Source organism: Leptosomus discolor, chromosome 2 (genome assembly GCF_034619465.1).
Source record: "Leptosomus discolor isolate bLepDis1 chromosome 2, bLepDis1.hap2, whole genome shotgun sequence".
Classification (NCBI taxonomy): Eukaryota; Metazoa; Chordata; class Aves; order Leptosomiformes; family Leptosomidae; genus Leptosomus; species Leptosomus discolor.
The window spans coordinates 116,067,682-116,139,770 of NC_141392.1; the positions used below are offsets into that span (position 1 = coordinate 116,067,682).

General features: G+C 41.7%; 1 protein-coding gene across 1 annotated transcript; it reads right to left on the reverse strand.

The window, feature by feature from the left end:
* Nucleotides 1-26,883: 26,883 nt before the first annotated feature.
* OSR1 (odd-skipped related transcription factor 1) lies at nucleotides 26,884-28,227 on the reverse strand. Its single transcript, XM_009958796.2, has 2 exons — nucleotides 27,581-28,227; nucleotides 26,884-27,019 (listed from the first exon to the last, which is right to left on the reverse strand). Exons 1-2 carry the CDS (start codon nucleotides 28,225-28,227, stop codon nucleotides 26,884-26,886), a joined length of 783 nt encoding a protein of 260 aa, XP_009957098.1.
* Between the last annotated feature and the right edge of the window lie 43,862 nt (nucleotides 28,228-72,089).

A 72,089-nucleotide genomic window follows, 5' to 3' on the forward strand; every position in this document is an offset into this window, starting at 1 on the left:
GAATTCAAACCCATCTTATAAGAATGACTCGTGTCTACTAACTGCTGTAACTCCCGTTATGACAATTACACTGGAATAAGATCCCACAGAAAGTTAGGCTTGGGCAAACAGATGACATTTTATTTAGGTCTTTTGTCTTGGACTGCAACTTCCATCTGAAATGGCCGTTGTAAAACGGAACCATACCTCCCACTGGATGAAAATCCAGCTTATGTAGTTACTTATGAAACTTCTCTCATAAAGGTTCTGGTAGCTGAGTACATTTTTGAGGGCAGAATTTGTTTGCAGTGTCCTCTCATTGAGAATTTCCATTTGTTTGATTTTTTTTTTTCTTTCTTCCATGTGTTCTATGTATTCCAAAGTAAAAGTGTGTGTTTTCTCTTGAGTTAATGAAAACTCAACAATCATTAGGCCCACTGAATTTTTAAGCAGTTCTGAGAGAATGAGAAGGAAAAATATATGCACATGGTAAACACAAAAGTGCTTAAGTAGATACCCATATATGGCAAAACATATGAGTTAAATACTAACATATTTGGCAGAAATGCATGACAAGAATCCCTGTCCAGAGCCAAAACCTCATAGACAAAGGGCAGAATTTACCACAAGCTTTCCTATCTCAGCTGCACGCAAAGCACGTTTCTTTTTTGGATGCATCTGGACCATCATCCATTATGCATTCCATATGACGTACATCTCAATGGGGTTTACTTCACCTGCTTTCATGAAATGAACCTTATTATTCTTGCTTTCATATAATAGGAACATTTGCTACTGAATATTAAAATGTGTGCAACATGTGGCAGACATCTGTGGGTGCTGCCATTGCACTTGACTTGAACAACAAAGTGAGCCATCTCACCTTCCAAAATCAACCCTGCCCCCCTTCAAAATACATCTTATTTCAGAAACACAGGTGCAAAGCAACACACCTCAGCAAACACTGAGCACATAAAGAGCTTCAAAGAGGTTTTGTTCCACTGTTTTGCTTAGATGTGTCATGGAACAGCACATATGTAGGAATCAGTTTTCACTTGGTCTATTCCAGGACTTTTCAGTCAGTTGGGTTTTGTTTCTTCTTTTGTTTTACTTTCACTTATTCTTTTTCACCAAAATTTAAAATTATCCTTAAGAATGCAGATCACTGTTGGTGGAAGGCAGTTTCATGGTTCCAATACACAGTGCAGCATAACAAGGCACTCTCTGTCCATTAGCCGACACATGGGAATGACTGGATTCTTTAAACTCCATGGCAAGTGTGATGTAAAATGCACTAGCTTCATCTACAGTAAAACAGATTTAAATTAATACATCTTACTTTATATTTTCAATGCCTTAAGTGATGCACAAGCTGAAACTTCGGTAGCTCATGTGTTTAGGAAGCAAAGAAAGATAAATATAGTTGAGATCCTTTCCTTTTTAATGGGTTCCTGAAGCCTTTTAATTATCCTTAACTAATCCACTTTAACAGCTAATTCACACTGCCTCTCCTGAGCATCCTTGTGTCATCAAGTTCTGGCCTGCAGCTATGGAAAGTGGAAAATCTTCTGCTGCTTTTAGACTGCACCCACAAAAGATATATGTGCAAATGTCAAGCCTCTTACGCCCAAATGTCAGCATGTGCTGCCTCTGCTTATGTAGTTCTGGAGTCATCATTTACACCTGTGCCGTATGAGTTCAAAACTCAGGGGTTTCACTCTTATTTAATGTCTGGCAATGTAAGGACTTGAAATTACATTTTCTTTAAGATCGCTCTAATATACCAGGTAGTACAAGAGCACATTAAAGTAAGGCCTCTCTCTCTCATCTATCACCTACTATAATGGTGGACATTTACACTTGCTTTGTTCTTGCCTAGTCACTGACTTGAGGTGCAAGAACCTGGAAAACTAGACCCATTTTATGCAGAAGCTGAACATTTGTCTTTTGTTATTTTCTTATGTTGTATTACATCAGAAATTCTTCCCCTGGACAGATATTAATACGTAAATGAAAAGGTATCCAAAATTTATTCATCTTGCGTGAGAATGAAAAAGATCATGAAAGAAATTCAAAACAGACTGAGGATTTTTTGAATAAGTCTTTCAAAAGGAAAATAAAAAACCTCCAACACATAAGGAATTTCTAGAAGCAGGTAATGAATTGTTCACATCTGTTATCTGCAGTGGATAACTTGGGCAAGCACGCTGCTCCAGGGTAGCTGCAGCTGCACTGCTACCACCTTACTGTAACCCTGTGTAACCTCTGTTACTGCAAGAGGAAGTGATGCTCTGACAATTCACAGACAGGAATAGGAGCCACCTGTGTGTGTCTTGCATGCCACAAGGTCTGTTTCAACACGACAACTGATGCACGTAGACACATATGCAGAAACGCACATGGACACATATGCAGAAATGCATGTACTTTTTGAAAAACTATTGGAGGAATTTCTGGCGTTCACCACTATACCTGGCTCTGCAAGGATTACAACTATGAGCAGTGTTGTAAGTGTTGCAGGCATGGAACATTTGCAATGCATCAAGACAGCAAGTAGCCATTAATAAAGGAATACATCAATTCAAAGCCATTTTGACTGAAAAAGGCCTCATTTTAACTTACAGTTAGAGCTCTTCCACCACCCCTCTAGTATAAAAGTGCCTTAAGATGGATACAAGTAATCCTAATCAATCCCACTGTAAGGCATGTTTACACTGCTTTAGTGCAAAAATGGAAGTTCAGGCTGTCAAGAATTGTGTGTGTAAAGCACTACAGTATTAGATGTATTACTATCTTTTCTTTGATGGCAACACTTCAGGGCATAGTACAGAATCGCAGCTTCATCATATCAAACTCTATACAGAAATAGGAACAGGCTTCCTAGAGAGGTAGTTGGCACCCCAAGCCTGTCCGTGTTTATCAGGCATTTGGACTATGCCCTTAATAACATGCTTTAACTTTTGGTCAGCCCTGGAGTGGCCAGGCAGTTAGACTAGATGATCATTGTAGGTCCTTTCCAACTGAAATTATTCTATTCTATTCTATTCTATTCTATTCTATTCTATTCTATTCTATTCTATTCTATGTAGAAAAATTATAAATTAATGGAATATATATATGGCCAGATCCCGATTCGTGCTACAGGAAGGAAGTTCTAAGACCACCTTAAAAGCATGGTAGGAATCAGAACAAGTAGGGGGGGGGAAATTTGCGACCTAAGTTTTTGGATCCAGCTCTCTTTGAAAGCTGATGTCAGTAAGTGATTAAGAAAACCAAATTCGTGTCTGCATCCACAGTGAAATCCCCGATACCATCATCTGGTCACAAAAAAGAAACAAAACCCCAAACACTGAATTAAAGAAGGAGGATGGGCCGGTGGTCAGGGTAGTGGTCCCTGCTGTTGGCATGCCTGAGAGTAAATCTTTGTCCTCCTACAGTCTCTGGATGTGACATATTGATTGCTTCATTTCCATTCATAATGATGGAGACAGGAATATTTCAGGTGTGTGAAGGTATATCAGATAAAGATGTTGATATAAATGTGAATAGGGGTATCTAAGAGGAGGCATGGTGTAGACAGGGCACTTCTATAAGTCCTTGTACTGCCACACACAGCAGAGCTGAGCAAGGCATGGTAAGGCTTTGCAGGGAAAATTATGTGGATGTTGGAAGCGGCAGAGCCGTGTTAGCACATTGCTGCACCTGAACTAATAATACTGGCACCTGAACTAACAGTGCCATGCTGAGGTGATCACATACTGAAGCAGGCAGAGTTAGTTCAGTAACTCTGCATTACACTTTGTAATATATTTGTGCCACAGGCTGTCCTTCCTCAGAGAAGTCATCACAACACGGCAGGCTACAAGCTTAAAGAGGGATACTTTGTCTTTTATTTGACTAAGTAAGGAAGACGCCATCTGTCTATGTTGAAGGCACAGCTGTAGATGGTGTTACCCATACCAGAATAAATGAGGAATAGCTTCCCTGAAGACATCAGAGTCAGACAGACAGAGAAATAGGGGAAGTGAGATGTGAATTCAGCTCAAGAGTTGTTTCATTCATTTTTTTTCCTGTCCCAGCTGATGTGTGCAGGGTGAATGGTCCTTGGCAGCAGACCAGGATGAAGGATACTGAGATCAAAGATGTACCAGCACACCACCATACTTCACAGGATAGTGTGTATTTGGCACAGAAACACCTCTGATAAGCATTAAAAATATCTTTTTAATGGATATTTTATTCTTTTGACAGAGGCTATTTAAGATTTGAAAGTGATACAAAAGTAATTTATCCTTGCATGTAAAAATGCACTCTCCAGATAAAGATATCGCATTAATTTTACTCATTCATGTAACACTCTGAGAACTAATCTTGGGTTCCTCCCTCAGCACTGTGGAAAACAAAAATTGATTGACTTGGGTACAAGGAAAGTAATGAATCTGCACTTGCTTTACTTTAAGATTCTGCTGTCAAAGTAGCAAACCTAGGTCATCTGCAAACAATCGTTTGTTTTCTACATCAAATTCTGCTTCATAATGTGTTTAATATGTCATTTGCTTATTAGTACATTTGTTCATTAATTTCCACTTCACAGCACACTCTACAATCCATCATGTTTTTAATTTCTCCAGTCATCCGACATACAGTACATAATGTGATCATAGTTGCATGAGAATGATTTTATATTTATACACTGCCTTTCAAACAGAAGAATCCCAGAGCAGGTTCATAAACTATCTTCTGTGAATAGGCTTATAAACAATGGTTTAAGGTAAATCTAATTATGGATCTGTTATACCTTTGTATACATCTTTCCAACTGTTCTTTTTTAACTTGACATGTATTGCAGATCTGTCATAATATTGGCCATTTAATCCTTATTTTTCTTGCTAATCAGGAAGTTTTTTCTCCTCTTGTCCACTTTGAGCTTTCTCTTGGTTACTCTTGGTGTTCTTATCAGGATTCTGAGGCATGGAAAAATTTAGCAAGAAACTGCAAAATAAGAAAAACTGACAGTGAAGACTACAAGAGAGAACATTCTGTGCTTTCTTTTCAAGACTTCATTGCTCCAAAACCAAATTAGAGGCCTGTCTTTCAAAACAGAAGACTCCTTGAAGTAAATTAGAGTTCAGAGATAACAAAGACAGAACAGTATTAGAAATGCATATCTCCCATAGGCCAAATTTCAAGAGCTATTTACAATAGCACTATGAAGTGCCGAAGTATCATGGAACAGAATGAGGAGACTCTTTATAATGTATTCCCTAAACTTAAAGACAGTCAGACCCAGAGCATAAAACAGTATATTTTTACAAGATCCAGAAAGGACAGTTCAATCATGTGGAGAAAAGACAACTTTACTTAGAAGTAAGATTAGCAACTCTAGTTTACTGTTAGTTTCATCTATATATAAAGCAATCAAGATACGTACATTCCCATATTTTTGTACAGGCATGGTTAAACATAGGACAACTTTGTAGGGGAGGAGATCATATAAAATACGTTCTTTCTGAAGTGAACAGAAAAGTATTTTGGGGAGAGGATTTTGCTTGGAAAATGTCAATGAAAACAAAAATTTTTCATCTAATTTTTCAAGGAAATCAAGTACTTCTTAGAAAAAAATGAAATTTTAGGAAAAAAACCTGCTTTTGGAGGGCTTAAAAGCCCTGTAGCTCTGATGCCACCTGCCTTCCACCTCCTCAGGCTCCATAACCAGGCTATATTTTTTGGTATAGCCCCTAATTTCCTCTTATTAATAAGCTTCTGTGTTGCAGTATGAGAGTCTGTGATCATTGTGTTTTTAGATGATAATGCCTTCACGAGTGATCTGCTCCTAGAGAAGAATAAAGACTTGAGACTCCTAACCTCCCAGAAAGACCTCAGTAACATTTAACAGTATTTTTCTCTGTTTCCTGAGCTACTCTTTAAACACAAAAACCATCGTTTTATAGCGAATGCAAGCACTTTCTCTTACAGGGCTACATTTAGAGATAAAAGGCTTGAAAGTCTGGGACATTTTTGATGAACCATGCAGGCTGGTGAAGTCCATCATAACCAACCAAGCCTTTCCCTACTTTAGACCTTGTTCTCTGAGCCAATTAATTAATCATCCAGCAGCTAGTCAGCTAGAGACAAGTCACACACACACTCTTTCACTAGTATCACTACCAGTACGTAGGCTGGATAGATTAAGTCCTTGTCCATGAATGTAATCTGCATGCCTGATAAACTAGGGCCAGGTACAAGAGCAAGTGCTGTCCTGTGACTGTCCCTGCCATCGAATTGCTAGGGCACTCCAAGGCACAGCTTTGGATGCTATGACACAGTGCATGAACACAGCTTGGAAACAGCACAAACCAAAAAAAGCTCCCAACCATCAGCCTGGCCAGAGCTACCCTCTTTGAGGGTGCAAACCAGGTTGGACATGTGGACAGGAATCATGCTCTATCACTTAGCTTGAGGGCCAGACAAGCAGCCCTGGCTTATTTTATTTAAGGCTATGGATGTAGTCATAGTGGTTAAATGATTGACCCCACAGGAGAATCCTCCCACTTCATGTGCTCTTCTGTTCAGATGCTGGGAACACTCTTCAGCAAACACACAGCTAGAAAGTGTGCTGAATTGACAACCAAATGACTAACTGTATTTTATGGTCCCCCCCTAAGGTTTCACGTCACAGCTCACAATAATTACCCTATGAGGCTGATAGTTTTTTAGGTGGCAGTTTTGCATTCTCCAAGATAGACTACATGTCTCCACGGTACATAATTTATTAGTGGATGTGAGTCTATTATTAACACATAGCTAGAAATTCTAGGGTCTTCACTTCATATTTTTAGCTCTGGAGGTCCTCAATTTAATCCACAATGCATCAGGCAGCATCACAGTTGTCACATTAGTATATTAATCTTCAACTGCTGATCTTACACCATTATTAATCGGTGAGATGGAGTGTCCTAGCTCTCTAATCTTACAAGGACCTGATTTCTCGATAAGCAGGGTATGAGATATTCATATGCATATGCATGTTCTAATAGAATTATCACAAATAGGTATTTAATGACACTGTTACTTACCTGAAGTTATTCAGCTATTTAAAACTGGTGACTTGTAAATTACTCCATTGCATATGAAAGTATCCTTTCTAGGCCAAAATGCCCTGAAATTTAGAAAAGGCTTAACTGCAGACTAAGGTTAGATAAGTTTTATTTGCATGCATTGAACTTCATAACATAGATATAAGGCTCTTCCATGGTATTTCCATGAGACTTGGACCATTGCTTCAAGTCAAACTTGTTCTAAAGTGTTTTTCTGAGCAGAAATGGACTTATGTACACCCCTCATTGGTCTGCTGAACCAGCAATTCTAACACTAATTAATATCAGCATTAAAACCCCCACCAAGACATGACACTGAAATTCAGGGAAGGCTGGATAAAATTGCAGCTTGCATTCTTTAAATATTTATACAGTACATCAAAACAAATGAAACTGGAGATTCCATTTCCAGCATGAGCTGCAATGTTGCTAGAATGGGGTCTACTGTGTCATGCCACTTATTTTCATTTCTTTGATTTTTTTTTAATAACACTTCTGCTGAATTAGTAATCAGAGACAGAGGACAGAGTCATACTGTTTTAAATCTTCAGTATTCCTAACAGTAAACAGATATCCAGCGAAGCAAGTTAGAGAGACTTTTAACTCTATGAATTATTTTGAGAGCCTGAAAGTCACTTTCACAGAGCAAGTTTATCACAGCACTGAAAAGATGTTAAGTATTTGTATTAAAATTTGTATACTTCAAAGAAAAACATCTAAGAAAAATCTTTCTTTTCATAAAAATTCCTCACTTAGTTGATCAGGTCTTGGTGTCTCAGGCCTGAGACGCGCACAATCTCTCGTGGAGGTTAATATTATCTCTACAGGAAAAAGTGGCTGTAGAGTTTGCTAGCAAGGAATATTTTCTTGTTACTTTTTTTTTCTGATTTGGTGCAACATGAATGCAGTAGTAGATCAACTGTAATAACATTGACTTCCAAGTGACCATGACTTTTATTAAATTGTTGATGAGGTATTTAAATAAAACGTAGAATAGTAAAGACTACTCCTGCCATTCTGCTCTTTCACAAGCTCCTGAACATTGTGGTTACACAGAGTCCTGGAATCCAATCCAAGCTTCATCTGCATGGACGAAGGGCTGCACACGCACAAGTCTCTGCTGTTGTTATTACTTTTGACACAGATTTTTTCAACACTTACATGACATATATTTTCTTTTACTACGGATGGAATGGAATAACCAGAGTGAGTTCTGATCCCAAATTTGTACTAGGACTTAGTCCACAGAAAAGACTGAAGGACATAATAACATATAAAAGACTGCAGCCAAGAAAATGGGAATAATACACTTCTTGTTGAGGCTGAACAGACCAAAAAAATAATATGACGAAATTGAAAAATGCAAGAGTTATATTGGGCCTTAGGAAATCGCATTCTAACAGAAGTAGAATATCTGGGGAAGTTGTAAACTCTTCATCACTGAAGGTCTCTAAAACAGATTAGAACTACTTCTGTCAGGAATTACAGAAATAGAGAACTTTAAGGCAGGAGAAATGGAGGTGATTTCTTGAGAGCCCTCCCAGCTCTGTGATTCTGTAAGCAGTTAATGTGTTGGTGCTTGAAGGAGGAAATGGGGTGCTCTGACTTTCCTTCTTACAGTGGTGTCTGTAAAATTTGTCTAGTTGCATATTGGAGAAAACATCATTATCATTTTTCATTAAAGAAAGCAGCAATATTTTGGCCAAGGGTTTTTTTTCTAATTTCCCTAAAAGTGTAGGAGCAGAGCACTGTCATCCAGCATTTTGAATAGTGATGCTTTCTACATGAGAACAGCCATAGTATCAAGCAAACAAAACATCCAGCTGGTCCAGTACATGGGCTCCAGTAGTGCCCAGTAGGGAAATGCCCATAGAAGAACAGGGAGAGCACAGTGAACAGTCATTCCTTACTCATTTTTTCCTTGCTTCACAAGATTTTACAGCACTTTTTCAGTCCGTTTAATTTCTTTCACTGTAAAACACTATACCGCCCCACATTGAAATCCATTTTGTGGAAGTTGGACAGGGAAGAAATGATGGACCAAGTCTCTCATCCTTTTGGTAGGAATTGAGCACTTTCAATGACAGTAAGACAGTTAACTGTAGTGAGCTAACATCCCATATTAGATGTTTGAAACCTTTTACACTGAAACCCTGCGTCCCTGGCTCTCATAATTTCTTTGCATGAGGAGGGTAGCCTTAGTTTGTAGTGGAGGAAGAGTGTTACCTACCTTACAAACCCCATGGTCTCTATTAAAAAAGATTAAATTTCTAAGTAGCTTATGGTAGTGAAAGCAAATAGTTTCTTGCAATTTTGTTGATACAGTTACAGTCCACATGCAAAGTATCCAGATTTACACTGAGGTGGAAATAAAATTTCAAAATCACCTCCCACATCAACTGTAGTTTCCCAACAAGAGTGTTTTGTGTAGATCTGAATGCACTGAAACTAAAAGCTCTGAACTCCCTGTACTGAACTCAACTCCAGTGTAAATCCAGTCAAAATGCATTTGGGCCATTCCAACAACTTATGAACTTGTGCAGAGTTTCTGCAAGCCCTGTATATTTCGGCCATTTATAGGCCTGGCTTTCAAAGATTTTCAACTTCCAGAAGCCTCCTGCAAACTCAGAGCTAAACCAAATCCACCAGCTGAATCTCATTTGTTCATGTATTTATTTATGTGTGTGTTTCATTGATTTATGTATTGGTCCACGAATAGAAGGTGTATGAAATCTCCTGCCTGCTACTGGGTTTTGTTAAACACCTTCTGCTTGAGCCAGGCTTACTGAAAAAATTGCTAAGGTTCATGTTCTATCCGATGAACCTTCCTCAGTTCAATACAGCAATGGCCAAAGGCCATTTCTTTCTTTCCTCCGTTTTCTCTCCCCAGCCTTGTGTCAGTACACTACAGTGAACTTGCAGTGTCTCCCTCTGCCCATGATCTGTGCACGCTTATGAAGTTTTTCAGCTCTCAAGTTCTTAAAAAAAATTCTGATTTGGCATAGCCTCAAGTTCTTTTAAACACAAACACTATCTTCCTTGCTTTGGCACTCTCCTTGTTTTTTCTGTCAGCCTTTTCCCCTCCCTTCTTCCTTGCTATGTCTACTTTCCCTCTATCTCTCACTCAATTCCTCAGTGAAGAAGGCTAACACTCTTAGAAAAATCTGTGTTTATATGGTGATTGCCTTAGCTTAGAGCAATGCTACTGGGCAACATCATAAATAAAACACTTTTCTGGGGCATTGCTAGATAATCTCTAACTTGTACTTTCCAAAACTTTCATGTGCTTCACTCATTGGAAAATTGTTTTACTTCTTGACAACATTCACATCTGTTCTAATTTTGTAGTTCTGTAATAATGATGTTGCTTAAGGTTTTGCCTCACTTTTGCATTAACTTTAGGGAAACTTTAGAACTTGAGCCTGAGAGCTGTGGTCTCCAGCAAGAAGAAAGTACTTTGGTATGACCTAAATCTTTCTGTGGTAACTAGGTGCTCAGAAAAAACATCTGTATCAACATTAGGAACATCAGCACAGACAGGCCAGGATGAATGATACTTCAGGCAGCCCCTCTCCTAACTGGGAGCATCTGCAGTATGTGCCAAATCTCCCTGAGGAACTCTGAGTATAGCTCTTGCATCTTCAAGACTCTGGATATAATGGAGATGAACAAATGATGTAAATGAACTTTGCCAACCTGTTACACAAAGGTCATGACAGAAGGAGGCTGGTTTGCACTTTCCCAGTCTTTCTTATGTGTACATGGCCGTGAATAATGACCTCTCACTTCATGAAAGAGCAATCTTGCAGTCCTTACTCAAAGGAATCTTTGCCTGGTAACAATAATGCTGGGAGAAATTGCTGCTCTGCTGATTTCCACAGTAATTTTGCAATTGATTTCAACTGCATGGGGATTTTCCTCTTTGGTTAAGACAAATGAAGCCTGCAGAAAGTTCTTTGAAGGTAGCAGACATTTTATGGACAAAATAGAACTTGCAGACTATATTTGGTCTTTTCAGTTATTTTTCTGACATGCATATTAATTTTCTAGATTAAACCACATTAAAAATAACTCTGCCCGTATGTATATTAATGTTTCTTTTTAAATAGCATATTTATATATATTAAATTACAAATACATCCTTCTTGTGCTTTTTTTTCCTTAGGGGCTACATCAACTACTTATGCTGGTTTCAGTCTTGAAAACTCAACTCGAGTTTCCAGCCTTTCATCTACGTTTGTATTTAGTGATCTTCATAGGAGCAACTGATTGCTGCATTCATAGTGATTTATGTGGAAAGGGAGACATATTCATATCCAGCATATAACGAGAGCCCTGGAACATTAGTTTACATTTTGCTGGAAATCACAGTGGCTTTGGCAATGGATTTTAGATGACCTTAACATTCATGTCTAAAACATATGCAATAACTAGCCTCAGACTTCACCCTACCGTTGATCTTTTAAAACAGTGAACATAAGATAAAGATCTGTTGTGGTTCCCTTCTGAGCTCTCCATAACATTTCATAAATAGGTCAGTTTTAGCATGTTTATATAAATTGATTCCCCTTCTGGGAATGCTGGGCTGTGATAAACAGTTCTTTCCAATTAGTTTGTTTTTTTAAAAATAGTTAGGGATTACTATTACAGCTAAAAATATTTTAAATGTAAGTATCTTCTAAGTCAAGAAAAAGTAACACAGTGCCCACTACCACAAGTTGTTTTAACCATAAGGAAGGAATGATCAAGGCCAATGAGACTTCTTTGGTTTGTAATCCCTGTGCTTAACAGACATCTACAGGATCAACTCTGTTTTGTCATATTTGCTTTAGAAGTCATTCTGTTGGCTTACAGATTTGTACATTCATTTAGATATCAACTGTCCTTTTAATTCTGATTCATAATCCATTTTATTCAATTTTTGTTGTCAGGTCCATTTCTAGAAACAATTTGCATGGTAACTCAGGTCAACTGGTGAATCAGTTGCCCAGCAGCCTCCCTCAACAATGAGTAGCACTAGATGCAACAGAAGAAGATGTAAGAAATTGTAAGAAATCATTACGTGGGGCAGAGTGGACTTCTAGTCTTTGGCCATTTTTACTCATCTTGATGATCATATCTTCTTCAGAATACTTAGCAGAATGGTGGTGACAAATCTTTTGCCTTGATTCCCTCTTTTTCGTATCATTGCAGCTTTAGGGGAGAGACTGAGGCTCTGAGTGAGCCTAGCTCTGCTGCTCGCTTTGTGGTAGGTTAGATCTGACAGCAGATGGACTCCCTGAGGCATGTCAATTTAATTTTAGGTTGTGCATGTAATCCACATGTTGCCAATTACAGTGTTGTGTGATGTCTTTCTAGGAAGGAGGTCTTTCTCCCACTGGGTGAACATGCTAAGGATAAATTTTGCAAAAGTTACTAAATCTGGGCTCAGTAATGTCTTAACAGCTTCATGAGAAAGGGAGTATCTTTTAAAGATTATTTCTGGCTCTCTAGAAACAAGAGGTTACTCTCCTACTACTACTACTCTCTTAGCTACTCTCTTAGCAGTAGTGCATTCAAATACCCAGGGAACAGAGCAAAAGCTCCAGGTTTCAGATGGACTTCAGTGTTGATGTGGTTATACAGTTTCAGTCAAGTAAGGGACTTCAAACTCTGTCAGAGCACTATGATCACAGTTCTGAGGCAACAGGAAAACCCCAAAACAGGCTCTCAAACAAGTGTTCAGATGGATAGATTAATGGCATTTGTTACCTAGCTCCTCAGTAGAGAAAAATACAGAAGAGCCAGGTAGCTAAGATTAGTGTCCAAGTCGATCTAAACCCACTGTTAGATTCAGGACAGCTTCAGACGGCAAATTTGCCTCAGAAGGAGGAGGAGGTGATGTTTTCCTAATCCAATTCTTCTAACCACTGGAAGCAGTGGAAGGAACCTCTGCCTAGCAGAGCCAGGCAAAGCCTTTTCCAATAAGCTGTGGCGATTATCTAACTCTGGGTGACTTTTTCTTTGAGCAAATGTCACACCTATTGCTTGTTTCATGTTCTCTGTTCTAAAAATACTTTCACTGCTTTCCTCTATCCTTTCACTTCTGGAAGCCTCCTCACCAGTGTACTGCACTGGCCTAGCTCCCCAACCACAACAGACGATCACAGACGAGACTTCAAAATGAAACTTCCACCATGCTTCCTTTTAGCATGAGGCTGTAAAAGTCAGTATGATTATCTTTCTGAGGAATATATTCATGATACAATGCTCATACTTCCCAATTTCAAAAAATGTCCTACAGATATCACAAAAGGTTGAAATAATTGCATCCTTAACACTGACATTTTTTAACAGCATGTGAGATAAGACATTTTTATTACAAACATAAACTTTAATTGTTGGTTTTAACCGTATATTCATATGTCCCAGTTGGTCTCGCAGTCAGAGAGCAGTCCCTGACCTTCTTCACACACTGCCATAGATGTAGCTTCAGAAGCATGTTGTCTTGAAGAGCTAATAGTCTATCAGTCATGAGCAGTTCAGATGTTACCCTTAAGCCATACATGGTGCCTGTGGTCCTGACCAATCCAAGACATTGAAGCTAGGCTCTCTAGAGCTCAAAACTATAGTTTGACCTTTGCAACAGGAAAAACCAATAAATTCTTACGTGCAACATGTAAGCACTACTCCAGCCAGCCTACACAGACGTTGTGGCTACAGAATACCAATAAAAAATAAAGCAAACCAATTAGTATTAGCATATAATACAGATGAACATTTGAAAATATCCACACATAAACCAGTAAAGGCTTATATTGAAAATTCCATCAATATTAAAGTATTTTATCCCTTATTTTCAAACTGGTTTTTGCAACAAAAACGTGGGTGTGGACATTGACTCAGAAACAAATTCTGAAACATTCAGACTTGACTGTAAACCCTTCGGCAGGATCATGATGTTTGCTTCTGAATACATGAATATTTGTTTGACCCTGGCAAGACACGTACTGGTCTGTGTCTGGAAATAAAGAAAAAAAGTAAAAGACATCTGTCTTGTGATTTGCTGACATGAGAGGAGTAACCAAGCATCATCTAGTCAGCATACGAGTACAATAAGCTAAGCTTCACCACTGCTGCAAAGCTTAACTCTAAACACTACCCTTCCTTCTGCCGAAAGACCCCTTTCCACAAGTTCCCAAGTTTCACAAGAAAAAGGGCAAAATGCAAACTATGTTCAAATCCAACTTGAATCTGACCCAGCTGGAATAAGAGAAGAGAATAAACTGCCACCCACACACAGTTTGCAAGCAGGAAATAAAATTCAATTGTTTTATTTATATATATTTATTTCTTTATAAGTATCTGCATTGTCTATCACCAGAGAATGGGTTTCTGTGTGTTAATCTGGGGAAAATCGTGCAATTTATTTTGAATAGAAATACCCTTTAGCTTTATTCGTTAATTAATACCTTCAAGTCACAATTTCCATTAATTTTGCTGGCACGAAAGATTCAGACACCAGATTTGAAGGATGGATATGTGAGTATTTATGGAACCCAGAACTGCAAAAATATTCATTGCAAGTATTACTCACACATCTCATCAGGAAAAAGGAATACTGCCAGGCAGCCAGTCCAACCAGTGATAGTTTGAAAACCAAATATTGGCTGTTCACAAACAATTTACATAGCAAAGATCATCTGGACAACATAAACACTTTAATACTCTCGTATAGCAAATATTTGTTCATTAATTTGTCCAATTTTGTATTATGCTTTAAACAAACATTCTGAATATATTTTTATTTTCTCAACTTTTGCCAAACTTTGCTTACAGATTGATGTATCTAAGTTACAGACGTAAACACTAAGCCAAACAGTGTGTGATTTGATATGCTGTGGGTATAGAAACATCAGTGGTAAGTAAAAACAGTGGCCAGTTTGAATAAAGGGGTTTGATTCATTTTCTAATTTATTGTAGGTCACAAGTGCTGTGGATTTTTGTGCCTCTTCAAAACACTGTATCTAGAACACTGCCTTCAAGAGAGCAGATATGTGACTGTTGTCACTGTGAACTGAGATTAAAAATTAAAGAAAACAAGAAAAGTTTCTCAATTTTAAATATTATGAGGTGGACTATAGTATAAAGTGGACAGACACATCTTCAGTACAACCAACTGCCTATTTTAAAGCCAACCCCCATTTTGAAGCAAATTCCCCTTCAGCAAATCAATCCTCACTTCACATTAGCAGAAGAGGTGGAAGAATTAAATCTCAAATTACTTCCCTCAACTAGTTTTTCAGCATTGTGAGGGATTAATCCTTCCCAAGATTTGAAAAATCATGAAACTATCCCTTAGATAGCTGAGGAAACTGTAAGCTCTACCATTTGGACCAGGAGTTCCCCATAGGTCAAAAAATGGTACATGGATGCAGCCACAAGGAACCATGCGTACACTTCTTCATACATGTATATTGAGGCAGGAATTACTGCCCTCAGCAATGCCGATTTCAAGGATGGCACATATTCTCAACATGACTTGGTATCTCTTGTTCCTGACAGCAGCAATATAAAAAAACCCCAAGATGTGTACATACTATTTTGGAAATCAAGACCCAGACTTAGAATGTCCTAACCACCTTTCAGTGTCCAGTAATTTTTTTTTTTTTTTTTTAAATCAAAAGCACAAAAAGCAGGTTATAAATTCAGATGAGTTAACTCTTATAGGAAGAAAAACTACAGTAGTCTAAATACTGCTCAGTTCTCCATATGAAGTTAATAATTTCACCATAAATATATTTAAGCTATAGTTCTACATACGCTTCTTTCATTTATGTGACGTATTTTTGTTTATATAAATACACAAATTGTTCATGCAAAGACATTTCAATATTTGAACTTTTTGTAAATTGTTCCCTTTCAGTCTGTTATATAAAATTTCTTACCTGTGTTCCAAGAAGTTATTCTGCAATAAGATAGTGGCTCTGAATCACGAAAGTAGCCTTTGTTATGACCAAACTTAAGGCATTTGTGGGTATATTAAATCAACCAGGTTTAATTGTATGTTTTTCTGCTTTCATATCCAGATACAAAAAAAAAAAAAACAACAAAAAAAATAGGGTGGGGAGGGAATCTCCCATGAAGATGTCCACCCACTACATCAGAAATAAAATAATATTTATATTAAGCACTACTATCAGTTTGTGGTCCACTGAGATTTTCAGTAAGCAGTTTAAACTGACAGTGAATAAGCTTTCCTTCCTCAAAGCGAGAGACAGCACATGGAGAAAACAGCATCTGTGATCTTTCTTCGAGTTCTGCAACTAGTTTAATTAGTGACAATGTTATTGAAGAGTACAGGCAAATACATCAGTAGTGTAATGACAGTAAGGTACAAAACTTTCCACATCTCAGTCTGACCTCCCAGCCTTTTATCAGCTTAAAATCCAAATATAGCAACTTAAAACGGAGTTTACATGACTTCTCTTTCCCCCACTTGAAACTGGGACTAATTTATGTTTTGTGATACTGTAGCTTTCTTTCTCTATAGTTAGGTTTTCATTACAGCAGTCAGGTTACATTGACTCATAGGGCTGAATATCTGAATTAGGACTAGAGCCAAATACAGAGATGCTGTGCCACAGCTCCCTCAGCAGAGCAGCAAATGATGCTGAATGCCTGAACATTTTAATATTAGCGAATCTATGGCATTCATTTATTCATAACAAAACTGTGCTGCTGACCTAGTTTGCTCATTAAATTAATGAAAGTTGGAGAAACTAAAAAGAAAATCCTAGAGGGTTTTCTTTCCTGTGCCTACTTGGTTGGATTAGTAATTCCTTTTATTTTCATTTCTTTTCTCCTGGCTGTATAACTGGATGAATTTGTTTTAGATTATTTTCCTATTAACTAAAATTTCCCAGAGGTTCCTGGTATTTGCATTCAGCTAGTTCAGTAGCAGATATAACATTGCAGTGAATACACCATCTACTGAAACAATGAAGTCGTAAGGAAATCAGACACATGTTCCCTACAGATGTTCAACCTAAGGTTTATTGGAGTTGCCAAATCCACCTTTGGGTCACACTCTTCTCCATCTGGAGATCTACAAACATTGGGCCAAATGCAAGGAGTGATTTATAAACTGGGTAGCCCTAGTAAAGTCAACTAGCAATCTTGAATTTAAGTTCCAAAATCAATGTTGTAAGTGCTAAAAACTTGCAGCCAACAAAGACTTCAGCTGGGACTTTCTGGCACTCTGTGTCTCTGAAAATTGGGACACCATGAGTTTGGTGTTTACGTGTTCAGTTTAGAAGTTTGGCTTTGGAGTTCTGACTTTCAAACCCATATTCACACCTCCAGGTTTAGTCAAACTTCCCTTGATCTTTTGTCTTCCGTATTCTCCACAGTGGCAGGAATGGGTCAGAGAAATATGCCAATGCTGGACAGAATTGCATCCAGCATATCTGTTTCATTGCTTGGCCACGGGATTGTATGCAAACCCTTCTGATGTATCTTATTGCTCTCACAGGACTGCCAGCAGTAATGAGAGCTTTGCCCTTACGATCAACTTCATCCATGTTTATTCTACTTTAGCAAGTTCGACATTTAAGGGAGCCTACACACTGCATCCCAGGAGAACAGGATAGTATGTGCCATCCACCTAGGGCTGAAAAGTCTGTCTCATTAAAATCATAGGTAACTGTATAATAGATGTTTCCTCCAAACTCAGAAGACACAAAATGCTCACCTTCTAAGTAACACAAGTTCTCAGTTAAAAAAAAAAAAAGGTCTTAAACTATTATGTGCCAGAGGAAAAGAGTGGATGACTTCATGGATCACAGGGATTCTGAGTAAATGCCCCAAGCACTGAGTCCTCCTTGATGATTATTTTATACAGAGTGAAATCTTTTCAGAAAGTTACTGTTGTTTCCATAATGTGATAATCGGACCGATACCAGTTCAGTGGAAAGGTTGTGTTCAGGGATATTAACAACTCCATCTGCTTTCCCCTTCCACTTTTCCCAACTGATGCAATTGCTTTTATTATGTTTCATATAGTTTATATATTTGATTAGGTACATTGAAAAGTTAAGGAAACTCTAAGCCATTCATTTAAACATTTCCTTTGTGGTGCAGGAAAAAGGGAGTTTGATGAAAACACTTTGTCACTATGAATGTTCTTCCTTCCCCATTTTGAAAATCTAGTTTTCCTTTTTTGCAGCACTTTGAAATAGGCTTAATCCACTGAGGGAAATAAACAGCTGGAAGTAAACATTTCCCAACTGCTGCAGAAACACTAACTGTTTCCTAAGCCATATCCAAGTGGTCACCAAATAAATGCATTAGGGAAAACCCATTCTTGGCCTGGATCTATGCCTGTGCTAATGAAGAATTCAACAGTAGAGGGCTAACTGAGCCATTCTTCTTTAAGGATCATCAAAAATCCAGCTTCTTAACTGTTTATTGGTTGCTAAGACCAGCAGCCAACACTGTGCTCAGAGCTGTACAGGGCAGCCTTCACCACATACTCTAAATTTGTCATACCAACTGTATCCAGCAACTCACTGAATGTTCAGTAGACATCCAGCAATGCACTTGATGGGTGGTGAAAGCCAGAGCGGTTTGTAAAGTGCTAGAGAAGTCATTTTCCAAGAGGATTGCACTTTAAGGAAGAACACAAAAAGAAGTACACAATAGGCACCAAAAGAATTGACTGACAGTTTGAAGGAAAGCAGTGGAAAGAGGCCCATTCTTGAAGGTCTGTGATTCCTCCTTCTGCCACAGATTATGTTATTTTTCATGTCCTATTCAAGAACGTTTACATATACCAAGTTTAATACTTGTAAAGAAATAGTCAGGGAGAAGAAGCTGTAAGCCCATGGCCAACGTGGTTTTACTCATAATAAGAATTTCCCATCTGAAGTGGAAAAAGTCATCTTGGGTGCAATAAGGAATTTTTGAAAAGTTCAGATCAAACAATTCCAAAACAAAAATAAGAGTGTGTAATTAGCTGTCCTGTCACCATGCTCAATTAAAATAAAACTCACCCCACATGAAAAAATCCATCCTTAAGGCCTCATGGCAGTATGGCCAGCCACATCAACCCATGAGTTCATCCCAGTGAGACCAGCTGAGTGTCAGACCAGTGGAAGAGTCACCAACACGAGGCTGCAGGTAGTCTCTGTACACAGCAGAGAAAATCAGCAGAGAGCAAAAATTGCAGGACAGAGGTGGTTGTGCCTGGAGCACTGAAGTCGCCTCAGCAGCCTGTGTAAGTTTGGGAAGAAACTTACACAAGGTTGTTATTTGTAAGGTATGAGAGTTCAACTAATAAGGGATGGAAGAGCCTGAAAGAGGTTTCTGAGCAGAAGAGTCCAACGGCCCTCTGTAGTTGTGTATCGCTGATGTCCTGCTTTGTTCTCAGAAGTGCAGTATGGTCCTTCCTCTGGAGTGTGTCTGGCCAGCCTCACTGGCTACAGCAAGAGATGAAGGACAGCACGATCATGAACACACTCATCAGTATGTAGTTATTCTCTGAGGGTGGCTTTCAGCACACCAACCCCTCCCATCTAACATAACTTTAGATGACATCTGTTTTTACCTTCTTTAATATTTCATTATTTGGAAGTTTTCTCCTCTGTTCTCTGAAAATGTACCTGAGGCCTTTTTGTAGCCTGGTGCTGAACTTCTTGAGAATAAATAGATAAAGAAACAGCCTCAAAAGAATTTACAAGACACCTGTAAACTGAAATACCTTCACATACGTTTGGAAGGAAGCCATGCTGTGTCTGGACAACCTTGAATGGAAAAAAAGTTGTTAAATAGATTAATCATTCACCTATAACATGATTTGAGCAGCCCCAGTTAGCCAAAAGGCCAGAAAGAGAAAACGTGTTATGATGAGAGAAGGGTGGTAATTATGCGGTTGTTTGAAACGAGTGAAGGAAGCAAGAGGATGAAGAGATGAACGAATTCAGAGATTAAGAGAAAGACAGATTTGTCGTGAGGTTCATTCTGGAAGACACTAACTTGAACTTGAAGAATGTCAATGGGTAGCCAAAAAAAGGCCAGATTGAAATAGAGTGAAAACGTCCATTGATGTGACAAATAAAATTACAGTTGCAGCAACACGTAGGCAAACTGGAATGGAGCTCAATTAGGTGGAAATACAAATTGGGAAATGAGATGAGTAGGGCAAGAACTTTAACGACATTGAGGAAGCAAAACAACAGGAAGTATTAACAGGTAAAAAAAAAAAATAGTATTACCTGAGTATTGCCTGAGAAATAAGGATTGAAGAAGGAAAAAAAAGGTCAAAACTGGATATCAGGTCTCTGGTACAAGTTGATATACCTGTTGAAAAGCCACTAGCAACTTTTTTTCTTTTTCCACTTCTCAATTTACTCTAGTATGAAATATAGACAAATAGGGGCAGAAGACAAAGTGGCAAATTGAAACTTAGGAAAGTGGTAAAATAAAACTTAGGAAAAAATAAAAATTAGTATAGACAAAGAGTGGTAGTGAGTCTCAGCAATGTGGATTTTGTGGCTGCAGCAAAACCATCAGTAGACCTAATTTTCTTCTCACAACTTCTGCTGTAAAACTAGAATAGCTCCACTGGATTCAGCCAAGTCAAATTGCTGTAAAAGAGATGAACAAGCCCATAAACTTGGATTTCATTATTCCACACGTGTAACATAAAAAATATTGAAAATCAAATGCAAGTTCCATCACCAAAGATCTAGTAAAGAGAGAAGGCAAATTAGAAACTAGGAAAACAGATATGACATTCATCGCTTGGAAAACAGTTGAGGTGCCTTAAATGACCAGAGCACACTTAATGCTACTCAAACTTGGCAATATAGTTCTCTAACTGTTCAAGTTGACTCATTCCTTAGAAGATACGATAAGGATGCAGAGCCAATAGAATTGCAAATAATTTAACTGGTTAGTGGTGGCAAGGTCTGTAGACAAACTTTTGATAATCACTGCCACTGACCGATTGTTGTTTTCCTACAGCTACTGTGCCAGGAACGATAGTACTAGTATAAAAATTTGTATATGTTTGGTGCAGTATCAGACTCCAGCAAAGCACAAGCATAAGGCGTAGAGGAAGTCAGCACCAGCAGCTAAGGCACAGGTAGAGGAAGGAACACCCGTTTCTAGTGATTTACTATGTTCTCATCAGGTGTAACTGGCAGTGGAATTACAGCCCCAGAGAGCAGTCTAAATGGAGATGTGAGCTGGAAGTGGCAGAGACGTATGAGCATGACAGGGATTCTGCAACAGCAAGGTCTAATAAAGGGCAGAGCCAAACAGCTTCAGCAAAGCCCTGTGCTGAAGCCCTTGCTTTGCTTGCAGGCCTCATGCCTACATCCCTGCAGGGTGCTGCCCTGTGTCATGTAAACATGTCTGCTGGGTATCCATGGCACAGTGCTGCACAAAGCAGTATGGACAAATACAAAGCTTCATTGAAAGCTATGAACATCTTGGGGCATCTGTGTTGGGCTTTTTTTAATTTCTGATGGATGCTGAGTACACTTCAGCTGCTTCTTGAGTTTAGATAAGGTAAACTTAACTGTGTAAAACAGGTCAATAGCTTAGCTTGTGTCTTGCAGTCTCAAGTGATTCCTTCCAAGACAAGGAAAGCTTCCTTCACTGCTGCAGCTCTCCGAGCAGTTAAATATGCATGTGGCCAAACTCAGTCCTTGTAAAACCCAATTGACTTCATTCAAAAAACTCCTATAAAGATGACTGATGTCATTGGAGTCCCACCAGGGATGAATTTGGCCCATGCCATTCCTCCTGTTTAGTCATTGGATAGGAATGTAGAGAAGAAATGCATGCTGGTCTCTAGGACTCCATTTCTCAACAAAACTGCCAGGGCTGAAAAAGAATTACACGTGAATATAAATTTGTCTTGCACACTCCATTAGGTCTCCCAGATCAGCCACTGCTTTCAGCTGCCCAGGTACGAATCAGAATATCTCCTTTCACTACCGTGGGCTGAGCAGGATTTTCTACACAAGTGTGCCAGGCCTTTTGGGAGCAAAAGCAGCAGCATTATCCCAAATTTACAGGTGAAGAAACCAAAACAGGGAGCTGAAGTGATTTGCTTCAGCTCACATGTGGTGACAGAGGTAGAAGAGGTATTGAAACCTAAGTACTTATGGCTCCACGCCACTTAGGCCATGTATTCCTGTGATATATCTTTTTAATTTCCCTCTCCTTTCCCCATCTCCCTTCTCCCCTGCCCCCAACCCCATCAACATTGTCTGTAGCCACACAACTGGGAAGCTGGGATTAATCCATCCCTAGGGAAACCGGGATTAATATACAACTCATGCGGAACCTTTAAAAACCCAATGATTTGTGGTCCCCTTTTCAGAGGCACATGTAATCCACAGCTGAAAAGTAACTATTTGCTGTTCCAGTGCACATTCTGAGGCAGGCTTTTGCTCTGTTTCATGATTGCACACTGAAGACCCCATCTGACAGGATTTCTTCCTGCATCCAACAAAAAAACAGGCTAAGTAGGCTCTACAGAATCAGGCTTTTGCGGAGTAGTAACAGTTTATGGGCAGAAAAAGAATGACTGGAATGCAAAGGGGGGAAAAAAAGAGAGGGGTGTGCCAAGACATCTTTACATTTTCTCCTGTAACTGGAAATGGTTAAAAAAAAATTTTTAAACAAGACCAAAAAAAATCTGTGTTTCCCTTGTAAATCTTGCAGGAAGAGACAGCTAGAGTCAGGTGCCCTGGTTTTTACTCTTGCAAACTCCCATTTGGTGATGTTTTTATGATGAAAATGCAAAATTTAAAGCAACTGTGAAAACAGAATCAGCTCTCGATTGGCAGACAGAGGCCTAAGTAAGTTTTATTCACTGCATGAATGTCAGATTAAAACACATGCAAAGAGAGAAAAGAAAAAGAAAGAAAGGGGAGGTAATTAATCGCTTAAATTATTTGTGATTCTGATTCAAAAGGCACATTTCCTGTCTAATTCCTTTCATTTATTTTGGGGGTTAGTATGACTTATCTCTTCTGACTGTCATGATTTCATCTCTTCTTTGCTTTCCTTGAAATCACTGAACTGATACTGCCTAGAAAAATTCAAAAACTGGAGAGAACAGGCGAACTGTCCACCAGTGCCGCTGAGAGCATGACCAGAGAGATAGCCTTTGTTTGCGTGAGGTTGAAAGTGGCCTTCTGGAAGGAGGAAATACACACACATATACGTGCAGTACAAATGACATTAAGAGGCTGTGTGTGCATCCTGTGCTCGGTATGCCCACGTACTTTTATACATCTGTAATCCTGATTATGTCAATTCTGGGGATCATTTTTTTCTTCATTGCACATAAAAATACATGTCCAAGGAAATTCTTGGCAGGCAGATCACCAGGCTTCAGCCTTACAAATGAAACGCTTCTTGTGCCCAGCTGGGAGGAGCAGTTTCTCCACCTTCAAGACCCCGCAGTTATAATGGTTCCCAGGAACCAGTAACTGACATGGTTTCTTACCTCGCCACGGGTGTTTCGGTATCCCGGTGTCAAGGAGTTGGTGGAGCGACCGTGGGAAAGCCTCAGCAGAGTGACCCTCCTTGCAGCCCTTCCTCCCTCCCTCTGGACCCGACTCCGATTCCTGCCTCGTAGTCACGACCCCTGAAAAACGACCGGCTCCAAGCGACAAAGCGCTTCACTTTGTCCCTCCACGACAGGACCGCGGGAGCACCCCTGTTCCTTCACTCCGTGCCACGAACGACACAGGAGGGGCGGGAAAGGTCCCTCGGGGATTTTCTCTCTGCACCTCCCTTTAGAAAAAATGCCCGAAGGGGGGAACGAACTACCCGGTCCTCAGGCTGGCAGTTAACGCCGTGTCACCGCTCGGGGCTGCAGGTCCCTCCTCGGAGAGGCGCGGGATGCCGCGCCCCCGTCCCGGCGGCGGGGCACGCGGGCGGCAGCCGCGGACCGCCCGGCGCGCTGGCGGGGGCGGCTGCCCTTTTCCGAGGAGAGCTCCGCAGGCACCGGCCCGCACGGGGCGAGGCGGCTGCTCCCGCCGGGCTTACGCAAGGCGACGGAGCCAAACCTCAACGGAGGAGCGGGGCGGGGGAGAGGACACGGACGGGGCCGGGGGACGACCTTCAGAGGCAGCGCAAATTGCCCCCGAGAGACGCCGCCGAGCAAACGCAGCCCGATCCGGCTCGGCAACGCGAGGCCAGCGCAGCAAAAGGATGGATTCTCCTCGCCCCTGGCGGGCTCCGCGTAAAAATGCGCCCGGCCGAGCGCCGCGCAGAACTCCGCGCTCATCCCGCGGTGGCGGCTACGCGCTGTCGGAGCGCGGAGGGCCAGCCCAGGCTTCCCGCAGGCTTGGTTGACCTCACCCCCGCACTCCTTCCTTGGACCGAGCGGCTGGGTTTCAGATGCGCTTTGAGACAAAACCAAAAGCCTTTACGCGGTGCGGAAAGCGGGTGGCGGGCGGGAAGCGAAGCAACAGCAAAGCAACAGCAAAGCTGGCTTCCGACGCTGCCCGTTCCCGCAGCCTCCGGAGCGGGATGCGCGCAGAGGCGTCACCTCGGCACCCTGCGCTTCCCAAGGGCCTTCCCGCGCTGAAGGGGGACCCTGCAGCCCGCTCTGCAGCAAGTGCTGTTCAATCAGTCACGGTGCGCTCGAATCGGGGTCCAATAAAAAAAAAAAAAAAAAAAAAAAAAAAAAAGAGGGGGGAGAGAAACCGCTCTCCCCCTCCCCTTACATTAAATGAGTAAATGAGTTACAAGCCCGGCTTTATCCCTGTCGTTGATAGGATTCCTTGACCAAATAAAGAAATATTTTCTAAAAGCGGAGCGGGGAAGGGGGCAAAGGAACCACTTCGGACCGGCGGCAGAGGCTCCGCTCCGCGCCCCGGCAGCGCAGGACGCGCCGGGGTCGCTCCGGTGTTACTTCGGACGTGTCGCCGCGCGAATTTGCAGGAGGCTTTTCTGACCGCGGGAAGGGGGGGGTGGGGGAGTGGGCACTGGCTTGTAGGGAGGGGAAGAGGGTTTAGGGTTTGCCGAGGCGACGAGAAAGGCCGGCAAGAAGCTCTTCAAAGGCTCAGGCGGATCCCCCAGCGCTGAGCCCTCTCCCCCGTCTCGGTCCAAAGCGGTTTCGCAGAGGAATAAACATCTCTGATCTGAGACAGCTGCTAGGAATCAAAGGCCGCCCCAATCAGCGCTGAACTGGCCGAAGATGCGACTGAAAAATGCCCGTTCCTGACAAGCGAAGGGCAGGGTGTGCGAAGGCGGCTCTCCCCGCAGCGCCTTAAGGCTGTGAAAGCAGCAACAGTTTGCCCATTATTCATCTGATTTGGTTTATAACACTTCTGACACCTAATCTTATCAGCTAATACCCAAGATTCAGTTACCCAAGACGATTTTTTTTTCCACACTAGCAGCAAAATGATTTGACTCCCTGCAGAGATCTGTTTACTTTTGTCAGCCTTAAAAAAAAAAAAAAAAAAAAAAAAAAAAAAAAATTAAAAAAATGAGGAAGGGGAAAGTTTATGCCTAAAGGAAAGATCCAGATTTTCCAAGACTGGTAGGAACAAGAAACAAGCACTGAGGAAATACTAAGTTAATTCAAAAAAAAAAAAAAAAAAAGTTCTGAATATTGATAGAGAAGGTTTGCTAGGGAAGAGACCAGAAACCAAAAGAACACATATGTAGTCCATGCAGGCTTGCCTGTAAAATAACGATTTATTTTAATACTTAAAAAACACACACAATCCAGTGATAAATGTCAATTACCAATAATCAGCATAAAGTGCCAAACAGCCATACAACTTTTTTTTTTTTTTTTTTTAATAAACAAAACTTATTGGAATGTCTCTTAATTTGAATACACTGTTCAGAAAGCCAGCATTTAAAAAAATACGCTCTCAGGTTGAGATTTGTTCTCTCTCATCAGGACGCATGAAGACTTTTAAGTACCACTAAAACCACGTTGTGCATACCGTCATTTTGACGTATTGCCATCTTTCTTTCCTCTGGGTTTTCTTAAATAAGTCCACAAGTTACAAACTTCCTCACAGCGCATTAGACCACAAGGCAAAAAATAAGGTCTCCATGTCCCATGAACACTGATTTGTCCAGAACACTGGGGACCTGCGGGTCTATGATCTGAATGCGTTTTCTAGCACATGATGTGACTCCCCACTTGAGAGATTTAGATCAATTCCAAACATGAATTGTCTTCTCCTTTTAAGAAAACAAACGAGCAAATAAGATTTGCAAGTTGCCCTTCTCCTTGTCCTAATGGTGCTGTGATGAGAAACCACTGTTTCAGTTCTTAATCATCTTCCAGAATTCTCTGTATTTCCTGAAGTGTAAAAATAAGAAGCTTTATACAGTCAAAAAAAAAAAGTATAAAATAAGAGGTTGGGTTTTTTTAAAAAACAAAACAAAACAAGTAATACTTTTGGAAGCTACGATTTGGGGGGGGGGGGTTGTTGGGACTGGGCAGGGGGGGGCTTGTGGGTTTTTGTTTGCTTTTAAAGAGATTCCTGTCCAACACGTGAGCACCACCTTTTGGCATAAAGTTTATCAAAGCCACACAAGTCAGCTAGCACTCTTTGCATCACTCATGTATATTTTAAATGCAAAATAATCTTTTCACCCACGACTTAGGAAGTTAGTTACTTGGGTGGGGGAGGGCTGGGGTGCGGATTTTGCTCTTTTTAAAGTACAAACAAAAACAAAACACAAAGTTCAGTGCTCCCATCCTGAAAGTTTTGTTTCTGCTCTTGGTGTAAAGTCTGAAGGGGAGGAAAAGTTCATAGAAGCTGGAGGTTCAGCACTTAAGTTTGGCAGGTTTCAGTTCCTTTACTTGCGTGTGCAGTGTCTTGTGGACAGCTAGCGTTCTGGACTGGCAAAATCCTTTCCCGCATTCTTGACACTTAAAAGGCTTTTCTTTAGAATGGATATATCTAGGGAGAGAAAAACAATTGAGATGTCAGAAATAACCGGCCTAAACTCAGCCGTGTGCTACCTGATGGTGAATACGCTGGAGCTTTTTACACCTACTGCTGAGACCAAGAATGTTGGAGTGCGGCACTCAGGCAATCATCCGTGTGTGCATGTGCAAGAAGAGAGGGAGACATCAGAGGCTTACAAGGGTGCCTTTCTTAGGGATAGATACCTTCTCTCTAACTTCAGGGTCATAGGGCTGCATGTCTTCATGCCACTTCTGAATAATCACAAAGGCAAAGGACACAAGACAATGCAAATAGAGGGTGAAAACATCTGTGCAATCAAAGAAGTCTGTGCCAGTCATTTTTGCAGGGTGACTGAGTGCAACAAGAGGCCTATCTTCCAAAGTGCATTATCTGGGCTCCTCCACCAGCAGTGGGCAGAGAAAAACCTAGAGGGAACACCACCGACTGGCCAGAGACATAACTATTCTTACAAGTGCCTTCATGAGTGTAGGTGGGCAACCAGGAGAGTACAGATACGCAAGGAAAAAAGGACAGGAGAAGAATAGTCGTTACCTGTGATCCCTCAGGTGATCCTGTCTTCTGAAAGCCTTGTGGCAAATGTCACATGTGTAGGGCCGTTCATCGGTGTGGGTTCTTTCATGGATCAAAAGGTTGTAGGACTTGGTGAAGTGCCTACCACAGAATTTACACACGAACTCCTTCTTGGTTTTGGATGGTAACCTTCCACGTGTGGGTTTCTTCTCCGGAGAGAGTTTAGTCACTTCAAGCAAAGACCCCAGCCCTGGGGGCGAGCCTTGACTGTCTGCCTGTCCCAGTTTAGAGTGGTCCTCTTGTGTGGCAGCCACTGCTAAGTTGGCAAAGTCAAAGCGAGGTTTGGCTTTGAGGGTCACATTGGTGGCCTCTTGCTTGGGCTGGATGACATGTGGGAAGAGTGGGAAGGTCGGCAGCTGGAACCGTGCATCCACCAGGCTCGACACGCTTGGCACTTTGGAGAAGGAGGAGCGGGGCAGATGCATGGCTGGATACCCCAAAGTCCACTGGTGCAGGTGTACGGCGTGCAGGGCGCTGAAGCCATAGAGGTTGGAGAGGTGGTCAGAGGGCACGGCAGGCAGCCCATTGAACGCTTGCAGAAAGGAATAGTTGGTGAGCTGGAGGGAGGGATGGATAGGCACTGGGGCCGGCAGGGTCTTACTTCCCATGGTGGCCACTCAGGAGGAGGATCTTGGGAACAGGGGAGGAAAAGATCTGGAAAATAAAGATGGAGTGGGGAAGAGGGAGAGGTGGATTTATATAAAGATAAAAGCAGAGCTAATTTCTCACCTCACCCCTCATTAAAGCCCTTCTCCAAAGCCACAGGAGGAGGCTGCCTTCGACCTGGAGAGGCCTGACTAGCTCTTGGCTGCCAGTGTATCCCCGCAGGTCTCCAGGCTCTCCCTCTCCCCATGACTCGCACACAAAACTTGTACCTCATCCACACACCCCCATCAGCATCCCTGTGCCAGGCAGACCACCAATGATCCTCTGCACAGGGACAGTGAAGATATGCCAGTTTGGCCCACAAAGCTCAGGCTTCTCCCATGTAACTTAAAATCCTTTCCTGGGTGCCCTCAGCCTTCAGAAAATAGTGGGAAACTGCCCACTATGTCCACAAAGACTGCCTTTCACCCTGACCCTTGAGGTGATGCGAGGAGCGGGTGCAGGGAGCTCACTGCCCCTGGGCCTCTCAGCTCCCTGCGGTCTGGACTCAGCCAAGCCTCTGCCTCTGGGGTGATGGAGGCAGCTGGGTGCCCAGAACTGCACATCCTCCCTCATTCAAAAAAAGAAAATCCCTAAAAATCATTTTGGGGAAAATACCAGCCAACAGCCCTCCTTCTTATGTACTGCAAAAAGAAATGGGAAAATGCTAAGTTAGGGTGATGAATCTGAAGTGCCATTTGCCCTCCCCAGGGGGAAGTGCCTGGCTTCAAGCCCACATCCTAATCTAGGCAGTTGCTCAATCAGAACCCTTCAAAAGGCAAAAAGGCGAGAGCTGGAGGGACCCTTCCCATGGGGACACCCAACCCACCAGCTGCAGAGCCGCAGGGCCGCAGCCCTTCCCTGGGCTGGGTGCCACCACTTTGCTCTGTGTTTCAGGGTCCCGCCAAGCCCCCAGCCTCTCTTCTGGGCCAGATCCCTGCCCATTCCACCCCCGCAAGGTGGAGGAGAAAGTGCTACCAGGCAGCAGCATCGAGGCACATCTGGCCCTGCCTGCAAATTCAGCCCCAGCTGCTGTCAACTATTTTGAAGGAGATGCCTCCCGAGGGCTGGTGGTGGGGATGCAGCTTCCCCTCCTTGTGGGTGCAAGAGAGGACCCACAGCTCTTTGAGGCATCACAATCCCTGCAGGAGGAGGGAGCCTCCTCCTTTACTCTACAGCTCACAACTTATATTCGTTTTCCCCCCAGCAAACTCTGGCATTTGCCCTCAGTGGGGCTGTTTTCTGACAGGACCTCACAGAGTCCCCACAGGGTGCTCATAAGATCCCCAAGGCTTGCTGCAGGGTTCCTGTAGGATCCACATAGTGTCCTCATAAGATCCTCTATAGAGTTCCTGCTGAGTCACCGTAGGATCCCCACAGAGTCTGGTCAGGATCCTCACAGCCTGGAGGGTCAGTTCACCCCCATGTGAAGAGTAAAGCCCCTTTGGAGAAAAGGAGGTACCAAAGTGCTGCAGAGCAGTAATTGTCCCTCTGGGATGGAGGGCTGGGGGGGGGGCGGGATTGGAAAGTGGTGGCAAAAGAGGTCTAAAGACCAGGAAAACAAAACTGATTTATATGTGGGCTGTTGCCTGGAACGAAGAGCTGCGGCTGGGAGGGTGTGAGAGGGAGAAGCTTACTCGGAGCAGCTCTATATGCCGGGTCCACCTTTCACACCGCTTTACATAAATCAGCAGCAGGAAGAGAGACACAAACCTTAGAGGAATTCCATCGCAATGACCCAGAATAAGAGATTGTGACATTTTGCTTTTTTTAATTGTATACATTTTGGATAGTGGCTGATGGAAAAATGCTCACATTACATTCTCCTCCTTCTCCTCGTTTTTCCCTTTCCTTTTTTTTTTTGGTTTTTTTTAACTATTTCTGGGTGATGAACCAACTAGACTGTTTCGTGGTTCAACTGGGGAAATAGTTTTTATTTTGTTATTGCTGCCCATATACTAGGCGCCCACTTTGCAGCACAAATGCCTCAATCGGTGACCCCGTGAACAAAGTGCATTGAAAACACAGTTGTTCGGGTATCTGAAATGTCTTTTTCTGTCTGTCACAATGCTCTGTGTCTATTTTCCTGTCTAAGTAGCCCTAGACCTCTCAAGCATGAAACATGCTGTTGCAAACTGAGTTAATTTCTGGGTGTATCCCTCTTTCTTTCTTCATATCCTTAAAAAAAATTTAATATGAAATATATAAGCAAAAATCTGCTATGTCAGTTTGGGTAAATTCTTGCTCGATAACATTAAAAAAAAATCTCTTTCGATTTCCCAAACGAGTAAGGGGGCAGAAACCAAAGAGAAATACAGTCGAGACATAATAGTATCTGTTGTGCCCGTGGATTTTTGCTAGAGCAGTTCTATTATTAAATAAATAAATAAATAAATAAATAAATAAATAAATAATATATTTTAAAAAACCAACAACACCAAAAACAAACAAACAAACAAAAAACAACCAAGGGAAAAAGAAAAAGGGGGGGGGGGGGGGAGGGGAAAAAAAAAGGAAAAAGGAAGAAGCAGAAAACGGGAGGTGGGAGCAGGGTGTTCACGTTACTACAAGTTTCTTGGCACTTTTCCAGAAATGTAAGCTACACTTTTGCTCCGTGCGACTGGGATAGTCAAAAATATAGACGAAGAGCAGCGTATTTCATAAAGAAGTCCCCTCTCTCCGGGACATCAAAGCGAACGTGTTTCACAGCGCAGTAACGCTCTGCTCTCCCGCTTGCCCGCAGAGAGATCAATGTTTCTTTGATTTCAGTGTCACCTCCACCTTTAATTCTGTTTCATGTAAACAGATCGTTATCTGAGCTTCTTTTTTATTTTTATTTTCTTACAGAAGAAGACCCCACGAGTTCTCTGCTTGAATTCCCCCATCACAATAAAACTGCGCGGGGTTTTCTTTTTTAACACAAGCTAGCTCGGTGAGTAATTAAGAACAAACCACTTGTGTTCTGACTGAAACAAAACCTACTCATGCCAAGATAAATTTACCCTGCAAAATAGGATCATAAACTTGAAAGACTACATCTGTCTCCAGCTTTCTTACCCTTTGTCCTGTTTGAAGATACGGTAATACTATTGTCCAGTTGCCATTGTTTTAAAACCATTGTAATCTTAACCTTCCAGATTAAATTCTACCTCCCCTATGCGCCAAAAAAGGGAAAAGAAAAATCCACCCGGCTTTTTGCTGGTAGCTTGGCAAGGGGCGAAATTAAATGGATTTTTAAGTAATCTTGTGACTAGTCGGTATTTATCCTTTCTACCTTGAATTATCAATTTCCGATGTGTCCTTTGAAAGGGATATTTGTTACATTAAATACCTGACTCATAAATAATGAGGTTTGCTAATTAGTTCCACATGGAAGAATGAAGGAGGTAAATTACCCTGAGAACGTTGCTTATTTTTACAAACATGATAAAGTAGCGGGCATAAAATGCTGCATTCTTGCCATAGCCTCAAACTACAGCAATCAGGTTCATCTGTCAAAAAAAAAAAAAAAGTCCGCCAGTTTTGCCTGAATCCTTTAAAGTCTGGTAGCCCTGTCCTTTCGGCTGCATCGCACCAGCACGCAGCCTTTTGCCACCAGGTCGGCTACTTATTTTGTCCCCTTTGAGGGGACGAGATTTTCCCTTCCTACCAGTTTAAGCGAGGAAATAGAGCTTACAATTTATCTGTGTTTGGGAAACTAACTGGAAAGCGAATGAAGTTGCTCTTTCGCTCCGCAGTATTCGAGCGTGGTGCTCTTGAGGAATAAAGTGCATTGTTCAGCACAGATTTTTTCAAAGTATTAATGAAGTGTGCAGAATCTATTAAAGCAGGTTTATTCGGGGCTAATTAGGCGTGAAAGAGTTAATTGCTAACATTAATGAGGACTGGAAGGGCTCAGTCAGCATGTGCCTTGGATATCTCCGCTCAATCCTTATAAAATCATCATTCACATTTTATCACGAAATCAGTGTTGACAAGTTTCTCCAGCCCACCGTTGCGAATGCGGATGAACGCGGCGGATTTTAGTCTCGCAATGATAGTAACAGTAATAACTGGGGTCCGACTGCATCAGCGACCGTTGCACTGCCCGGGGCAGCCTTCACCCAAAACAACAAAAAAAATCCCCGGGTCCGGGTCCCGGAGGGACCGTGGCTGCGAGGGCCGGGGGCGCAGCCCCGCGGCTTGCTCGCTGGGTGAAGTGGGTGCCGACGGGGCGGCGGCGAGGGCCAGGCTCCTCAGCCCTGCCCTGCAGAAGTGTTGAGGTTGGTTTGGGTGGTCTGATGCTTGTGGGTTTTTTAAATCCCCTGGGGAGTAGAAAGGTCCCGAGAACAAGACTCCTTCTCGCTTTCTGCCTAGAGAAACGGCCGGTGTCTCCCCTTGTGCACGAACAAACCGTCCTGCCTCTCTCCTGGCGGCAGGGAGGGTTTCTTCCTTCTGTACTCCTCGCTTCCCACGGCCACAGAACGTACAGCCAGGGCTGGGGGGCAAAACCTTCGCGGTGCCACCCCCGTGGGGCACCGCTCGCATCCTCAGGCCCGGCCGGCCGAGGCGGCGCCGTCCCCGGGCACCGCGGAGCCGGGCCCCCGCCGCGGAGCTGCGCAGCGCGGAGCCACCGCCGGAGGGTCCCGAGCCCAGCGCTGCTCTAGGGCTTGGCCCTTTTTCTCACTTGGCTTCGGACTTACTAAACTGGACCTACGGTGCACCTGTCTGGGACTCGGCTTTCGCCCTCCTGCCCTCCTCGCTTTTCAGCGGACAATTCCCGCAGCGCTACCGTAATCTCCAAAACGCTCCATTTTTATCGTTTCCCTGCCAAAAGCCAACTATAACAACTACTCTTTAATCCTCGGCTTTGCACTGACACTTTATAAGCTCGGCCTCGAGAGAAGCTCCGTCTTTCCCTGCACTGAACTTGTTTCGATCCATTCAGACAAACATAAACATCAGATTCATTTCTGTCGTGGCCTTGGGAGGAAACAGAGAAGGCTCCTCGGACCCTAAAACACGAAGATGGAATTAAAAAAAAAAAAAAGAAAGAAAAAAAGAAAGAACAGCAAAGGGAAGAAAAGGAAAGAATAAAGAGGAGAGAAACTGAACGTTCAAGTCCGTAAAGGTCATAGAGACTTCTGTTTTGCAGCTCTTATGTGTCATTTTTAGCTCGGGTTAAAAACACAGCTCCTCCGCAGGGGGTGGGGGGGGTGGGGGGGCGGAGGGGATAAACAACTTTGAAAGGGGAAGACAAATCTTTAAATAGCATCAAAATATCCGAGCCCCATGTGAAGGCTTCCCCCAACCCTCCGCCCGCCCCAAGAAGAACAGCCCTCCTCACGTGAACCACCCTTTCCCCACTCCTTCTGCACCATCCAGAAGATGGGGGTAAAGAAAGAAAGGAGGGAAAGAAAAGGAGGTGTTTGGATCGATATCCCCAGCCCCCGAGGCTTGGCAAAACAAAAACCAAACAAAGTGAGTTGTTCTTTTTATTTACCTAATCCCGATCTGTGCTCCACCGCTGGCAGCAGTTAAAAGATCCTGGGCTAAATTAGAGCTGGTAAAATAAAATAATAGGAAAAAAAAATAAAAGGGGAAAAATAAAAGGGAAAAAAATGAAATAATAATAAAAAAAAAATAAACGGAGGTTGGGCTAGGTCAGTGTCTCTGCCGGCCCTGGGGGGCACAGCTCTCTCCCCACCCCACCCCACCGCTCCTCCAGCGGGTACGGGCAGATCCGAGCGAGCAGCGGGGCCAGGTGTCCAGGTGCCCCGGCTGGCGGAGCGGAGCGGCGGTGCGCTCCCTCCTCCCGCTCCCGGCGGCGTGTGCCGCAGTGCAAGCGCGCCCGGGAGCAGCCGAGCTCAGACTGAACCGATCCCTTCCCTCCAGCCTCCTCCTTATTTCAACCCCCCCCCTCCCAGCTCCCCCCTCAACCTCCCACCAGACTCCGGGCATGCGCACGCAGGGAGAAAGTTTCTGGCTGGGAAGAACCAACTTTTCAACCCGCTTCTCCTGGAGGCGCGGCAGCCCAGGGCTCGCAGCCCGCAAACGTGTGATCTCGCCCCCCCACCCCCGCCCCGCTCCCGCAGCCTCCCCCGGGGCATCTCCCTGGGGCCCGCTGTGCGCGGCCTCCCGCGGTGGAGCGGCCTCCCGGGGTGGAGAGGAGTCGACGACGACGGGGGGACACACACACACGGACGGACGGACGGACGGGTGTTCCCCGTGCGGCTCCGCGCTGCGCCGCCGCTGCGGAGGGACGCGTTTCCCCGGGGGCGCTGCGCGGCCGCGTTGCCTGCACCGGCCCGACCCGCCGCTCCGCACCCTCTCCGCACTCGCTGCGCACCCGGCTGGCTTCGCTGCGCCCCCTCCCCGCAGAGCCGCGGGACGGGATTCACTGGGACCTGCCCAAGGAGGGAGGGGGAGAAAGGCAGAAAGAAAGGGAAAAAAAAAAAGTGGGGGGAGGATGAAAGGAGGGATCTGCTCCCTCTGGGAGGATTTTGGGACGCAAGCTGTTCTCTCTCACTGAGAAGATCCCCCGAGAGGATCCCAGGAGCCGCTTACCTGCGAGGAGTCCAGCCCCGGGCTAGAGCCGCTTCCTCCCCCCCGCCCCAGCATCCCTCCTTGTCCGCACTTTCCGCCCCGGCGCCCCTGACCTCGGTGCCTTCCTCCTGTCCCTCCTCCCACGGGCCGGGAGGGTCTGTCCTCGCAGCCCGGGAGGGGTTCCGCGGCGTGCGAAGTCCCGCGGATCACCCGCGGATCGAAAGCCGCAGAGCACTGCTTAGGTCCGGGGGGAATCAGACTACCCGGGTGAAGCAAAGCAAAATAACCCTCGAAAGAAAAAGATTAAACGTGCTTTATAATTAATCCTGAGGCTGTAATCTCCTTGCTTATTTGTTTTTCTACTCATCCATCCGTTCGCACTCCTTTAGATCCGTGAAGGGGGAAAAATTGCTTGGGTGTATTACATCGTCCCGAGGAACCAGGGTAATATAATACGCTAGCGAAGACAGATCCGTCAGGATAACATGGTACCGTGCTCAGAGACACGCGTGTGTTTTTTTTATTGTTCATGTCACTGCCGTTGTTACACTGATTTTTGCCCATCTCCGAAGGAAAAACAAACAAACAAATATTAAAAAGTCAACAAAACAGCAACAAGAAAACACTACGTTATCATCCTGCAGAATAAGCGTTCATGAGCACGACCGTAGTGTGGCGAAGTGCCCTAGCACTGCCATTTCATCCCCAAAACATCTCCCTTTCTGGGGAGAGTCTGGGGTCCAATACCACTCGCTGCTCTGGGCGTGCAAAGAGATTTTCGTTCCCTCCTTTTGTAAACGAGTGGTATTTTTATGAGGCAAAGGCAAAGCAAAGACGTTCTCTCATCCCGGATTCTTCAGTTCTCTCTCATTTCGTGCTGTTGTTTTCTTTTTTCCTCTCTTGCTTATTACTCGCACCACCCCCACCAGCCCCCAAAATAAAAAAAAAAAACCCAAACCCAAAACCTAGCACTTTTATTCCTGTTCTGAGGGTCGAAATGTCGAGAGCGCGGTCCTGTGCCCGACGCTGTAAGTTGATGCCTTCAAATAAGTCTGCATTTTCAGAAATAGTTTTCAAGTCCTGTTGTCAGAACACGAATATAAGATCCCCACGTGTCCCCAAACCAAGAAACAGACCGGAGATACGCTCTTCTAACTGGAGATTTCTTTTTTTTTTTTTTTCTTTTTTTCTTTTTTTTTTTTTTTTTTCCTAAGGATCTTGGTATAGCTGGGGGTGGGTGCGTGCATTAAGAAAATAAAAATCGCAGTTCCCTTTAGAGAAGCAGCAGATTAGTTGGGATGTTAAACACAGCAACAGCAATGATACCTGCATGTGCTGCCTTTAAGGGAAAAAAATCAAAAATTGCACTGCCAGTTACAGAAACCGTAATTCCGAAAGAAATATTTAAACATCGAAATAAAGGGCAGTAAAAGATTTCAGTATCTAGGGGGAGGGAGTCACAGAGAATGATTCCCACGCGAAAATAATTTATATCAAAGCGGGTCGTTGGGATCTTATTCTATCCCAGAGTATTACTGGAAGCTGTAGCTGAAAGCTGCATGGATAGCGTATAGTCAAATATTTACGTATTTGTTAAAAAATAAAAGTATTTGGACTTGTCAATCCACTGGCGATTGAACTGAAGTTTCAGGTTAACTGTCTTGTTAAGTGCATTTGGTTTAAATATCGGGTGTTTAAGTTATGAAGGGCATGCTGTTCCAAAACCTTTATTCTCGGATGGATTTTTATGATGTCCCTTGCTAATTTGCATTATGTCAACTCGTAACGGTGGGGAACCTAATACCGGGAACGGGATACAAAACCACTATTAGCACTGACACGCAGGGAATACGCTGCGCTTTTCCACAGCGAAGATCTGCTGTCGATTAGGAATGTTACAACTTCAAGAGACTCGTAAAAAGTGAAGGCATCTGCTCCGAAAGCCAGCCACGTTTGTAGGGTTTAGACGTGACAGCAAAACCCAATTCATTTCAAGAGAAATCCGTGGGGTGACTGGGGAGCCCGAAGCCCCCATCCGTATTTCCCACCTGTATTCCCTTCCCAAACCCGTCCCCGTCCCCATCCTGTCCCACGTATCCTCAAGGCGAAGGCCCCCCCCAGGTCGTGCCCCCTCTTTTCTGGGGGAGCAGCGTCCAGGACAGCACCAGCCGGCCATCACACCGGGGCTGCCTCCCCGGTACGGGGCCGGAGCCGAGCGCTGCCTCCGCGCCGCCGTCGGTGCCGGTGCCGGTGCTGGTGCCAGTGCCGGGGGGGCAGCTTCGTGCCCCACCTGCGGAGCTGACTTTGGGGGCACGGGAAGCGCATCTCAGGGCATTTGCCCTTCCCTCCCACAGGCAGCCCGCTGCGCTTGTCACCTCGTCTCCAACGAGTTCTGGGTTCCAAGGCTAATCCTGCGCAGCGCAGGTACTGGGGATCGCCCCTCCTCTGGTTTTAGCTCCTGTGGATGCCGAGCATCCCTGGATGCACCTACACGCCTGCTGGGAGAGGGCTGCATAGCCTGACTGATGTTCCTCTTCCCTCCCTCAGCTGGAGTGCCCGGCTTCACCTTCGGGACCCACTTAACCTTTGGAAGAATAACGATTCTCGGCCCCATCCCGTAGCCATGTGCAGGAGAAAACTCCCTTTTGCTTCCGCGGGACTTTCTCCCCACCAGGGAACGGCGCTTGTCCCTCGAAAAATCTTTTATTGAGGAGAAACAACCACACCACTTGCGAAGCATGAGCCGCAGGCGCCGCGCTGGGGCTGCGAGGAGGAGCGGGTCCGGCGGGGCAGGAGGGGATGGATGCCTGTGCGCTCGGCGGGTTCCAAGGGCTGCCCCGCCGCCCGCGGTCCAGCGAACAGCTCGCCCCCCGCAACGCCGCCGTGGGTGGGGGGCACGGCGGGCAAAGCTGCCTCCGATCGGCAGCCCTGCAGTTCCCAAACCTCCCGGGGAAAGGGAGCGGGAGCAGGGCAGAGCAGCCGGCTGGGCTCACTATTCCAAAGCCTCTCCGCGCCCGGAGCTCCGCTGGGAGGGACGGAGCCAGCCCCGGCGGCAGAGACGCGGGGCAGAGAAGGCACAAGTGCACCGCAGCGTCCCCCCCTCGCCTTCGTGCCTCCCCGGGCAAGGTGTCCCCCCCGAGACAGGCCCCCTGGTTATCAGTGGCACCTGGAGACTGTGTATATATGTATATAAACTAGGTTTTCTTTCCTAGTTTCCTTCGCTTTGCCTGTTTTTTCCTCTTCCTGTGGTTTTGGTGTTGACCGCAGTGAAGGACTGGAGAGTGCGGGCTTTGACGGGCCCCCCTGCTGCGGGAGAAAGGGGACTCAGATGGAAATGGGAGAGCCAGAAAGGGCCAGCAGGAGAAATGAGCCCGTCGGGGCTGAGCCCGAAGCGCGCTGGAGCGCCGATGGAGAGCGCGGGGCGCGGGTGGCAGCGCGGGCGCTCCCGCACCCCCTTTCCGAAACTGGTGTCGCCCCCCCCCCCCACCTCCCCCCCCCCCCCCCAGCCCTCCCGGCCCCCAGTTCGCTCTTCAGGTCCCATGTAGCATTATTTTAATGGCTGCTGATGACAAGACACGGAAGAATAGCGGCAAACAACGCGGGTGGAAACTGCTCCCGCGGTGCGAGTAAATGCTCTTCTGATAGCTGCTCCCGCCCCCATCCTCCAAAACCAAAATCGGCACAGAGATGGCTAGAACAATGTTCTGCCAATTTTTGCCTTTTTTCTTTTTTTTTTTCTTTTTTTTTTTTTTAAAACTTCTACTTGTAGGGCTCTGTGAATATAAAAGCCAAACTTTGGAGCATCTCCATTTTGTTAGCGAGAGGGAATCGTTTGCTTGAATTTTAGTGCGGTGCTGAGATGTGACCCAGCGCCTTAATATATTGCTGCCCTTCGCCAGCGAGCTACTGCAGAGGGGGAGCGATCCGCCGGAGCGTAAGCACCGCCTGGCTGTGCCTGCGCAAGGAGCTGGGGCACGGCATGGCCCAGTGCCCCTTCCACATGGTGGGCTGGTCACCCAGCAGAGAAAGATCGCTGCCAGCAGCTCTTGCGGGACTAGAAAAGAAAATCCAGAGCACGGAACAGAGCGATAGGGGATTTGTCTTCTTCAAGAATCACAATGGATTTTGCAAGGAATTAATTAAGTTCAAGATTCCCCCCCCCCCGCCCCCATACCCACCCTCCTTGTTTGCAAAGTGGTGTGAAGTCGGTTGTGTAAATGATTCCACTTTAACTTCCAGCCCCTTTAGATCACTAATAACGCCGTGGTGGTGCTGCTCACACTGCTGCAGTGAGAGTCAGCATTTCCATTATAATTTCCTATTTTCAGGAGTTTTTACAGTGGTCATAAAAATTCAATCCAGGCTCAAACTTGGCATCCCAGGGCTCCTCCCAGGAGTCATTTCTCTTTGTTGTATTTGAAAGAGGAAACCATTTATCTGTTTTTACATTACAAGAGAGCAACAAAAGGAAGCAAAAGCAGGGTTTGGAGAACACTTTTGTATTTTATATCGCTTGCTTTTCCTCAGCTTTACAGTATCTGCCATAGATGTTAAAGGAGTACAGTACACAATAATTAATAACACATGAAAAACTATCAGGTTATAGAGAAGCCAGAGTTCACAATCAGAACTGGTCAGATAAAATACCCTTTATCATTCTAAACCACTTTGCTTTTCTAAACTGATAATTTGCTAGCAATACATGCAAAACGTAACTTGATGCTGTGGGTCACTTTGATTTAAAATGAACTGGTCATTTTGGAAATTTGAGAAAGTTTATGTATGTGCTTATATTTAAGAAGAAATTCCTGAAAGTACAGATGTTTGCACTGCAGATTTGAGGGGTCTACCCTCCAGCCCGCCTTGTGCGAGTATATGTATAACAGTCCAATAATCTTTGGATTTAGGTGTCCCTAAGTATTCATTTATATGATGGATTGTAATGGCTATATGGTTCCCTTGAAACCATTATATTCTATCAGGTCAAAACCAGCTTCTTAAAAAAGTTCATTTAATACAAGGGTGGCTGGAATGATTTGTGTACATTGCACTCATTCACATACAATTCCCATATCTGCTGGAAACTGAGTAAAGATTTAATGACCCCACAGGAACCGAAGGTTTTGGTGACATGAGCTCAGAATGGGCCTATGAGACAAAGACCAGTGTGAATTGGGATGCTCAAGTGGAATGCCAGCAAAGCCTGGACATCACATCATTTTGCTGAGATTATGCCTATGCCACATGTTTTACAGAGAAGTCCTTTCTCTACTGCTATAAAATATACATTTCTACTAGCCTTGAAACTTAGAAGGGGTATCCTCCAACTTATCCAACTCAGGTTTGGCTAGCAAAAAGGATCACAAAGAATGACATCTCACAGAGGTGAAAGAATTAATTCTAGGTGTTAAAAAAAAAGGTACGTATGGAATTAGAGTTATATGTGTATACATATATATATATGCACACATAGAAAAGGAAATTACCTTTTCATGTATGTGTAGACGTAGAGAGAGATTAAGACAGACAGCCTTACAGTATTCATGATAGATTTAGGAGTACAAGTAAATTGATTCGAGGAATGTCAGCCACTTTTATCTTTTGAAATATTTGGAATAACAGGTATTTGATAAGGTTTGTATTTGCTATAGCTAATGGTTAAAAGAGGAATCCGTAACTTTTAGGGAGTGAAGGCAACATTTGCTTGCCATGGTCTGTCAAACACAGGACTGGAATCAGAATTCAACAAGATTTATCTTCCCTTGAGGGATTTCATCACAGTGACATTGGGCTAGTAACCTCCAGTGGATGCAGCACATTCCGAAATCAAAGGAAACTTGTTCTCTGACCTCAGTTATATTGGTAACTCAGTGCATATGTGTTACTCTTCCAATTAAACTGTTGCACCTAATTTAGGACTGTTGTCTCCCAGATTCTTCAGAGAGTGGAGGTAAATCTGATCCATGTCGAGATCTGAAAACTTTCCTTTTTCTGGTTGACCAGATGCTGGCACATGCACAGAGCCAATGGCCCCTATTTAGGCATCGCAATTCATTGCCTGAAGGTGAGATGGGTGTAAGTCTCTTCTGTTTCTGCATTTTTATCAGGCTTTATCTTCAGTTGTTAATAAAGTAAGTATCTGCAGTAGCCAATGGACCATACACCTACATGACAAGAATTTTGTTATGACTGAAAAATTATTTTTTTTTGTGCGAGAAGTGGTTGGAAAAGATTTTCCTAGGACTTATCACAGCAACACTTCATGGCAGCAATTTGGCACCTCCTTTGGGCTTAGCAGGACTGGAGATAGCAATATAAACAGGATTCCAGGGTTTATATCCTAATTATTTGTGATCTTGTTCTGGCTCTGTTCACTGTATAGATGCTGGGATAAGTAACGAAACAAAGGCTCTAAGTTCAGTCAATTGCCAGTACTTGCATCTCCTCACCCTGACAGACTGGATGCTGCTGCCCAAAAGCACGTTCAGTCCACATGCAGTAGCATGAGGGGAGATTTGACCAGAGTTTGTGCCACAAAACTCAACTCTCTTCCCAGCACTGTGAGCATCAAGGCATTTCATTTCCATTCCTTTGATGCACCAACTGCCATGCCTCTTCAGTGCAGAAAGCAGAGAGAAGAGGCGCTGAGGATTGTGAAGACCCTGTGCAAACCCACTCTGTAGCCTTGGACAGGCTCCTGGGACAGCTCTGCCTGAGCAGATCTGCTGACTCACAGTCTACAGCTCAGAAATGTGGGTGGTATTTTAAATAGCTTAGGCCTGGGCCTTGGAAAACCTTCAAGAGAGGTCAGAGTCTGGCCCAGTAGTCAATGGCAGTCAACTTTCAAAATAGGTTTGGAACGTTCGCTATTTCAGTGAATGTTTGGGACTGCCACTATTTCAGCTCCTGTGCTGTGACAGGGGAATCCACTACAGGACTAAAAGGTGCATGCACTGGGGTCACCTTCCCCACTACACACACATGTGCTGTCAATAGCTGGTGGCCCCAGGACTGCTTCCCGTTCAGTTGGCTGCAGCTCTGCAGCTAATTGACCAGAGCTGCTGGCAGATGCAATGGCCGACCCTCCGCAGGGGACAAGGACGTATTTAACTCAATGACATCAGTCCCCAGTCCTCTAAATCACATTTATACCTCCTCTCTTCTATAATACGATGATCGCTAGAGGCCAGTTGGTCCCTACCCACGTACACTGCTGACATGACCATGTGACTTTGAAGCAGCTGTGGGGTGCCAGTTTTCTTCCACAGAACTCTATGAGTTTTTACGATTGACTTTGGTGATAGTAATATCTAACAACTACAGTACTGTGTCACTGCAGATTCAATTTCTTGGCTTGTCCTCAGTGGAAAGGTGTTATTTTAACACAAAGTATTATCGTTACTAATACAGAACTAGTGTCTGGCTAAACAATATAGAAATACTGTTCTGGAAAGAATTTTATTATTTAGAACAACTCTAAAATGAAATTTACTGAGGATAATATATAAGAAAACAGAATTTTACTTGTATAATCACTCACAATGTCTTTCCTGTTTTTAGCAGCTTCTAAATATATACCAGCACTATAGAAAAAACGGCATTCTTTTTTTTTTTTTTTTTTTTTTTACTGTTAGCTTTCAAAAAGACTATAAATTCCCACTGAAACTACGTGGAAGCAGAGCCGAGGGATCAGCTAAAAGTTACAAAAGCAAAGGAAGTTAAGAGTCAAGTCGGAAAGACAATTTTCTATCATACATAGTTATGCTGAAGTGTTAGAGATAAAGGTCATCTAACAGGGGGGCTTTGTGCCATCAGGTGATCCTAAATCCCAAACACGCTCTAATACCTCGGCCCAAGGGGAAAGTTAAGTACTGACAGAGTTTCAGCCCTAACCGAGAACTTCCTGCTATTTGTGGTTTGGGGTCAGACCCTTAAGGTTATTTTGAGATAGGCTTTTGTGCGTTAAACTGTAGGAGTAATGCAGTCAGGGCATTATTGAATAGACGGGACCAGAAAAATCTTTTCTGAAAAGTGCAATCCTGAAGAAAACTCGCCACCTGCTGGCCAAACCCCTCCTGATGCTGAGTTTTTTCTAACCAGCATTTGCTAAAGTTATTATTTATCAGTTTACAGCAGCTGAAATCGTCCACGGTTCATGCTCTCTCCAGTTAAAGTGTTGATTTTGTGAGCTTTTGATTTTTAAAGGAAAAAATCTTTTTCATCTGAAAAATCTCTTTGTGATACCGTTTTGCACTGGCATTTGAAAATAATACTAATCAAATATTTCAACACGAATAACAGTCTCTCGAGGCTTAAATGTTTTTGTATGGGTGAGTTTTGCTAAACACTATTTTAAAAAGTATGCATCCTCTTTCTTTCGCTGATAATTATATCAGGAATCTTTGTGGTTTCTTTTGTGATATTTTTGTTGTCACAGTCTTTTATTTGTTGTTACTACTTTTATTTACTGTTACTAAATAGTAACTGGAGATTTTGACATCTCATTAGAAATAGTTCTCGTTCCTGTGATGGGAAAGGGAACACCTCTCAATGCTAAAGCTCACCATTTTGTGACTTATTTTTTTTCATGTAGACATTTTGGTAAGCAACACTAGACTATTTAGCAGAGATAACAAAGATTTTTTTATCAGTTAAATAAGTCAGGTATATAATGTTGCCTTTTTTCCTTAGTGTCTGTGCTGCAGTCAGCTAAGCTAGATGACAGATCTCATTGATTCCAGTTCGCTTTGGGCAGACCATTACACAATAACCCAAAACACAATGTGTACACTCTTCAGAGCTAATATTTGGTTTACAGTTTCTTGGTGGGGACTGCAAACGCAGAAGCTGCAGAAAAAAGATTCACAGCCAGCAAGTTCTGGACTCAGCAAGGGAGAAGGCAGTGAAGGCTGGATTCACCAGATCCAGTGGCCAAGCATCCCACGAAAGGGGTCAGCCACTCGTTGTAAGGCTAACATGTAGCAAGGTATAGGAATTCATCTGTCAATACACAAAACAAAGCAGAGAACACGAAGACATGGATTGTTCTCCAGAATGTAAAAGAGCAATAGCGAAACACGAAAGGCTATTAAACCCTCTTCTTTCCAATTTACATTACGTTAAAATTACAATTCAACATTCTACATCACAAAATTGCCAAAGGTACTGAAGTTCCAAAAAAATCTGTAGGAAGCAGAGACAGCGGAATAATTTAAAAAAGGATGTATCATAAAATGTAAGCATAATAATGAGAAGCAAAATTGGAAATATTGGCCAGAAGAGCCAAAAGAGTTAAAAGAACTTCCTGTCAGTTCATTCATTCAGAAAACAATGTGAAAGTAAACTAACAAAAAGATTAGTTTCAAAATAATAATTTCTCCTCAGTTTGTGGTAATAAGGGTGATCAGAGAACACCAGCAGAATAAACAAATGCAATTGAAGCAACTAAGGAGAGGATGTCACCGATGTAATGGTGGATGAGAGCACTAAACCCATGCTTCTCTACCCAGGAAAGGGGCAAAAAAGGTTGTGAATGAAGAAGCCTGGAATTAGGTCAGCAGTTTCTTCCAAACTCATCTATAGCTTTGTTCAAATCACTTGATAAATTCTCTGCTCTAGTATATCCATCTGTAAAAGGTAGGTAAAAACACCTAATTGCCAGGGATTATGCAAAGAAAAATATTACATACTATATTTCACAGCGGAAAAAATAGCCGCTAGCTATCTGCATTTTCGTTGACTTGGCCTTGTCTCAGCTACTGTTATATTCTGTCCTGGTTTAATCACAATGCGATTTTTAAGCAATTTAGGGAACATTTGTCTGGAACTGTCAGTTCGCCAATATTACTTCCTAAATTGTACTTGCTCATATAAAGCAGTGCTAAGCTGCTAAACTGCTAGCATGTCTTCTGAGGCAGATTTAGGGCAGGACCAGAGACCTGGATTTGACTTCAAGTGTAAATAAATGAGGGAAAAGAGCAGAGGAAAAGCAGAGGTCTCATGTCAAACTGAATATAGGAATCTGTCTTTCGAGCAGGTGGCAGTGATGCCCAGAGAACAGGGAGTGCTGGCAGTGCTGGCTGGCTGTGTTTTTAATGTCCTTCCACATTTGATCTCTCCAGTAGAGCTCTGAATTAAAGTCTATCAGGGTTTAGATGAGAATACAAGACACAGGAATCAGTTTCTGAGGTTGTCCTACATTGACCAGTTGCTCTGTAGCACTTATGTGTAAAGAAACTAATTTATAACTTTCATGCTTTTACTTGCAGTATACTCATATATGTCATGGAGCACAAGGAGAGCAATATGGTGAAGCAGAGCTGCTAAACAGCAGCTGCTGTAAGCTCATATCCTGGAGGTAACCTATCCATATCTTCACCCCATCTACATCCAAATGCTAGAGGAAGAATAAGCAGTAACATAGGTGCTTGGACATTTGTGATCAAACAAGAAAACTTTAGATAAATTCTAGATCTAGATTCATCCAGAATAAGATGGAAGACTCGAGTAAGAGTATCTTGTATCCCAGCTGAGTATACCCAAAATTAGGCTAGTGACTATGTCAAGTAACTTTCTCTACTCTTCCTGACTCTGACGGAAACCAATTCTTAACTAGCTGAAGACATTGCATGCATCTTAGAGCTAGGAGCAGGGACTCAAAATTGAGCGTTACCTCTTTACTAACAGTTGTTCTCTGGTCAGATACCACAACTACTTCTGGCTAGTTACTACCCTGTTACTGTTACCGTTCCCTCCCAAAGAAGAAGGGCAAAGCTAGAATCAGGTAATACTGTTTTTCTCACCTGTGAAAAGCTATCCAAGAGAGAAGTCTATGCTTACATTTCTCGATGTTCTTTGGAAGTTGCAGAGGCTGCCTTTTGAATCATGACTCAGCATAATCCTTAGGGAAGGAAAATAACTCAAAGGTACAACTGAGACCTGTAGTTATGGGAATGAACTAAGGCTAGAAACTTAATTTGAATTGTTCTTCTGAGTCAAGGTAGTTTGGTCCTCTGGTCTCTGGGCATCTGTTTTTGTATTGTATTCTCATTAATTTCTTATGCGCTATTGTAAAGCTACTGAAAAGTATTTGGGGGTTTTGTTTGCTTACTTATCCCTATCAGAAAGCCATTGCAGATTCTAACATCCCACATCTTACATCTCATGGGCAGTTTATTATACCCATGTGTTCCCATGCTAATTTAAACTATTTTTCTTCCTTGGTATTTCTCTCCCTTGGCTTTTGTACACTAAAGAAAACAAGCTCTGTTCAGAAAAGTGGATGCTTCATGTCCAGCTTCCTTTTGATGAAACTTCTCTGCATCTGTTTCATTTTGAATTTGTACATAGGCAAGTGATACAGATGAGGTCTTAATGGTAGCTTCCACAGCAATTTAAGTGCCATCTGAAATATAGTCCCCTCTGGAGTAAGACTGCTATTCACAAACCGGACAGTTGTACAATTTAGCTATTTTTTCCAATTCAGTTGACCTAAACAATGTTGTTTGTTACAAATCTGCTTTCTGCACAGATACATCCTGTCTGGCCACATCTGAGGACTTGAAGCCTTGCAGTGTAACAGGCCAGCTGAGTCACTTTCCTCTTAGTAGACATCTTCTTGAGGGTCCCTCATCTCTTTCTGCTTGGCTCGAGGGAGAGGGTTTACTGAGGAAAGAGAGTATGAAAGAGGTTGTGATCTTCAAAGATGAGATCCTTATTGTGGCTGACTGTACCCGAGCTCCATTTCTTCCGCTGAAATCCAGACAGTCCTGTCCACTGCCTTGGGACTGGTCATGTTTCAACCTGGGGGCCATTAGCCTCTTCCAGTAACGTCTACCTTGAATAACGAAAGGCTAATTCAAACCAAGAGGACAACTGCACCTGCTTCCTCTCAGCCAACAGGGCAGCTGAGCATCCAGATGTTTGTAGCTGTGGTTGAGTTTAGATATTTTCCATCCACTTCTCACAGGAACTAACAGTATTGCATTCCAGTGACCATGCAATCCTGACTTCCTCTCTTACAGGACTATAGAATATTTTTCACCTTTTTTGTCATTGTCAAAGATATTCCTGTTGTATTTCTTTTTTCTGCAGCAAAGTTTAGTTTTGGGTGTTTGTTTTTTTTCCTTTTTTTTTTTTTTTCATAAAGACTGAATCTCTATTTTTTTGCTCTTACTTGCATTCTTCATAATTTTAAAGCCAGTGTTTAAGTCAACTATTGCTAGAATTAGCTGAACTACTGTATTGCTAAATACAGAGGAGGTGCTAGGGAATAATTGACTGAGTTTAACTTTTCAGACTAGATGAAACTTTTATATGTCACACAATGACATTTTACTTACGGATTATGAATTGAAGCTCTCCCTAATCTGGTTTATTTTAAAATGTTTGATGGGTGGCATAGCAAGTTTTTTGTCTGGCAATGGATTGCTTGCAAGCTATTTGCAATGGAGACTGCTTTGTGTTTTCACGCCTTCATTAACTTTCTGATCATATATTATTGTTCTACTTCATACAAGTGTGTGAAGTAGACTCAATATATTGTGTTAGAACTTTCAGCATGGGCATGGAAGCTGCAGACATTTTACAGCACCCCGACATTACAAAACAAAATTTCATTCTCCAAAACATTCTTAAAAAAATAAAATGACAAAAAAATAACTGACTAAGAATCTTTAGCTGAATCCTTCTTTTCCGATATTATTTTTACATCATTTTGCCAGACTAACTTTGACTGTCAGGCTGAAGGTTCACTTCAAAGCAATCTTCTGAGATGAACTTTTCCTTCAGTCTCTATAACTACCCTTATAAGGGTATAATATATTATATATATTATATATAATATACCTTATAAGGGTAGTTATCATCGAATCACATTAGACTTAAGCTCCATGTGCAATGGACTGTGCAGATACACAGTGAGCTTTTACCACTCTGATTATATCAGGGGTTTAGTATGGTCCAAATAAGACAGATGATACCAAAAAATTAGCCAGAAGATGGGGTTTTTTAAAGTTCATATTTCCTTGGGGTTTTTTTTCCCTTTTTTTTTTTTTTCTTTTTTTTTAACTTGAGTTACCAAGAGTGTGATCACTGGTAATGACTAGCAAATATGATTGAAATAATTCTGTTTTCTGAGGAGGAAGTGTGAAAAACAACAGGGAAGAGCATCATCTTACTCAGTTTTAGAAATCTGAAGTGTAGAAATTTGCCTCTGGAGTAGGCTGCCTTGGAATCACTGGGAAGAAGCAGGCAACTGCAGAGTGCGATTAGAACCTGTTCCTTTAGCATCTGCTGTACACAAATACAATCCTGCTATATCTGACCCAGAATCACTTTCTCATATTGCTTGCTGCCTTCAGGCCTCAGGTTAAAAGTTGACAAAAATGATACCTCTATCCTCCTCTCATTGGATCTATGGTTTCTCTGTTGATGCCTCCAGGAAGCCTTATCAAGTAGTAACAGTAGGTAGGGTGTATCCTTTGCTATTGAGTGTAGCCTTGTCTGGTAAGATGCCCCGAACCCACCAAATCTGTTGACTTCATGTTTAGTTAAGTGAAGGTGATGGTACAACTCAATGACTTCTGTTAACCATATTTTTCCAAATAAGATTTGAACATGCTTGAGCCTTTTAAGTTTTATTAAAGATCAATCATTTGAATCATTTTCTTTTTGGCAAGGATCACAATCACCATTCATTCATCAGGAAAACAAAACTAATTGGTATGAGGGTATTCCCTCAAATTCCTTCTTGAAAGGGGTATGTGTTGGGGATGGGAGGACAAATGGCTCTGGCTAACCTTTACCAGCTGTCATAGCCAAGAAAAAAAGATGTTCGAGTCTGATTTCCTTCCTGTGCCATCTATTCAATGATAATGCAGTTGCATTTTAAGCAGGTACAGATTTGCTGGAGGGATGGAGTTACAGGCGCTGTTGATATGAGATTAATTTCTATCTCCTATTCCCTGCTGTAGGATTTCAGGTGTTTCTCATGTTGAAAGCATTGGGAACATGAGTTTTGCCACCATCACATCATAGGAGAGGAAACAAGGTGTCAGAGGAAGGGGGAGTCTTTTGCTGTGTTCATGGTAGGTGGGAGCAGCCTTAGTGGGTAGACTGGTTGTAGCCATGGCTGAGGTTTGGAGCTTGAGCTTTGGGCTAAGCTGCTTCCACTAGCCCTGCATTGACTGTACATATCTCCCAGTGTATCATTCACCGTCCTGGTCCCATGCCATTCATTTAGGGGCTGTGTTTAGTCCCATTTAAGGTCAAAAGATAACATTTCTTACAAGTGTTTGAAAAAAGGACCAAAAGGAGTGATTTCCACAGTTCTCAGGGAATGGTCCTAATACATGGTTTCATGATCAAGCACCATTTGTGGATGCACAGAAATAAACTTGGATGTTTGAGTGCATGCATACGTGTGTGTGCACATATGTGTATGTGTGTGTGTACAAAAGAATAACACATGTCTTCATTTGTTGTCAATCTAATACTTTGGGTACTTTCACACAGGGTGGGAGCAGAAGGTTCAAACTCCTTCAGGCTGGGGTGGGTCTGAACCAGTGTTCCAGCTACAAGCAATATAGTTTGTCTAGTTCCCATCTATTTTTTAAGAAAGGTGGTTGTGCATTGAGCAGAAGTATGCTCAGATTATCTCCCTTCTCAGGTCCTAGACATTATGTCTACAGGTCAACTGTGCTTAGGCTGGACTCAAAAATCAGTTGTCCTATTTAGGACACAGTGTGTGTCTTGGTTATCTACAGAAGCACTCTGAAGTCAAAACATTGATTTTACATACTTTTGGGAATTCACAGAGCTGGAACCTTTCTCTGAAACCCAGAGTCTTTAGCTGGGACTTAAGCAGACACAGTCAGTCTGAGTCTCAGTCTTTACCTGCTGCAGGAACAAGGGGGAAAAGCTTTTGCCTCCTCAATTCTAGGGCTGTTCAGACTTCTGTTAATTTTGTTCTTTGTTCCACTTCTTTTGCTCTTTGCACTGACAAACTCACTATCCTACAATAGTTGTTTTTTTTGTCACCATTTGCCTTTAGTGCTCTATCTTTGGCAGAGGGTTTCTGCTAAGGCAATGAAGAAACTGTGGTCATATTGAGGAACCTGTCTGTGATGGACACAGAATCAAAGGCAATTAAAGGGGAAGTTTGTGCAGAGATTCCATAGCCAAGTTTTGATGGTAAAGGTGTTTACAAGGTGAATTTTCTGTATCAGTCAGGGGAGTAGCTCCCCACACAACTGTGCGAGTGCTAGAGAGAAAGGGTTTTGGTGTGTTTTAGGCTGTTTGCACAGAAGTTAGCACATCCTCTAGGCTTGATGGGCATGGGGACAAACTGTGATACTTTTCTCTTATGGCCTGGTTGGACGTGACCTGGAATAGAGGGTGGCCCATACACATGTATTGTATCATGGCTGAGGAGTGTATAAACAGCATAGCCAAAATTTGTGATCTAAGAAGACAGGATCAGTGAAAAGCTTTTCACCTGCCAGTATGAAAGTTTATAGGTTTCTTTTTCTTGGGTCAGTGGCTTTATTAAGACCTGAAATACTTCAGGGTGAGTATTCTTTACATACTTCCAGCTGCTGGCGATATGCTTATTTGTAACATACAGATTTTCCAGTAAGAGGGGAAATTCAAAGAGAAGCTGGGAAGAAAAAAGTGATGAACAATCCAGAAAAACAGTTAGATGTCTAACTGCCACTTTAGATGCTTAAATCCAGCTGTAACTCCAAGGTGCCTGCTTGAATGAATCCTGTAGACATCCAGGATTTTGTCAGTAAAATATGTCCGTACTTGCATGTATATGATGTCAGTAAAATGTGTCTTCTGCACACATACACAGCTCCCAGCCATTTTTTAATAAGTATTTGTTTGGAGGAGGGTCTGGAGCCCAGCTTTTTCAAGTGAATATACAGGCTACAACCCAAACCAGAACTTTTTATCACGCAAGCTAGAGAGAGAGCCTCAGCCCACATTCACCTACAGAGCAAAGGTGCCTCCTCCCTGGAGTGAAATGCTTTGATTTAGATTCCTGTTATAAATTAGGAAGAGGAGGATATATAGGGCTCTCATACACCAAAGGACTGGTCTAATCTCTGCCCTGCTGGTCATAATACCATTGGGTTATTCCTTGTGAGAAAGGCACAATCTGGGCTAGGCACATAACTTCAGGAGAGTATTCAGTCATAAAGCTAGAGGTTGACTTAAATTGCAGATGGAGTATGGCAGCAACTGAAGGCTGGAAACTGATAAAACCCCAGTGTTCACTCTACATACTTTGTCTATGGCAGAGCCTAGCCATCAGGGCTTTTATTTTCCCTCTGTTTTGTGTCCAGTTCCCTTTATCCCCTTCCTCAGCAAAGCAGCCCATTCTTGTCTTTGAAATGACATCTCTCACTTGGAGAAAGCTTCTGAGAAATCTAAGACTGGTGCTGTGGTATCAAGGGAGGCTATAACTCCCTGATAGGATGGAAGCAGAGGCCAACTTTCTACTTTGTTTGTTTGATTGGTTGGTTGGTTTTGGGTGTTGTTTGGTTGGTTGGTTTTGATTTTTTTTTTGCTAGTCCAGGCGATAATACACAGAAGGCAGTGTTTTCTTAGTCACTTATTCACGTATAGAGTCAGTGGGCATTTTTTTCTGGGGCTAAGTCTTCCAAAGAAAGGCAAATTATTTATGGTTAAGGTGGTACAGTGCTTGATATCCAGCATTAAGTAGAAGAAATACTGCTTAGGAAATATAAAAGATGTAAGTTGTAACAAATCCATCAGTACTGAGACACAGGACCCATGGAGGATCAATGCACTTATACGATATATCCTTTATTATCTTACCTTAGCAGCTGAGGAAAACACTTGAAAGCTGTAAGGCATGAGGAACCTAAAGTATTAAACTTCTATGAGCAAGGCATGAATTGTTCATGAATTTGGGACTAAAGGATGTCCAGATCACATCCAGGTTCCTTTAAAAGCCAGGGTGTAATGTTTGAAAAATTTCTTCCAGACACCTGTCTATCTTCTCAGCTGTTCACTAGCAGTATTTTTTTTTTTTTTTGAAGGATGTGCCTGATATGTCAATTCTTCTCTGAGTAAAATCATGTTGAATTGAAGTTGTTTAGACAAGATCAAAAAGTCGGACAAAGGCTTAACTAAGCACTTCCAGTACAAACAACAACCTCAGTGCTGGACAATGGTACTGGTGTTTGCTCTTTGTCCTGTCTTACTTCTCCATGGACTTAGATTTCCCTGGTGCTATGCCCTCTTCTGCTAACACAAATAAGGTTCCCCGCCTTCATTTGTTGAAAGAAGCATTTTGTGGAGTTGAAGCTCTGCCCATTTAGAAAACATCTTTGTTAAGCAGGGAGGCACTTATGATTAAACTCACCAGACAAAAGCATATATATAAGCATATATAAATCTTCTTGTTTCTCTCACTATAGGATCCACAGCCTCTTTGAAATGGGAGTTATTTTCAGAATGCTCAAACAAGAAGCCACGTTCTCTGTTGACTCCCTCTGTGACATTTTTGGTTTTAACATTTCTGTTTCTTAGTTTCCTCTGCTGTAAAACAAAGGTAATAAAGTTTAGGGTTTTTTCTCCCTAAGATTATTTTAAGGTCTATAGTAATTCTCAGAACAATTCTAGTCCCCCCGAGCTACAAATATTTTGGCTAAAAGGGATGTGTGATTTTCAGAGATGCTTGCCTAACAGTTTCTACATCTTGGACTCCTGTGAGGTGTGTCATGTTAAGCACCACAACATGGACACATATTGACACGCAAAACTTGTAAAAATTGCTGCTCTTACCATTCTTGCTGGGTGTTTGAGAAGATATCCAAATCAGTAAAAAGTAGAAATCTTCTGTATAAGAGAGAAATGTGTATTTCCATAATAATGGAATTTCCCCATCCTTATAATATGAAAGACTTATTTTTAATTGACAAATTCTCTGCAAAAAAAAATTTACCTACACTAAGCATTACACCCTTCTCTTCATAATGCATAGTTCACATGTGCTACCAGTAATGCCCCAGCAAAGCTCTCATCGATAAGATATCATTTTAACTGAATACACCCTGCGAAGGAGAAACCTCCGTTAATAAGCGACAAGCAAGAATCACCCATAGAGGAAATGGTTAAAAGAAGCAAAAGTGCTGTAAGACAGAATCAGAGAATGCACATAATCCCAGCTTGATGCAATTACTCTAACTTGAATTTAAAATAAAATTAAAGTTAACAGTTTAAAATGATGTTTGAGGGGTTTTAAAAAGATTTAGTTTCCCTTGGAACCACTATGTTATTTGAGCCACTGTAATCTCAGAGCACAGTGCTCATAACTTCTCTCAAGCACTGTTACTACTAGATTATGCCCACAGGTTAAGTTACAAATGTCTAAAAACCTTAAAATTATTAAACCTAGATTAAAGTGTTCAGAGAATATGGTGTTATTTTAGTCCCCTGCCATATCCTACATTTACTATAAAACTGTTATATTGGCATTCTAATAAAATGTCATAAAGCAAGTATGTAAGGAGGTGTTTTGGGTTTGTTGCAGTCCGATGGAAGCCAAGTTAACATGGCAACCAAAATGTGTAACAGAAACACTTAAGTGTTTTTCATAAACTGCAAACCTTGTAAGAGCCTAAGAGAATGATGACTACTGGTCAGCGCATTACTGAAGATCACTGCCATATATTCTTGATGCTTCATCTTAATCATCTGAAGTGAATAACATACTTTCTTTCAGTCACACTCTTAGCCCACAAGTGTCCCTTCGACTCCAGCAGCCACATTTAAAGAGGAAGGAACAATTTGTTCCTGGAACCTTCGGAGCGAAGTTACTGCACTCTGACTGATATTTAGAAACTTTTGAGCCAGAAGTGACCTATGACAGCCTCTGGGCTGTCTTGTGCTTGTTAAGATTTCCCACACCTTGAAGAGCAACTTACCCTGATGCCTACACAAGGCTCTGCTGAATATGATCCCATTATTTTTCCTATCTGTACTTTTCCTATCTGTAATGCACTTGTTCTTTGTTCTGGTACACAGATGTTTCAAAGTTTTATTTAACTCAATAAAAAAAAAAGAGTCTCATTATCCGACCTCAGTTATTGTTCACAAAAATAGAAGGGTTCAATGATGTCTGGACTATAGCTTAAAATTTTACCTCCTGGCATATTCATGTGGATGGAGACAGAGACAGTCGACCTTGGTCAGCAGGTCATCTTGATGTTCCCATTTGAGACATCCAAATCAGCACTCTATTTCTGCTACCAAGAAATAAACAAGTTTACTGAGGCTCAGTTCTGAGAGAAAGAAAATTACTTGATAAAGTTCCTTTCGTCTAATGAACTCCAGATGAATCTTTTAAAAATGCTTAGTCCAGTTATGATAAAGCTATTATTTTTTCTCAGTAGTAAAACCTCCACTGAGATTATGGGTGGCTAGATGGGCGTATTCACATGCAGTACAACAATATAGAGTAGGAAACTATACAGAGGTATGAAGGAAGAGTAGGGGAGGAAGAAAGCTCTGTGAAAGAGAAACGCTAATAGTGTCTGGTGAGGTTTCTTACATTTATTCATCTCAGCTGATTGAAGAGGAAAATGCAAGAAGCTACTTTACTTCAAGAGTCAGTGTGGTCATTTACAGACCAATCAAAAATACATACAATAAAAAAAAAGGCCATACATCTGACCAGAGAATCAGACAACACATTTTGCATTAGTTAGCAAAGTTTGGGCAATCTGGAAGAAAGAGTGCTAAAAACATTGCATGAGGGCAGACACCTCAGTGATCCATAACAGAAAATCATGAGGAATAGAAGGAGGTCTAGTAAGTCCCAATAGTAATATAGTAATAATAATTAATTTAAGAGAATAGTTAATTAAAATGATTGAAAAATGCAACACAGAACTGACCACATTTTTCACTGAAGCTAAGACGAATTTAATAAAATAGTTTCTGCTGAAAAAACATTTAGCAAGATATTAAAAAATATTTTAAAATTTTTCTTAGTACATATCCACCCCCCCAAAAAAAAACTCAAACCCTACAAAATGTTTAATTTTTAAGACAATATTTAGAATTTTACAAAATCTAATTTTTGATTGACAGCACAGATCTTTTAAAGATAAAAAGAAAGGCATCTTTAGTTTAAACACGACGGTGAATAATAAATTATCCACTGTGGCTTGACAGCTTTCATTTTTGACAAGATGAAAACTTAAAACTTTTAAAAGAAAACACCTGAAAAGCAGTTGTTGGCACAATTTCAGTTGCGACTCCAGATCTCAACAGCACAAATGAAACTGAGGATGTGAATACAGGCAAATGCCTTAAAACTGCTCATTAATCACTACCTAATTTGAGCAGGCTTGTTCTCACTATGGATATACAGCTCCTGCTCCCTTACTGCCCACCTGTCTGATGACAGCCGAACTTCGCCTGTGCTCAGAAACCTTAAGTGATGCATAGCAAGAAAGGTGCAATAGTTGTGTAAACACAAAGACAAGACTGAAGGTAAGTATCATGCTTTGTTCAGAGCTTTTATAAACTGAATGAATTAAATTCCAGTTGTTTGCAGCACAAAGCAGAAAAAAAGTATTAAACCAGCATCTGCAAGCCAATCACATCACCAAAATAGAAGTAGCCATAACAATACTGCCAGAGGAAACACATTATAAAGGCAAAGGAGGGGTTTCTTCCTGTCAAATCTGCTGTATTTGTTTCCAATCAAGCAGTGGTGAGGTTCATTTGGAGTTCCATCTGTGCCTCACATAGAATCTCGGAAAGTGAATATGAAGTGTGCCACCAAAGCTTGTAAGTCTTTAACAGAGAACTCAAGTTTGCTGGCACCAATGGGCCTGATACACCCTTTGGATCATTAATGGCTAAAGTGCGTTGCATTTGAATGTCCTGTTTGGCTAGCTCAGAGACATCACCCTTTCTGTTGGTACAGCTGGCAGAACTTGTAAGTGTCCTTATTGCCAAAATATCTCCATTTCATGAACCATGAAGCTCTCTGGTATAACTGGTAGAACTCACCACGACATAAGTGATGATGCCTGGAATGCCTTTTAGCACATGACCTCATCATTCCCAAGAGGGAAACAGTTATAGGTCAAAGCAATTCCAGTGCTTTGCTAGCTGAAATGATGGCATAAGTGCATAGTGAGAAACAGCAATGGTTCATGACATATCAAACATCACAGTCAGGAGCACTTACAGAGTCTGGTAGTATGGACAGTGGAGGCAGGTGACAAAAGGATCTTGAATAATGTAAACAGAAGTGTTACTGTCAGAGTTTGTAATTTGAGTGGTGTGGCTGACATGCCTGAGGGACGGGATTCCATCCAGAGTGTCCTGGACAAGCTTGAGAAGTAGGCCCATGTGAACCTCATGAGGTTCAACAAGGCCAAGTGCAAGGTCCTGCCCCTGGGTCGAGGCAACATCTGGTATCAATACAGGCTGGGGGATGAAGGGATTGAGAGCAGCCCTGTGGAGAAGGACGTGAGGGTACTGGTGGATGAAAAGCTGCACATGAGATGGCAATGTGTGCTCGCAGCCCAGAAGGTCAACTGTATTGTGGGCTGCACCAAAAGAAGCGTGGCCAGCAGATTGAGGGAGGTGATTCTCCTTCTCTACTGTGCTCTCGTGAGACCTCACCTGGAGTACTGTGCTTAGCTCTGAAGTCCTAGATGACCTTTAAAGGTCCCTTCCAATCCAAACTATTCTATGGTTCTATGATAACCTTTGTTTGATTTTGATATTTTGTTAAAAGTTGATTAAAAGGAGAATAGTTGCTGAATTTTCTACAAACCTCACAAAAAATACTGATCAATTTGGCAAAGAACAGGACAGAAAATGATTTTATCAAACAGGAAAATTTTAACATACCAGAAGTTTTGCTGCCTGCTCCAGGATGTAGCCAGACTCCTCAGTGTTTATGTAATTAAGACAATTTTTCCCCAGTTTCTAGTAGACTAAAATTTCCTATGTGAATCAGGTGGAACATGAATTTCCCCATATCCTTCAGGCTTCGCATGAGAGAGTTATTTATTTCAGGTAAATATTTAGGTTCCTAAGGATAAGAAATTCCTTAACATGAAAAACTTTCAAAGAAAGTTTCTTGAAGATGGCTGGTTATGGTCATGAGTTTTCATTTTGATAAATCAGCATTTTCCAGCAGAACGAAACTATCAAGGTGGAAAATTCTCAGTCTCTTCTCATACGGATGCTTTTGATCTTTGACATTAACCACAATTAGGAGATATCAGAAATAGTGTGGCCAGCAGGAGTAGGGAGGTGATCGTGCCCCTGTACTCGACACTGGTGAGGCTGCACCTCAATGCTGTGCAATTTTGGGCCCCTCACTGCAAGAAAGACATTGAGGTGCTGGAGCGTGTCCAGAGAAGGGCAACGAAGCTGGTGAAGGGCCTGGAGAACAGGTCTTGTGAGGAGCAGCTGAGGGAACTGGGGCTGTTCAGCCTGGAGAAGAGGAGGCTGAGGGGAGGCCTTATCGCTCTCTACAACTGCCTGAAAGGAGGTTGTAGTGAGGTGGGGGCTGGTGTCTTCTCCCAAGTAACAAGTGACAGGACAAGAGGAAATGGCCTCCGATTGCACCAGGGGAGGTTTAGATTGGACATTAGGAAAAATTTCTTTACTGAAAGAGTGGTCAAACATTGGCACAGGCTGCCCAGAGAAGTGGTGGAGTCACCATCCCTGGAGGTGTTCAAAAAACCTGTTGTTGTAGTGCTTTGGGACACGGTTTAGTGGGCAGGGTGGTGTTAAGTTGATGTTACGTTGACGGTTGGACTTGATAATCCTAAAGGTCCCTTCCAACCTAATGATTCTATGATTCCATATTGTCATGGAAATGGGGTCTTGAAAACAAACTGCAGGAGATTTCAGAAATGTATAATGAATTTTCTTTATGTAGAGAAGGTGTGAAACACATTCGTAGTATCTATTATTCTTAATGAGCCTAATATCAGGCATTGTCTTTGGAAAAGTTTAACTGGATCAAAGGGTGTTGATAAAGATAATTTATGAAGCTATTTTCTCCATAAAACTCTGTCTTGTTTCCAGAATAACTACTGTTCTTGGACCTGAAGACTGAGACCATAACACAGCCTTCACCCCAGTGTGCAAACAACTTTTGATGAATTAGTATGGCTTCAGTCATCATTTTGAAGTAACAGAAATATACTTCGGCAAAATGTGTTTATAGAATCATACAGCTCAAAGATGCTTCAGGTAGCTATCTAATGCATACCTTCCGCCCAAAGCAGAGTCATCTGTATCTATGGTACTCTCTTAAGATCTTCACAACCTTCTCTGGGTAAGAAACACCAAGACAGTTAATTTTTTGCTTCCACTGACACAAAACTTCAAACATCGTCATATTTGTTGTCTAATGTATGAGAAGACATATGCATCCCATTCCTTTATGACCTGCATTTTATTGGAAGGATCAATATAGATCATATTCCAAGTCTGGAGCTTTGGAGGTATAATTTTATTTGCTGGCTCAGCAGCCCCTTTTCGATGTGACTTTGGGTAACTCTGTCCCTGCAGTGTTTTGTTTCCTCAGAAATACAACAAAAGTAGTACCTCCCTGTTCTACCAGGAAGCGTAAGAAGAAAATCTTCAAGGAGATTGGCCCATTGTTGGCAAATTTCCAATAAAGTCCCAAAACCTCTCCTGTAAACTCAATCATCACATTGCGCATCAGGCCAGGACAGTGCCAGGAATATCAGCCTTTGAGATTCTTTGTTATTTGGGAACCTGATTCTTTAGTCATACAGGAGGCTGGTTTAGGGCAATGACTTCAAGATTTTCAGGCTACTTCCATACTAGTAAACTAAACTCATGAGGGCTTCAATATGAGTATTTTCCCATGACCATACACACAACTTAACTGCTGGCATGATCCCTGGCTTCCTTCTGGCCCACACTCATGACTGCTCTCCCACAGAGTGTCCAGGCACATTATAAGGAATTTCATTGGCCCGAAGCTGCTCTCAAGAGCATGTGAGACCAGTCAGGTTTGGGAATTCAGACTTACAGGTGTGAACTTTACCAGGACATATAAATGCTGGAGAACAGGCACTGTGCCATTTTATTTACTAGTAGAGATGTAGTCACAGGTCTGAAGGCCAGCAGTAATGCAACTTGACTTAGGGACACCAGCAGATTAAACAAGAAAAATATATGGGTTGTTATAGCATGTTATTCTCTTCTGGCAGTTCTTTAGGATCTGTACTATCCTACATAGCTGGTTGGGAGACCAGTCAGCTTGGTTAGCAGCTGTTAACATGAGGTTTAACTTAGATTACCAAATCAGATTTCTAAGGTTAAGCAATGTAAATAGAAACTGTAGTTAGATAAGGTGAAAATCAGAACATAGCAATAGGTTTCAGCATGAGTGTTTCTAGCCTTGGTTTGGACCCAGACTGGCATGTTGGTTTTGAATTCTTCCATGAGCAGAGACATTTCACGATAGATAAACCTATTGTAATGTTGACGCACTGCAGAGGGCCTTTCACATAAAAATCCTGCCAGCACCCTTATTACACCTAAGTGATACCAACTCAGATTCCTCCCCCCATGTCAACTTTTAAAGTTGATATGCTTCACGGGGAAAGAAAGTCAGTCTCTCAGGTAACCAACTCCCAAAGCACTTAGGTCTTTGTAGGTTAAAATCAACACCATGAACTCAGCTCAGAAATTTATTGGCAGCCTTTGCAGATTTTGGAGACCGTTTTTTTTTTTTTTTATGTCCTCTCTGCATGATGCTCCACTTAATAAACAGGTGGTTGAATTGTGCACACTAGATTCAGTTGCCAAATGGCCTCAAGATGTAGCCTCACATGGACTGCATTAGAGTAATCTAACATTGTGGTAAGAAAAGTATGGATAACTTGAGCAGTGACCACATGTGACAGGAAAGGTTGTGCTCTTCTTGCCAAACACAGCAGGAAGAAAAAAAAAACAACCTTGGCTGGCTGTATCTGCTACCACAGCATCAACAAGCTGCCCAACATCTTCTATGTGCTCCAAGATCTGAACACTCAATGGGAAGCTGGACCTAAGTTCTGAAACAAGGTGCTTGGATTCTCCAGTGTTCTGGAGCAGGAGGCTGGAAATTATGTGACAGGTTCACTTAAATTGAAAAATGGAAGTTTTCATGACTATATGTAAAATGAACAATGTAGCCTGTAATATAGTCCTTGTGTTATTTATTCTGATACTAAATGTAATTTTATGCTGTTCCTACAATTTCCATGTAGAATGTGCTTACTATTTTGAATTCATAAGAGCACAAGTTCATCACTGAAGTGGGACGCATGAGGTTTAGGAGAATACGTGTGGACTGCTGAGGATCCGGATAATGGTGGTAAGTGTGGCATTACAGCACTAACAGGCCATTCCTGCTAAATCAGTCAGCAATGAGATAGTTAAAAATGTAGACATCTTAACTGTCACTCGTATTCTCCAGAAAAGTCTATGTGAGGGGATTGTGTTGGAAATCAACATTGCACTGGTGCGTTTCTTCAACATTTTCTCCACTGCCTGAAAGATAAAATCAATACCTGAACACAATAACAAAGATCTAGAGTGGTGGGAGGAATTAGAATTCTCCAGCAAACAACTTTAGCTAAGGAATCATGAGATGTCTAAAACCCTAGATTATCATAAAGCTGTGACTCTGTTGATTTACAGTATTAAAGAAGGGTAAAAACCTGAAATCAGTGGAGTCCTCACTTCACCTTGCCCAACTCTTTGACAGTTTCTTGCAAATTCTACTTCATCTCATTCTCATGTATGTGTCAGCTTCTAATAGTAGCTTCCACTGGATTCTGGCCATATTAGTTAGATAAGGATATAAAAATAAATAATTTCCACCAAACAGAAATTTAAACTGCCTCAAACATTGAGTTATCATTGCAACTTTTTTAGCTTGTGTCACTTTTTTCAAGTTTGTATTGATTGTTTTCAAGGATACAAGCAGTTCAAAACCTTAGTAAAAAAAGAGCTTTGTCATTCCCTAAATCAGAGTGAGTATTTGCTAAAGTATCTACACAATGTACGAACATACATTTTGTTTGCCTATGTGGTTAAGTATCCTGATGTCCTATTGTCTTTACTGCTGTGTTTTGTATAGTGTGTACCCAAGAAATGCAAAATGTAGCCTTTACTCTGTTTTAATCAAGGTACACTGAAAAGGAAGATTATTGTAAAAACAATTACATAAAGTCCTAATAAGTTGTTGGTACTGTCAATTAACTGATTTTAGTCACAAGGAAAATGAAGAGTGGCTGATGCAGAAGTCTCTGTTTGCCCAAGAAACTTATTTATCCAATGAATATGTATAGGTGCTGCTGCATTCTGTCCACTCCTCCTGAGAAATCTCCTCCTTTGAAAGAAAGCTATATTTGGACTGCTGAGGGACCGTTCAACTTCTGTACCCCATCTTGGTGTGGATGGGGACTGACATTGCCATCAAGGGAGCTAACTGCGGGGTGCTTTGATAAACTGAGTTTATTCTTTTATTGCTTTAAATACTGTAGTGAAAACAGGATTTGCATGTCATTTTTATTATAATTTGGTTTCCTGTTCAGGCTAAAATAGCTTTTGAAACTGCTGTTTATCCACTCGTGAACTAGAACAATGTCTTGTAAAACTGTGCTGGGTTTACGCTAGTTTCCCTTATTTGAAACATATGCAGAAGCTTATGGTTGTGATCTAGGATTAAATCTGTTAAAGGCTGGGTTAAATCTAGTTGGAACTGCTGGGTGTGACCGTCACTCTTCATTTAAGATAGTAGAAACAGGCTCATTTATGATGTGATAGCAGTATTCAAACTGAAAAAAAGGCACACCCAAGACCATTAAGGAATTTGAACTACCCTGGAGGAAGGCTTTTCTGGCTATTTTTTAGAAGGGTATGTGTGTACATGTGTCTGTATGTCAGAAAGAGAGAGAGAAACAATCAAACTGCAGAGAAGCTCACGTTATGAAGCATTTAATGGCAAAGCTGGGGTGAAAGATCCTTTTCCATTTCTCTCCTGTCCTATCAACTTGCTCCCCTCCATGCACCCTCTCTGCTCCTCTGGACTTAATTAGCTATCCACTTTTGTTATTGAAGCTATTTAGGTGGCTGTGTTCTCAGGCATATCTGTATATTAGCTTATTTTAAAGAAATAAAGTACTTATTTATCTTCCCCCACACCTCCCACCCCACCCTCCCGAATGAAATAATTTCCCTGGTTGAAAGCATTGCCACAGAAACAGTAGCACTAGGCCAAGCGGAATTTGCACCAGGGGCAGAGAGGAAGCAGAGGACTGGATGAGCTGCTGCAGTCAGGAAGGGTTAGTTTGAAGACCTTAGCCTAAAGGAATCAAAACCAGACTCAACTCGATACAACTTTGGGGCAAAGCTGACCTTGATTTGGAAAGGCTAAGAAGCTACACTGGGTGATTCAGTCCTTTCAGCTGCCCTGGTAGCCTGCAGAAGCACCAAGAGGAAGAAAATCATGCATACTGTCCCTTCCTGGAGGCAGCTGAGTCTGGTTTGTTCACACCTTCTATTACATCCTGCTTCCAGTGCACCTGGCTTCCTTCTGCTTTCTCTTCCCACATTGGTGCCTTCATACCCAACACATCAGAAGGCCTCTCTGTTCCCTTTTCTTCCCTGCCTGCACCAGCTTGGAGCCAGAAACCTTTGCCCTCCCTAAGGACCTATACCTGATCGGTCTCCCTTTCTCATTGAGACAGTGTAGAAAGGTCCTGGAAACTCTGAGAGCTGGTCTACCTACCAGCTTTGGAGGACTGCTCACTGACTGTTGTCTGAAAGTGTCATGCAGATGAGAGTGTGGACTTCTTCCTTGACTTCCCTTTGGTATTCAGAAAAGACAGATTTCATAGAGCCTTTACAAGAACTCAGAATTGCATCAAAACCACAGAACTGTCAGAATTATCTTACTCTAACTGTTGCTTTTTCATTCAAGTGACAAGGGGTAACATTTACATCACGGGTAATTCCAAACATTAGTTCAGCTCTGCTGTTGGTAACCACTAGAAGGACCTATGGAGAGTTCCCATTAGGGACAAGGAGAAAACTTAGTGACAGATGTCACCGTTGCTCTAAGCTGCATTGGTCACTCCACATTTGCCATAGGACTGTTCACAAGAAGCCTGTGTGCTCACTGGCAAGTTTACATTACAGAACAGACTTGTTTTTGATGATTGTCCATTTAGCACCTGCCAGTCTGAGTTTGGATTGTCTGCAAACACTCTGGAGAAAAATACCGTCCCAAGGATGCATAGCTGTAGCAAACTTCAATGGTATGCATCCGTACCATGTGGCAAATAATTTGGAATATATTTCAGAAAGTAATATTATTGAGTAGAACTATTAGTTTTAGACATTACAGTGTGAGAAAATACAGTATGATTAACTAGACTGACTCAACAAATATACAATAAATCTTCCTCAAATTATTTTTGTTTCAGCTAGAAAAAAGTTATAAAAATTTAATGCTTTACAGGGACAGGGGAAATACAAGCCAAATCTTGTAAGTCATTTCAGTGATCAAATATCTCACAAACCCCTAAAATTTCTACTTTGTTTCGAAGCTGAATTTAATTGTATTTATTTTCAGTCACCAGTTCTGTTAAGTCGAAGAGCCTTTGCTATTAAGTGTCTGTTGACCCACTCACACCAAATCTGATTCTTGTCAACAATCTCATTGATAGATATTGCAGATAGAGTGAGGTCCCCAAGTCTTAGATGTAAAATATCTTTTGCCATCCTATAATTTCACATCCAAGTTCTTTCTACCTCCACAATATGCTACAAGACTTAAGGTCCAACTCAGAGCACGGGATCCCGTTAGTGGTTCCCATCACCACATTCAGAGATAATGTAACATCCTCTAGCTTCCTCCAGCTTCCTCCCCTCATGTATATAAAAACTGTATTACCCTTTTGGTTTCAGTACTATACTGAGAACTTGAGCTCAGCTGTTTATCTTTTAAAACTCACAAACCATTCACAGAGGTACTTCTTCCCTAGCCTGTAAATACGGTTTGCTTATACTGAAAACTATTTCAGCTGCTTGCAGTTGACCACAGAATCCAAATTATTCCATATAACTGATTTATTCTCTTTGTTATTAAGCATTCTTTCTTATCTAGGTCATCTTTAAATATTACATAAAACAATTCTGTGTTTTCCTCCAGTTAATCAATAAAAACATTAAGTAGCAGATGTCTATGAATCAAAGCTTGTAGGACTCCATCAGAGATGTTTCACAAGTGATTCCTTGTTCACACTTCCATATGGCTTCTTAACCAGTGTTTCATTTAATGGAGCAATACTCTGAATCTACAACATATATGTTTCTCGGTCAAGCAAAAGAAAATGCCAAGTCAGATACCCTACAGAAATTTATAATATCAACATTATTATTACTGAAATGCTTAATTTTTTTCAAAGATATGAAAGTACACACATGATACAAAAAATACAGACAAGATCTGTTTTCATTAATTTCTCATTCTGATATTCATGATATTGTTCTTTAATTCTTTATCAAATAAATTACAAATGACTCATTATATTAATTTGCCAGAGAATATTGCCAAAGCTGATGTTCTTATGGTTAAACTTTCGCAGCGGTACACAGAGCTGTAGCCTTCTTTTACACCTGTACGATTTCTTCATTGATTCAGACAGCTCACATGCTTGCTCTCTTCCCACTTGCAGATGTGGGAATCCTCATCTATTGATTCAACAACTTCCTGCTTTGCTGTAGAACTGGAAATATTTTCAGCATTGCCCTTTGATAAGAATGTGTCCTCCAGCTCTGTCCTGAACAAAAAGCAGAAACGCCCGTTGAACACTGCTTCCTTTGTGTCATTAGTAGCAGTTGGAATAATATTTCCATAATGGCATGGACACTCAAGGGTTTTCTTCAGTGCTATTATACTTCTCTGCTTTGGAAAAGTGTTCCTCCTTGAATACTTTGGCTTCTTTCATAATTTTTGCAACACTTCCTTGTCTAACACTATAATTTGCTGCTGGTTTTCACTCTGTTCCTCTTCCTCTTGGTGAATTTTAATGTTGGTACTTGCTATGATTTCAACTCCTATTAGATTATTTTATTGTGTCACCATTAACGTCTTATAATTCTAGGGTTGTGAATCTGGGATAAGTGAGAGAAAACTTTTTTTAACTCTTCCTGGTAATCTTTTATTTTTTGAATATTGTTTTCTACAGATGATTTACAGTCCTCATTCTTACCAACTTTGTGAAACTAACTGTCCTGAAACACTAGTCTGTAGCCACATCCTAAATGAAAGAAGGCATGAGTACTTACTTCAAGGCAATTACTAGTTTCCACCTCTACAATGGCTTGCTTGGTTTATGTCAAGATAAGAACTAGCTAATTCCCTTTTTTTGGCTGCAATATTTTTTGGATTGTTACATCTTTCAAAAATTCTGAGTGTTTTAAACAGACAGTATGAGTTTTCCAGTCAAAGTATTAAAGTTCTCCAGGATAACGCAGGTTACTCTTTTTCTGGCATGCAATGTATCATGAACAAACCAATCATTCAGTTTCCAATGTGGACTGTGTACTACACACTGTGATTTTCCTGTAAGGGCATGGATTTAGTAGCATGTAGGATTGTTTTCACATGTGGCATAGAAACAGGTGGGTGGAGATCACCTACTTTTCCCTTTCACTCACTAATCCATTTTAAGAACATTATAAACTTTAGGGCTACCCTAAGGCTGGGTTTCCTGGACACTTCTTCCTTCTTCTGCCAGAAGGTTTTGTCCAGGCAGGCTGCGAGGGGGATTATACATTTGTCTGGGATTTCCTTATGACTAGTAGCCCTTAACTAGCAGGACATCTTCAACCCAGATGCTATATATCCAGAAATACATTGGGGCTGACTAGCTGCCTATGCCTTATTTATAGGAAACATTCAGTTTAATGGCTCCATAGTCACCCTAAAACAGTACAAGTACAGTTGGTCAGGTTCTTTTAGGAAGTATCTGTCCTTCTCAAGAAACCTGTGTGCACAGTGCCCTGAAATATCAAAGTGAGAGCATTACAAAAGGCATTTTTTGATTGGACCAAAGTTTTTTCAGCCCAGTAGCATGCCTCTGACTGTAGAGGAAGTCCAGGGAAAAGAGAATGAACAGCACAACACCAAGTGCTCTTTCCCCAGCAAGCCTCCTCCAGTTCCAGCCATTAGAGAATTAGGAACTTCGCAAACTAGAGGTAACACCTTTGTGTTTAATAGCCCTTCTCCTAATTCTCTTCAGTGGATGAGTCTCACCAGTTTTTGGATCCTGCTTGACTTGGAATGTCTGGCATCCTGTGATGAGTTCCACTGTTGCATTGTGAGTTGTATGAAAAAAAGTTTCATTATATTTGTCTTGAATGTCCTACCTAACAGTTTCATCTGATACCTCTATTTGTGAAATAAAATTAAAAATAATCCCTCTTCTACAGTACACATCATTTTATATATCTGAATTTCACATAGAACACAATTTTATGTCCTCTCTCAACTGAGTTTTTTCCTAGGTTCAGGATTTCATCATATGTTTACTATTCCATATCTCTGATTACTTCTGTTGTTTTTCTTTATATTTTTCTTAGTTTTCCTGTGGGTTTTGGTGGATGCAGGACCAGATGTAAATTAAAGATGCGAATGCATTCATTCAGTGACATATCAAAGATTAATGTTTTATCTTGAGTATCACAAGTTAATTTTAAATAAATTGTAGTTTGATCCCCTGTTCCTTTAGCTCTTGACTTGTTGTTCTCCTGACTCACCTGAAAAGAACATCCTCTCCATTTTCTCCTTTCCTCCCGTGCACACAGGACCCTCTTTGTTCTTGCCGTAACCACCTTTACTTTTAGCTCTAATAACATCAGTGTTGATACAGAGCTAAAAGCATTGTCTGGACCTGGTTGACACCAGCCAGAGTCATTCATACTAGTTAGCCTTTCTAGAAGCAGGATGCAGAGATGCTCAGGCTGGTTCTGGAGAAAAGTAGCACAAACCCAGCAAAGCTTTTCTCTCTGGGCTTTGTGCCACAATTCTTTGTAATGGGATCCCTTTCACTCAGGAGAAACCACTACCCAAGAAGCCTGATTCAGTATAGCCCCTCTGATGTGGCTGTTGCCAAAATATGGCAGTAAGCTTTGCATTCAGGTTTTGAAATACTTTACATTAATTCTCACCCTAGTGATTTTGGCTTACCCATCATCAAGACCACCATAGAGAAATAGGGATTGGTAATTGAAATATGTGCCTGGAAAGCCTTGCATTATTAACCTCATGTGTTCTGGGTAAATTCCAGGTCAGATAATTACATTCCACCCACCATAAATTCTCCCTGATTCCATGTGCATATGTGTTAAGGGACAAAATCGGGCTGCTGATTCTTAAACCTTAATCAAATGGATGAACCAGGCTGGGAAAGCAGTTATGAGGATTTTTCACAGCTTCCATTACTTGGTATGAGGTTATACACATCCCATGCAATTTAGATCAGTATCAATTTAAAAACAGTAAAATTAGATAGGTATTATTCTGGTTCCTACTAACTGACAAGAGTTTCATTCATTCTGCAAGAGAAATTGTGCTTCCTCCTCCCTTTCATATTTTCTTTTCCTGCAGAAAAATATCTCAAACTAGCTCTGTCAGTAACAATTTATCCTGTAACATGCAGTGGGTTTCCAGTTCTCAGGGACCTGTGCTGACTCCCAACTGGTGCTTAATGCAATTATCATTTATTCTATTTGGATATTAGCATTAAAGAGGTGTATTTTTTTCATAACAGCTTTGCATATGTTCTGCATTAACATTCCAGTGCTGCCCAGTAAAAATAGTTGGCCATCTGCCCACTTTTTAAAGTAGATTTTTGGTTTACTATTTTTTAAATTTGAATTTCTAATTATAGTTAGCTCTTCATAAATAGTTTAGCAGAGCTGGTGAGAGTGTTAAGTGCCACATTTCTGAACCTTTCCTCCCTAATAAGTAACCGTAACCTGGCTCTGACACACCTCAGCTATCCAAATTCCTCCAAAATCCAATATATTTTTGTAATTTCCCCTTCTTTGTTCTGGAGACTTAGGTTTTCTCCCTGAACTTTCTAAGAGGAAACATCCCTCTTACCTTTGACCCTGGCAGAAAACCATCATCCTTTCTGTTTGCCTGCCTCCCACCAAACTAGCTAGTGTCTTCAGACAGACCTGTGGGCCATCAGCTGGAGAGCTGCAGGTACTATGTCATCAGAGAGCTATTCTTTGATGATGTGGTCAGCCTTCCTACAGTTTCTAGTAAGCTAGTCTTGGCAGGTTCATTTGCCAATGCGCCAGCTCATACAGCTGTAATTATAATTGAATCCACAAAGTTAGGTTTAGTCTTCCAAGTCCATATATCAGCCTTAGTTACTGCAGTTTTCTGCTACTTAAGCATATTTAATTTACAAACTACTGTGCACATTGTATTTCCAGTGGCTTTTGAGATGTGCGGAAGGGTGTGTGTTCAAATCAGAGGTATAAAAACCTAAGTAGCCACACACATAAAAGAGGGGAAAAAAAAGTGTGAGAAGGCAGACAGTATGGGCGGATAGAAATACCTTATGCAATGATATTTCAAATAAACACACTGTCATTCACAAGGGCACCTCTAAAACTGGGTGACAGTCCTTGGGAGTGTCAAGCCAGATACCTCTGTACATTTCCAGCTCATTTGCCAGGATAAAAACTGATCTTCCTAGGGGTGACAGCAGAATAGCATGTGCTGATGAATCACATCTTGAAGCTTTTCTTTGGGGCACAAATGGTTTTCTGTGACCGGCACAGAACTCTGAAAAGCCCCAAGTGGTCCAGAAGCAATTTTTTGCCGGTGTAACTCCCTTTAAGGTTTGCACTGAAATCCCTGTTGAGTAGGCATGTTCCTCCTCACTCATCAGATTTTCATCAGATCGTGAAGGAGCCAGCCTTGCTTCTGCTCTGTAACTTTTTCTTGCAAGTCAGCTGTATGATTTCTCACCGGTTTCTTTTATGACCGCTATTCCTTCCATGTACTGTGCCCAAACGGACCCTTTACGGGAAGTATTTTTTCCGGTATCCAAAAATCAGCTAATCAGTATCAGTTTATGTCTCTTCATTCTTAAGATTTTAAAGACAGTATTCAAATTATGCACAGATATAGAGATATTTTCATATTATTTTTCAATAGTATGTTGTCCCTGTTGTTTCCTTAAAATTTGTTTTTTATCATGATGCGTTCTCTAGAATTCTCCAGAGGATGGATTTTCCTTTCATAAATTACTAGAAGATTTTTCCTGTTTTCTAGAGTAACAGTTAAATCAGTCAAAAACCCCCACATTTTGAGAGAAAATTGTTTGGGAGGGGAGAAGACACAGAAAAGAAAAAAAAAAAAAAAGAGCATAAAGGTGAAAATAGCCAGCAAAAATCTCTTATGCAGAGAATTCAGAATATTTTATTTCAGATGTTTTGATCTGTCCTCTCATTGCAGCTGAAGTTAATCAAATTCCTGTCTACTTCTATATATTTGCACACACAGCCTGGATATTATTTCTTATGATGTCCTGTGCCTGAGGATTCTTGTAAGACACCTTGTTATAGTTCTTCATGAAAAATGTAGTTTAACTAAGGATTAACTTTAACTAGAATATAAATGCAAGTAAGTCTAACAGATTAAAAGTGTGTATCAAAGGCAATCACATGAGGATTTTGGAATCCCTCTTTTTTTTCCCCTTATTTATGATTTCTTGTTAAAAATATTTTCTGACTAACCCAGCTGCTAGTAGTAAGAGTGACAGAAATCTTCAGCACATTTCTTAAGCAATCAGGTGACTCAAAAGAGGAGAATATGACTGCAAATTAAAAGCAGCTTTTAAAATTTTACAACTCACTGTAGAAACCAAATGCAACTCCAGCACCACATCGCTAGTTAGAGTGAGTTTACTTAGAATAACCTATCAGCTTCTGGCATTCCATAAATAAATTAAAAAAAAAATAATATGTATACTAACTGATAGATCAGATACAACAACAACGTTCCATTTAAAGTGATCTGTAAAGTAGTTTCTTGATAATGTAGTTGCCTGTCAGAAATTGGTTTAGAGATAAAATTTAGGCACCGATACAAGTAAACCCACTCTAACTCCTTGTGAAATTACAGAGTCCAGCAACAAGTCTTACAGTATAGCTGTTCATTTATCTTCTATTTTAATAGATAGAAACCCCCTTTTGTCATTTCAGTTTTTCCACACAGAGTTTTTCCACGCTAACCATCCTCTCCCATTGGAGTGGACTTGGCAATAGTAAAGATCTTCATGGTTGGTTACCTTTGTTAAAAGAACGGATCTAATTTCAAAAATACATTGTCAGTATTCCAGGTAGCAGTAAAGCAGGTCCTGAAATGACATCTCTGATCTTTTTATATTAACTATTTTTATCATTCTTTTAATTTTAAAACAGTAATCTCGGGCACATTTTCCTCTCACATCGCTCCCTGCATATTATACCACTCCATGGAGCATTCTTCACGCTGCAGATTTGTGAGTGCCTATGGACAAATGTCACACAGGGCCTGGAGCTCTCCTTCCATGTGAACTGCAGCTCCACCATGTCCCATTGACAACCTCAGTCACTGAAAAGAGTCTGGGCTGCGAGTGAGATTCTCAGTCTAAATATTTTGCTTATTAAGTGCACTTAGAAAGCATAGGACATATGTTTGTAACCACTCAGTCTCAACCATCAGCAAAAGACCATCTCTTTATTCTACAATCTAGCAGCAGCTTGTGAATATCTCTGCTGATTGATCAATTTTTAATATATTTTCATTATCATTTTTGTGTATAGTATGATTTTTCATTGTCACAATTTGTTCCACTCTATATAATGCTTCATCTGTGCAGATGTTAATAACTTTGCAGTTTTAGAGCAAACACAGGCACATTTCAAATCATAAAAGTTTTTAATCTTTCCTACTTTAAACTCTCATTCAACTGTGCCAGATACCAAGCTGTTGTTTTGAAGATTTTTCTTTAACGTGCATGTGACTGCCTCGCTCTAGTTTTGTAACAGATGAAGTGCACTTATAAACCTCAATACCTGAGCAACTGTAATGTCTTAGCAATTTCATAATGAAATTCATATGGAATTTAGCAACCCAAGCCAGATTTGTGTCAGAATCTTTAACATGTTCCAGTTGCATGAAATACTAATTAAAGGCACTCATTGTTAACTGATATAAATAGTCCCCACTTAGCCCATTATAGGTATGGGTTGTAAAACAAACAATTATGTGACAGATGATACATGTTAACACAGAGAAATTCTGTAATGACATTTCTGTAACACTGTAACCTCTTCAACCACCATGTGTTCCACATTACAGGCTAAAGGGGGTGCTGATTGCAAAGGTGACGTACTTTCCAGTTTGTGACTTTTCTTCTAAGAATAGAAATGCCTTAGAGCACCTCCAAATGATTTACATTACAAATTTAGTTCAGGCAATGAAATCATTAATGCAAGCTTGATTATAAGCGCTACATGTGTTTGCTATTCCATGTGCTAGTGCCAAACAGTTGAATATGCCTACCTACCAAATAGTACCCTACCTAGAAACTGACTTGGTAGTCCAAGCAAACGATTGTTTCCTATTTGCCATTTCTTTCATCCAATACTCATTTTCCCATCACTCTGTACTATGAACAAAATGGTTCAGACCAAACAGGAAACTGACTTTGGAATGTATATTTTTTTTTGAAAAATATGTCATCAAAACTCCAAGCTAATCACGGGATAGAAGCAATCTCCTGGCATTTGGATAAGATACACAGATTATTCAATTAGTAAAAACGGTGTCTGCCTTTCCACTAGCCAACATATTCCTGTAATATTAGAAGCAGGTGGCCTCCTTACTCAAAGCACAAACACGCAGAAGTTGCCTAGTACATTTGCCCTGCCAAAAAATATGTATTTTTGCATCTGTGAATGTATGATCCTGTGTTTAACTGTTGCAACTACAGAGTTTCTAAAGTAATAGAAGAAGAAATGACCCAGGTGTATGTGTCTTCAGGGGGATAGACAATGAAGAATAGGTGACCAAGATCTATGGACAATACTATGAGTAATTCCAGCCACGACTTTCAAAAGGGACTGCGAAAGATGGGTGCAGGGTAACAGAGCTTTTTCAGATACCTGCCTCCAAAATGCT

Bases quoted from the DNA above. Each gene is read 5' to 3' on its own strand.
- OSR1 (XM_009958796.2), bottom strand. From the start codon at position 28,227: ATGGGAAGTAAGACCCTGCCGGCCCCAGTGCCTATCCATCCCTCCCTC. The intron at 27,020-27,580 runs GTAACGACTATT...TTCTCTCCCTAG, and splicing joins GATCACCTGAGGGATCACAG to ATATATCCATTCTAAAGAAA.